Source organism: Neomonachus schauinslandi, chromosome 8 (genome assembly GCF_002201575.2).
Source record: "Neomonachus schauinslandi chromosome 8, ASM220157v2, whole genome shotgun sequence".
NCBI lineage: Eukaryota > Metazoa > Chordata > Mammalia > Carnivora > Phocidae > Neomonachus > Neomonachus schauinslandi.
Genome location: NC_058410.1, coordinates 107,151,489 through 107,217,071, shown reverse-complemented (window position 1 = coordinate 107,217,071; position 65,583 = coordinate 107,151,489). Strand labels below are relative to the sequence as shown.

Sequence of the window (65,583 nt, the reverse complement as noted above, 5' to 3'; positions counted from 1 at the left end):
TTACAGCTCCCGTGGGGTGGGTGCCGTTAGCCTCATTTTGTAGAAGACAAAACTGAGGCTCAAATGAGGTGACACAGCCAAAGTCCTGCTGTTAGTAAGTGTCCAGGGGCACTCAGACTCTGGATTCAGACTCTGGGCCCGTTGTGTTTCCACCACCCCATGGCTGCCACCTCCTTTCCCCAGCACCTGGCACTGGCAGCGTGATCCACATTGAACTGGTTTGGTTTCTTAGCCATAACTCCACCCCTACCAGCAAACCTCTTTTCCAAGTAAAGGGGGAAGCAGCTATGGCTTCTCAGAAGGAGACAATGGCAGGAGGTCCTGCCAGGCCAGGCCCCCGCCCCAGCCCCACAGACCCCGTCGTGCTCCTGGCCTGGGCCTGGTGGGCAGGGGCGGGGGTGCACTGCCGGAGCACCCCAGACTCCAGCTCCAGTGAAATGCTCCAGGGTCCGAACTAACTGAGGGCGAGGGGCCCCCTTGCAGCCTGGGCTCAGGCCTTCTCCCTTGAGGTGGGACAGCCAAGGCCAGAGAGGGTGGAGCAAACCGAAAGCTTTTTTCCTCCAGTTGGTGAGGCTTCCAGAAGGTCCTTGGAGGATACTTTTTTGGTTATTCCCCCTGCCCCCACCCATCTCTAGGACTGGTGCTGCCCCCTGTTGAAGGCGCTGTGGGCAGTGAGATTCCAATAGAGACTCAGGTCCCACCCTGGGCTCTGGGCGTGGAGCTCAGGGCTGGGAAACCATTTGCCACTGCCTGGACTGTCTAGGATTTCATGGCTAGTCTCTGATAACCCCATTCTGTCACTGACCCAGAGCACTTCAGTGCCTGGCTTATGTCTGTCCCCAGAGCTTCATTGGTCCTTCAGGTAGGATTGGACAAAGACCTATCCCTTTGCTGGGGTGTGGGCCCAGTGGCCCAATCCAGGCCCTGTCCCAGACCAGAGGACAGACGGCACTGTGACTGCTTTGCTCTTTGACCTGTGGCTGCTGCGTGAATAGCCCCTTCCTCCCCCTACCCCCCACGAGGGCCGAGGGCCCGGTGTGTTGCACATGCACTAGCTCTCCACCCGCCTACCCCACCCCTGCCCCGGCCCAGCCTAGAAGAGCCAGAGGCGAGATCCAGCTTCCCAGGGTTTTCTTTTCTTCTCCCCACCACACGTACAGGCCTTTCTGAACCTGAATATCACCTCCCACTTTCCCACACCCCTTCTCTCCATAAGGTAAGGGGACTGGCTGAGCTCGAGTTATCCAGATTTTAGTCCCTTTAGTAGAAATCCTGTTAGAACAGGGTTTCTTAAACTCACTTGAACATGAGTGTCGTATGGAATGCCTGTTAGATGTCTGGGCCCACCTCGATCTGTGGCTTAGGGACCTAGGAGTCTGCTTGTTTAACAAAGCTCTCATGGTCCTTAAGATGAGGCCAGCTGGAGCCCACCACAGCAGGGGAAACACAGGGTGTTGTGCTAAGAGGGGGCAGGACCTCCATGAAGTCAAGGTCAGGGTCTTGTCCTTAGAGACACAACTAGTCAGAACTCCAGAGAGGATCTGTCTCTGCCAGAAACTTGCATCGTCCAGAACCGCAAAGGCTCATGGACCAACCAGAAAGCTCGTTTCTTACACAGGCCCTGATAGTGAAATCTCAGGGGTTGGGGCTGTGGTCTCGGGTGGCTGCACAGGGACTCTGTATTCATTTTATTTATTTTTTATTTTATTTTTAGAGAGGGTGGGGAGGGGCAGAGGGGGAGAGAGAGAATCTTAAGCAGGCTCCACACCCAGCGTGGAGCCCAACGTGGGGCTCGATCCCACAACCCCGAGATCATGACCCGAGTGGAAAGCTTAACTGACTGAGCCACCCAGGCACTCCTCTGTATTCATTTTAGAGGGCAATTTCTAGAAAGCGGTTTCCTCTATTTCCCAGTTCCTGGATGCTATCCCCACGCAGCATCTTTTTTGCAAGTTAGAAGATGGTACTCTTCACACCTTTGACTTCCATCTGTCAGAAGGTCATTTATTTAACAAAAGTTTTGTGAGAATAAGACCCTTGGCCACCAGAGCATAACGAATGGACGAGCCCGTGTGGTTTGCGATAGGAATGGCAGTCCCTTAGATCCGGAACCTTGGCTCAGCACACAGCTGGCCACATGTCCCCAGCGGCTGTGCGGCCCTTCAGTTCACGAGTGAGAGCAAAATGCCTTTTCTTGTTTTTTTGTCTTAAAGCCTGTTTTTTGCGACAGATGCACGGTCTGCACCTGACTGGTTTAGAGGAGGGCTCCGTGGGCTGGGCCTCAAAGCAGAGGCGGCGGAATCCCTCTTGAGCTTCCCCTGATGGCTCTAGTAAGTTTTGCGGCAATAACAGCAGCTGCTAGTTTTTGTTTTTTATTTTATTTTATTTCTTTATTTTTTTAAAACATTTTATTTATTTATTTGACAGAGAAAGACACAGTGAGAGAGGGAACACAAGCAGGGGGAGTGGGAGAGGGACAAGCAGGCTTCCTGCCGAGCAGGGAGCCCGATGTGGGGCTCGATCCCAGGACCCTGAGGTCATGACCTGAGCCGAAGGCAGACACTTAACAACTGAGCCACCCAGGCATCCCGCAGCCACTAGTTTGAGTCCCGTGTGACAAGCCCAGCTCACCGTGCTTTACGTACTGATTGACCACGGCTGTGGCCTCAAGCCTGGGGATTCCTAAAAACTACTGAAGTAAAACACACATACAGGAAAACATACCTAAGTGGACAGCTCACTGGTTTTTTACAAACTGAACACCTAAGTCACCAGCACCCAGCTCCTGAAAGACATGATTACCAGCGCACCCCTCCCCCACAGACATATCTCCCACCACAAAAAGAACAGGGACTTCTGTCTGTTTGGTTCACTGTTCTATCCCCAGCACTTAGCCTAGTACCTGGCACAGAGTAGCTGCTTAATAAGTAGCTGCTGAATGAATGAAGCACAGGAAGGTTAAGTAACTTTTCGAAGGTCACACATTCTGTAAGTGGCCCATGCAGGTTATGAGCCCCGGTGGACCGGCTTCAGTGTCTCGGGGCAGAGGCATGATGCCAGAGCACCCTGCAGCTATGGCCCGGCTTGGGCACCATCCCCCCCTTCCATGGCTCTCTTCTAGAAGGCAGACAGCTACAGTCTTCAGAGTTCAACGTGGGGAATACAATTAGGAGGGAGATAATTTTCAAACCTTTCTCCCTTTTCAGAGTTTATAGCTGTGTATAACTGAAAGCCAGCTTGACCCTTATGCCACTCTCAAGGGCTGGCGTTTTTGTTGTTGTTGTTTTTAAGTAACCTCTACACCCAACGTGGGGCTCAAACTTACAACCCCAAGATCAAGAGTCACATGCTCTGCCGACTGAGCCAGCTAAGGGCACCTCAAGGGCTGGCTCCTGTTTACAGTTTTTTGAAGAGGAAACCAAATTTATTCATTCTTTAAAATTATATTCTCCATCTACTAAGGTGGTACCGGCCAATAGAACTTAAACTTCCATGAAAATGATTATGATTCTTTATAAGGAGGTGTTGTTGCACATTGAGAGGGGAGAGAAGCAGGTTGAGCCAGTCACCAGTTCCAGGGGTGGTAACATCTATCACCACCAACCCCCCTAAAATATATAAATATATAAAAGGTTCTCTGTTCAAAAAGGAGAACAAAACGAAAAAAGATCCTCAAGGGGCACCTGGGTGGCTCAATTTGTTAAGCATCTGACTCTTGATCTCAGCTCAGGTCTTGATCTCAGGATCATGAGTACAAGCCCCGCGTTGGGCTCCACGCTGGGCATGCAGCCTACTTAAAAAACGAAAAAAAAGAGGTGCCTGGGTTTCTCAGTCGTTAAGCGTCTGCCTTCAGCTCAGGTCATGATCCCGGGGTCCTGGGATCGAGCCCCGCATCGGGCTCCCTGCTCCGTGGGAAGCCTGCTTCTCCCTCTCCCACTCCCCCTGCTGTGTTCTCTCTCTCTCACTGTGTCTCTCTCTGTCAAATAAATAAATGAAATCTAAAAAAAAAAAAAAAAAAAGACAGGATGCCATGTGCAAAGTCAGCTGGTTCAACAAGCAATGCTTACTTAGCCTGTTACCAGGGCTCAACTAGTGTATCATTTTTATGTGGAAGAACAGCTCAGTGAGCAGATTGGTATACACTGAAGAGATCTTACTGGACATTAGCACACCTTAAAACTACTTGTAACAAAGTGAAATGGTCAAAGAAAACCACTCTTCTTACACAGTGGTGGAATTCTTGTAGGTGCACTAAGCTTAAAGGAGCCACCTTTAATTAGTGTTGCGATCCACTAATGTAGGGACCAATTTTACACTCACTTAACAGGACTTTATTAAAGCAAATTAAGTCTTATATGGTATATTAAAAAGTCCAAAAAAGGAATCCATTGTGATAATATCTGCTAGCAGAGTCCATGTGGGTGGGTGGCTTCCCTCCCCTCCCCCAGTATCCCAGTGTCCCAGTGTTCAATCTGGGGAGACAGCAGACAAGAGATTTCTTCCAGCAGCTTTGGACTAGAGTTTGGAAATTGGCGTCCGTCCTCTGAAAAATTAATTTCTACCTCTTCTGAATCTAAACAAAAACAGGATGTCCTTCACTTGTGGTTACTGTACATACATACTTCACAATTCTAGGATTTTAATGTGTCTTCAAATTGGAATAGCCTGGGAGTTTGTCCAGCTGCAGCCATATTCCTAAGCTAAGGTCTTTTGGCAAACATCACATATTTCGGGATGAAGAATTTACTCTTTTCAACTAATCCCAAGTAAGTACTGCATTTTATTTATTTTATTTTATTTTATTTTTTAAGATTTTATTTATTAGAGAGAGAGACAGCGAGAGAGGGAACACAAGCAGGGGGAGTGGGAGAGGGAGAAGCAGGTTTCCCGCGGAGCAAGGAGCCCGATGCGGGGCTCGATCCCAGGACTCTGGGATCACCACCTGAGCCGAAAGCAGACGCTTAACAACTGAGCCACCCAGGCGCCCCAATTTATTTATTTTTTTAAAAAATATTTATTTATTTATTTGACAGAGAGAGACACAGCGAGAGAGGGAACACAAGCAGGGGGAGTGGGAGAGGGAGAAGCAGGCTTCCCGCCGAGCAGGGAGCCCGATGCGGGGCTCGATGCGGGGCTCGATGCGGGGCTCGATGCGGGGCTCGATCCCAGGATCCTGGGACCATGACCTGAGCTGAAGGCAGATGCTTAACAACTGAGCCACCCAGGCGCCCCAAGTACTGCATTTTTAAAATGTCTCCTATTCTTATTTTCGGTTAAGTCAAACTGTAAATTGATTTAGATTCTGTGATCTTCTCTTCCACAGCCCAGGGCCTCACATTTAGTTTCTCTAAAATTCACCGAACTAACAAGTAAAACAAAAGGCAATTTCCGTATGTATCAGTGGGCGGAGGGCGTGGACAATTTAGGGATGAAGAACTGCAATTATTTGGTCCATTTTGGTGGCAATTGAAGATTACAGCACTTAGATAATAATAGTTCTACCTTGTAAGATATCAAGGAATAACATCTTCATGTAGAGAAGAATTGAAACATTTGATTTGGGTGACAGTATTGATTAATAGAAAAATTCCATTTGAAAAATGATTTGATTATAATTATCCAAGTGTTCACTCTCTTGAAAAATTGTGGGAGCGTTTTATTTATTTATTTATTTAAAGATTTCATTTATTTATTCATGAGAGACAGAGAGAGAGAGGCAGAGGGAGAAGGAGGCTCCCAAGGAGCAGAGAGCCCGACACGGGACTCGATCCCAGGACCCTGGGATCATGACCTGAGCCGAAGGCAGACGCTTAGCCATCTGAGCCACCCAGGCGCCCATGTGGGAGTGTTTTAAATGTTCAGAACTTAGGGAATGATTAAACAAGTCACAACACATCTACTCAATGTAGCCATTGAAAGCATGATTAAGGCCAAATAATTTAAGGTCAAGAGAAGAAAACATGCTTTTGATGGTTAAAAGTTAAAAAAGAAAAGAAAGAAAGAAAGAAAAAAGGCCCATGAAATGTCATGTGTGTTATGTTGACATTTTTTTAAATGCCTCTGGATGAGAAAGGAATCAAATAATTATTAACTTCAGAACAAAAATCTTGTCTTTCAAATAGAAAGTACACTTACAAGCTACTCAAAACCTTTTTTTTAATCCAAATTTACCACCAGTATTCATTTTATTTTAAAAAATCATATTATGGCTCTGTGGGTAAAATTATGTTTCTCAAAAATTGTAAGCATCAATATTTAAATAAAAGCCAAATATTTAAATAAAATTCCTTATCAGTATGGAGAGTATGGCCTTTAGCACCTAAAGGCTGCAAACCAATCACAAAAATGTTATACAAACATTCAGAGGTGTGCATTATGCCAAAAATTCAAACAACTTTGTTTTAAAACGGGTAAGAGAAAAATAAGAGCTGAAATCACTTCTGGACAAGAAAAAGTTCCTGGGGATTGTCTTGTCTTTAAATATTGAGGACGGGGGCGCTTGGGTGGCTCAGTCAGTTAAGCCTCCGACTCTTAATTTCTGCTCAGGTCATGATCTCACGGTTGTGAGATAGAGCCCCGCATGGGACTCCACACTGGGTGTGAAGCCTGCTTGGGATTCTCCCTCCCCCCTCCCTCTCTCTCTAAAAAAATAAGAAAAAAAAATATATAAATAAAATCTTTTTAAAAAGTAAGTGGAAAAGAAAGCAATAGTAAGGGAAAAAATAATAAATTGCCCTAGGCCACTTATCTATATATTTGTAATTCCCGGTACTGTGCCCTTCTCAGCCTGTTGCCAAAGACCTGTCTATAGGGTCAGCATGAGCACAAGACTCCATTACTTGGGCAAGGCAAGCCCATTTGAGGCAGTCTGTGTGCTAAAAATAGAAAGTTAAGAATGATTATATAATCTTTGGGGTTCCTCCCGCTCCTAGATTCTACAGATAATGAAAGGGTGAGCGGAGGGGAGCCTCCTTCATTCTACATTCCATACTTAGCTCCTTCTGAAGCCAGAAGAACAAAGATAGGTGGGGAAGGCTGTTCTTGCTGTCTTGGGGTTCACTGAGGGGCATCATATTGCTGAATCCATCTCAGTCCAGGATCTTGTCCTAGGAAGAGAACTTCTGCTTTGGGGAAGAAGGGTAGAGGTACACTAACCAAACCAAGGAGCCAATTTATGAAGCGACAGTGAGCAATATAACAGCAAGGGCACCAAGCATTTCCACCCCTAAGCCTGGACTTCCTACCCTGTGGGTACCTCTGTCGAAAGCAGATAGTGTTTACAAAATTAAAACTTTTAGGGTGCGTGGCTGGCTCAGACAGGTAAGCGGCCAACTCTTTTTTTTTTTTTTTTAAAGATTTTATTTATTTGACAGAGAGAGACACAGCGAGAGAGGGAACACAAGCAAGGGGAGTGGGAGAGGGAGAAGCAGGCTTCCCGCGGAGCAGGGAGTCCGATGCGGGGCTCGATCCCAGGACCCTGGGATCATGACCTGAGCCGAAGGCAGCCGCTTAACTGACTGAGCCACCCAGGCACCCCGTGGCCAACTCTTGATTTTGGCTCAGGTCATGATCTCAGGGTGGTGAGCTCAAGCCAAGCCCCAGGTGGGGTTCTGTGCTCAGTGAGGAATCAGCTTGTCCCTCTCCCTCCTCTCTTGTTCTCCACCCACCGCCCCCTCCTGCACTCTGTCACGTTGCCTCTCTCTAAAATAAGTGAATAGATAAAATCTTAAAAAAACAAACAAACAAAAAACCTAAAACTCTTAGGGGTGCCTGGGTGGCTCAGTCGGTTAAGTGCCCAACTCATGATTTTGGCTGGGGACATGATCTCAGGAGCTGTGAGATGGAGCCGGTGTCCGGCTCTGCACTGGGCATGGAGCCTCCTTGAGACTCTCTCTCCCTCTCCCCCTGTCCCCCCCCCCCCCCCGCAAATTTTAAAAATAACAAACTTTTAGAGACAGCTGGCTGGCTCAGTCACAGTAAAGCATGTGATTCTTCTTCTTTTTTTTTTTTAAGATTTTATTTATTTATTTGACAGAGAAGGAGAGAGAGAGCGCACAAGCAGAGGGAGAGGGAGAAGCAGACTCCCCACTGAGCAGGGAGCCTGATGCGGGTCTCATCCCAGGGCCCTGGGATTATGACCTGAGCTGAAGGCAGACACTTAACGACTGAGCCACCCAGGTGCCCCAAAGCATGCAATTCTTGATCTCAGGATTGTGAGTTCCAGCCCCATGTTTGGTGCAGAGATCACTCAAAAATAAAATCTTTTTTTTTAATTGAGATTTTTATTTTTATGTTTATTTATTCATTATTTAAAAAAAATTTTTGTGGTGGTGCTGGGTTTCAAACAGGGGCCTCAAACAGTAAATAGTGCTTAGCAGCCTGCCTGTCGGTGAAGAGTTGGGAGGAAAGGGTCGACCTCGCCTTAGCCGACTCAGGGAAAAGCTTCATGCGTTACCTCCACGACAGGGGAGCACCTGCCTCCAGGTGGGCAGATGATTCGCTGGGCCAGAACTGCTCCTGGACTTGGGTGGCCAGACTAGCATTATCCCCAGATACTCCCTCTTCCTCCCTTTCCTGGCTAACGAGGGCCTCCTGCAGCGGACAATCCTTCTTTAGATATGCTGATACCTTCCTTCGCTGGCGACGGTCCAGTCCGAGGCGCTGAGCTCGGTGTGGACTGGGAAGTTTTCTTTCCTTCCTATCCAGCTTAGGTGGCGGAGGAGTGGGCGATCTTACTGCCCCCCGATCTGCTGGCCCCTCCCCGGTCCTCCTGAGGCCGGGCTGAAGGCGGTGGGGGGCTGGGAGGGCCCTTTCCCGCCAGGGGGTCGCCCAGAGGGCTGGCTCTTCCCGCCGGCGAGAAGGGCTGGTTCCGATTGCCCCGCAGCGCCCTCCCCGAGGCCGCGAGCCCAGCAGGGGCGTGTCCCCGTGCTCACCTGCCATTGGGCAGGTGGGGCGGCCGGCCTCGGCCAGGGCAGTACTCTATAAATGCGGAGCGGGCCGGCCGCCGAGCCAGGCGCGCCGCAGGATGGTGGACAGCGTGTACCGCACCCGCTCCCTGGGGGTGGCGGCCGAGGGGCTCCCGGACCAGTACGCGGACGGAGAGGCGGCGCGCGTGTGGCAGCTCTACATCGGGGACACCCGCAGCCGCACGGCCGAGTACAAGGCCTGGCTGCTCGGGCTGCTGCGCCAGCACGGCTGCCAGCGGGTGCTCGACGTGGCCTGCGGCACCGGGTGAGCCGGGGCGGGGGGCGGCGGGCCGCGGGGGCCGGCGGGGGGGCAGCCTCCACCCGCGACCCGCAGCCGGCGGGGGGGCGGGGCGGGCCGCGGGGTCGAGCGGGCGGGAGGCGGGGCCGAGAACACCCAGGGTGCGAGGGGCCTGTGGGCACCGCAGGGTGGGGACGGCCGGCTCCTCGGGGCGACGCGGCGGCCGGGCTTTGGGGCCAGACCGACGGAAGCTCTCACGGGCCCCGGCTCTGGCACTGCTCCCCAGTGATGGCCTTGGGCAGTGTTAACAGTTAACATTCGTTCAGTATTTGCCCGCGCCACGCGCTGTGCCAGGAGCTGTCTCTACGTCCATTTTTAAGGTCCTTACGAAACCTCATGAGGTAAGGAGTGATGTCCCACTTACGGCTGTGAGAAAACCTGCTTCAGAGGAGCGAAGGCCCTCTACCAGCGGAGAGGAGATTCAGACCCGCGCCGGTTAGGGTCGGGCTATACCGCCTCCGCGAGCACGGCTTCCTCAATCCCGGGAGCCGCAGGCTGCCCCATCTCCCCAAGCGGGGCTAACACCGCCTACGTCACAGCGTTGCCGCGAGGATTAGTGCGCACTGGTAGAGGGCCTGGCTCTGAACGGGTGCTAAAGAAACAAAACCAAACAGTTGCTACCTGGTGGTAAGGCACCGAGAGGAACCTCATTTGAGGTCAGTGCAGAGGTCCTGGGGCGAGGAAGGAGAGGAATGGACTCAAGACGGAAGTGTCCAGCACAGGGCCTCTTCCTGGCCTTCCCAGGCCCCCTGACTGCCCCTCTCTGCCTCTCCCCTCCGGCCCTGCCCAGGGTGGATTCCATCATGCTGGTGGAAGAGGGCTTCAGCGTGACCAGTGTGGACGCCAGTGACAAGATGCTCAAGTACGCGCTTAAAGAGCGCTGGAACCGGCGGCACGAGCCAGCCTTCGACAAGTGGGGTACGCAGGTCCAGTCAGGCCCTCCCTGCCCAGCACCCCCGGCCGCGGTGCTCTCTGCCCTGGGCTCCTTTAGCTCCTGTGCGGGGGTGCTTGTTTTCCTTAAGGGAACAGCAAAATTACTTTCCCTGGAAAGGGAGGCTTAGGCACCAGAATGAGGTATCTGGTAATGCGGGGCTAGTTTTAATGATGTTTGTAATGTCTTCTCCCTTCTCCCAAATAAAAACCGGTAAGCACAGAGCCTTTCTTCTCAATCACAGCTTCCTCCCCCCTTGACCCCTCCTTCCCTTCACCCTCCATATCCGTAATAATCCCCTCCCCCTAACTGGATGGGGAGTCCCCATGTGTCTTTAAGGGGAAACTGAGGCAGGGCTGCACTTGGTGGAGGTGGGTACCGCTGGGGCCGTGGTGCCACCCTGACCCCTCTTCCCCCTCCTGGTCCCAGTCATCGAAGAAGCCAACTGGATGACTCTGGACAAAGATGTGCCCCAGCCACCGGGGGGTGGCTTCGATGCTGTCATCTGCCTTGGAAACAGTTTTGCCCACTTGCCAGACTGCAAAGGTGAGACAGGGTGTGGCCTGGAGCCTGGCCCTTGCTTTGAGCTGTACTTCTTTCCACAGACCCCTAGGTGCCTGCTCTCCTGCCAGAGCAGACTCCCGTTTTCTGCTCCTCTCTGCCTTGGCATCGGTATCCCCGGGGAGGAGAAAGATGGGAGGGAGGCTGGAGCTCGGGGCCCTCAGCAGACGCAGCCTCTCTGCCCCTGCCCGGAGCTCAGGAGACCAGAGCGAGCACCGGCTGGCACTGAAGAACATCGCAAGCATGGTGCGGTCGGGGGGCCTGCTGGTCATCGATCATCGCAACTACGACCACATCCTCAGCACAGGCTGTGCACCCCCAGGAAAGAACATCTACTATAAGGTGGGGCCCCTGGGGGTGGGAGGCCCAGAATGGGGGATGTGATCCCAGGGTCCAGGCTGCACGGTGGTTGCAGAGGCTAATGCAGCCTGCACCACCGCCTACAGAGTGACTTGACCAAGGACATCACGACATCCGTGCTGACGGTGAACAACAAAGCCCACATGGTGACCCTGGACTATACAGTGCAGGTGCCGGGGGCTGGCCAGGATGGTTCTCCCGGCTTGAGGTACCCACTGGGCTCAGCAGGGGGTGAAGGGGGGTGGTGTTGAGGCCACCAGTCCTCATGGCTGCCTGGGGGCTCTGTTGCAGTAAATTCCGGCTCTCCTACTACCCACACTGTTTGGCTTCCTTCACGGAGTTGCTCCGAGCAGCCTTCGGGGGCAAGTGCCAGCACAGCGTCCTGGGTGACTTCAAGCCTTACAAGCCGGGCCAGGCCTACATTCCTTGCTATTTCATCCATGTGCTCAAGAGGACGGACTGAGCGCTGAGCGTGGCCTCAGCTCCTACAACCCTCTGCCCAGGCACTGCCAGATCTGGCTGGGGAGGTGGGGACTAGTGGCCCCATACCAAGGCCAGCCCCCAGCGCAGATCCTGGGGTGTGGGGAGGGGCAGACCGCTGCTGCGGGTGCAGGGATTTGGGTTCAGGCAAATGGAAGTGTGAGCAATACAGTCTGTGCCTTTTTCAGTCCCTGCATGCCTTGTGTTTCTGTCAAAAGGCTCGAGCTCCCCGAGGTGCCCTCCCCTGGGGCTTACTCCTTCCACAGGCTTGCTCTTCCACGCGCCAGTCTTTCAGACCACAACCAGCAGGGGGCAGCATACACTTTATTTTCAGCCAAGACTGGGGCGTGGCGGGGAAGCAATCCCCAGAGCTGCGTCCAGGCCCAAGCTCCTCCTCCTGAGCAGAGGGTCTTTAGTCTTGGAGCTGGAGCTGGCCTGGAAGGACAAACAGGTAGGCAGGGGATGACGCCCTCTGAGCTCTTGCGGGGCCACTCGGCACCGAGGGGGTCTCCTGGAGGTAGGTGGCCTTTGGGTGCAACCGCAGTATGCAGAGAGGGAGCCCTTTGCTGGGCGTCTGTGGGGATAACCTAAGCACCTCCAGCCCTGGCGGGCAGGTCCCGGATGGCGGGAGGCCCCTAGCGGGCGGCAAGCTTGCGCTGGATGCGCCTGTACCGCAGAAGCTCCTGCTCGCTGACCGAGGGCTGCAGCCGGGCAGCGGCCTGCAGCAGGTCCTCCATGGTGAGCAGCAGTGCTGAGCTCCCAGGCTCCAGCCCTGCGGGGTGACAAGGGGCCAACAGAGGCTGTGGTCTACGTCCCAGGAGGGGAGAGCCCTGGGGTGGGCGTCTGCTTGCCCAGAGGCCCCCAAATGTCAACAGTCCCTCCTCTGATATCCAGGAGCCGGCCTGGCTCCCGTTAGCTTTCTGGGTGACCTCGGGGCTGGCAGACGGCTCACCTTCCTCCAGGTCCCGGAGCCTGCGTTTGAGGGCAGCTGTCATGGCGTCGGAGCAGAGGGAATAGAGGTCTGCACCCGTCAGCTGGGGAGGGCAGCGATCCAGCACGTTCACCAAGCTCACAGAAGGCTCTAGTTTGAATCTGTTGCGCAGATAGAGGAAAGAAACGGTTTAGTCTGTCAAAAGGCATCCCCGACCAGCTTATTCTGCACGTTGCATTTATCCCCCTAACCATCCCAAGGCCCAAGCCCCTTGGGAGTCTCCCCCTAACAGGGCATACTTGCGTGTGATGGCACTTAGAACACGTAGCTGGGAGGCGCGGTCCTCGCTCACCCCCACAAACACCAGCTTGTCAAATCTTGAGGGAAACAGGCAGGCGTAAGTGTCAGGAAGCCCAGCACAAGGGTGGAGGAGGCACAGGACGGGGGTCAAGGGCCAGGCCCAGAAGGGCGCAGCAGAGGTGAGAGGTATGGGGTGCGCACCTGCCAGGCCGCAGAAGGGCGGAGTCCAGGAGGTCTGGTCTGTTGGTGGCTCCAATCACAAACACATCCTGAGTGCTGTGAAGCCCATCCAGCTCAGCCAGGAGCTGAGACACCACCCTGCAAGTGAGGACATGGAGGCCAGAGAGTCCTTGGCCCTTCCCCAGCCTCTGCCCTACCTGTGGGGCCCCTCCTTGCAGGCCTTCTCCACGGGGCCACTTGTGCGGTTGTGCCCTGTAGACCCCTCCACGCAGGCCCCCCTGTTCTCCTCAGTGTCCCCCACCTGACTCCACGGCCCCCCTTTTGCTGTTATAGTGTTTCGGAACTGGAATGGCAGGAACTCTTTGGGCTCTGAAAACTGCTGCAACCTGTCTCCCATCCCTCCATCTCGGACCCCAGACTCCAATCTGGCTCAGACCCCCACCTGTCCATCACACCTCCAGAATCTCCGCTTCGCCCCCGGCTTGGGGCCAGCGAGTCCAGCTCATCAAAGAAGATAATGCACGGAGCCGCGGCCCTGGCCCTGGCAAACACTGAGGAGAGAAAGGGACCCACAGGATGGGGGAGCTCAGGGGGGATCTGAAGTCAGGCGATGGAGGAGGGGAAGCCAGGAGTGAAAATTCACCACTCCAGGCACTAGGCCGCCCTGGGCAGGTCCTCTGTAGAAAGGACCACGAGATGGTGGAAAGACCAGGAGCCGCCGGATGGGGTGGGGGTGGGGGGCAGCACAAGGACCCAAGGGTTCGGCAAGGGCTAGAAGCCTGGCCCCTCCTCACTCACCTTCTCGCACGTTCTCCTCACTCTGACCCACGTACATGTTGATGAGCTCAGGCCCCTTCACGCTGAGGGAGAGGATGAGACTCGTCAGATGCGTGAACACACAACCGACCTGTCAGCCAGCCCCTCCTGCTCCCCAGCCTGCGCAGCTCCCAGTCTGCCCACCACCCCTTCCACACCCCCTCGCCACCTGAGGAAGGTGAGGCAGCATTCAGTGGCTACTGCCTTGGCCAGGAGGGTCTTGCCCGTGCCGGGGGGACCATGAAGCAGAAGACCCGAGCGCCTGAGGCCCAGGCTCAGCAGCTCGGGGTGCTCTAGAGGGAGCTGAATGGTCTCCAGAATCTCCTTCTTCACCTCCTGCAGCCCGCCCACATCATGCCAGGACACTGAGGGGATCTAGGAGATGGACAGGGTGCGGTTGGGGACAGGGTGGTGGAGAGAGCTCCTGTCCTACCTCGGAGGACCTGGAGTCTCTACCTTGGGGGCTCCAACGGCCTGGGAGTGGGCTGTCTGCATCTGCTCAAGTGCCTGCCCGAAATCCTCAGCCAGGAGAGGAAAGCCAGCAGCACAGAGCTCCCCCTCCTCCTCCTCACTCAAGCCACCTGCCAGCCTGCAAAGACAAACCCAGGAGGACCTCTGGAGGACCTCACCAAAAGCCTCCTCCCCATCAGGCTCCTGGTTCCTCCCCCCCCCCCAGCCCCCACCCTCCCCTGGCCGTATTTCCTCTTGCCTCCTTTTCCCTCCTGTGCCCAGTTTCCTCACCCCGAGTTCTTGACCCTGGTGCAGGCTGCCCGGCTGCTGTGGGTCAAAAGGGCATAGAGATCCCCTACGACGAAGCCCTGGGGAACCACAGCAGAGGGAGCGTGAGCAGGGCACAGTAGGTAGGGACCCTCAGGGGGCTGGTCCCCCAGCGGGAGCCGCAGCCCAGGGTTGAAGCCCCCACGGGCAGGGCAGCGGGACTGGGGGGGCGGGGGGGCCTGCCTAGGCACTCACTGCACACCGCCGTGCCAGCTGCGTCAGGTTCACCTCTTGGCCCAGGGGGAGGTGGGCAGTGAGGGCCCGCAGGACACTGAGCCGCTGCCCCTCTGACAACACGGGCACCTCCAGCTCATGAGGGAACGCTGTCTGCACGTCGGCGGGCACGTCCCGGGCCTGGCTTGTGGTGGCCACGACCATCAGGGGCGGGCAGCTGCAGACACAGAGGGGCGCTGAGGGCCAGAGTGCAGCTGGTGGCCCCTGAGCACTGTCTTGTCACGAGGCAGGGAGGCGGGTGGGTGCGGGCGTGGGAGAGGGAGGTGAGCGCCCCAAGGCTTCCTGCCTGGGGCTCCATGGGCACACCTCGAGAGGGGGACCTGTGTCCCCCCCCATACACAGGGAGCTCACCGAGGGTAGAGGCTGTGCTTTTTCTCTGACATAGTGCTCCCCACGAAATACTAGGGACCGTACCCCCGCCCCTCTGGATACCCCAAGCTCCTCAGCTCAGGACTGTCTGGAGGACAGCCAAACGGGCAAGATGTCTGAGAAGCCATTGAGGAAGAGAGGACAAGAGGCTGCTGAGAGGTGGGGGGGGTCCCTGCCCTTTTACAGACTCAGCTCTGTACAATACCTGGTGAGGGGGTCCTCATCGAGGAGGAGGTGACGCAGCGTGGACACCACACGAGCGTCCTCACCTAGCCCGTCACGGTCCCGGCTCAGAAGGTCCACGGCTGTCAGCAACAGAACCACAGGCCGGCAGCGCCGGGCCCGGGAGAAGATGGCCTGCAGCTTTGTCTCCACAGCCCCGCTGCTGTCTGCACAGAGGCTAGAGCAGGGCACCTGGGGACGGGGCCCCAGTGGTCTGTGAGCCAAGGGCAGGCATGACGGAGGCAGGAAGGGCGGGGACAGGAGCCAGAAGAAGATGCAGGCCACCTTGTTTCAGAGGGCGGAGATGCGGAGCAGTAGCACCAGCCAAGTCCTACCTCCTCTTTACCCCAACCTCACTCCCTGGACTGCCCATCACAGTCTTCAAACCCCTTCCTTTTTGAAAGCATCTTTTTGGGGTGCCTGGGTGGCTCAGTCGTTAAGAGTCTGCCTTCGGGGGCACCTGGGTGGCTCAGTTGGTTAAGCAACTGCCTTCGGCTCAGGTCATGATCCCAGGGTCCTGGGATCGAGCCCCGCGTCGGGCTCCCTGCTCTGCGGGAAGCCTGCTTCTCCCTCTCCCGCTCCCCCTGCTTGTGTTCCTGCTCTCACTATCTCTCTCTCTGTCAAGTAAATAACAAAAATCTTTAAAAAAAAGCAAGCGGGCGTCTGGGTGGCTCAGTTGGTTAAGCGACTGCCTTCGGCTCAGGTCATGATCCTGGAGTCCCTGGATCGAGTCCCGCATCAGGCTCCCTGCTCGGCGGGGAGTCTGCTTCTCCCTCTGACCCTCCTCCCTCTCATGCGCTCTGTCTCTCATTCTCTCTCTCTCTCAAATAAATAAATAAATCTTAAAAAAAAAAAAAAGCAAGCAAGCATCTTTTTGTAGCTGAGAATCATGGGAATATGTCTGACCTACTCAGGTGCCGGGGCCAGGCTGGTGGCCAGAAGGGGGAGGGGAGAGGGAGAATCTGGGCTTCACCTCACCGGGTACCCTCACCTTCAGCAGGTGGAGCCCAAGGCGGCTGCAGGCTGCGGTGACAGCTGTGGTTTTGCCACTGCCTGGGGGACCCCGGAGAAGGACACTGCTGGTTCCTGTCAACAGGGAACCTCTGCAACCAGAGAGCAGACACTTGTCCCCTCCATTCTGCTCAAAATGAAGAGCCCCCAGGAACAGAGGGACCCTTGGATCGAGAAAGCAGGCACTCTCTCTCTCCTGGAGGCCCCCCTCCTCCTCCAGGGCTGGTGCCGTAGCTCGCCTACCACCTGGGGTGCCCTGGCAGGGGCGCGGAGCGTATCCAGCAGCCGGGACAGTTCCCTTTGTCATCACTGCCTTCAGTAAAGCCTTGACTGCTATGTCTGGTCTGGATCATATGGAGAGGAATTAGGGGAGGGTCTGTGTCTACACGTAGGCCAGTGGTATGAGGAGCTGTATCTTTTGGGGCCAGGATGGTGGAGATTCTTCTTCCACAGCCAACCTTGGAGGCTGGAGGTTATCCCCAGAAAGGAGCCTAGGAATTTGCTTACAGGAAGGACATGGGCTAGCGGCCTGGGCATAATGGTTTGAGGGAGGTCCACCAACCCGACACTGGCCAGTGCATTAGGAACTGCTTGTCCGGCCCACTGCCCATCTGGAGATGTTCCAAGCAGGCCTCTCCCCCCTCCGCTGAGGCCGCGGCCTCACTCACCCCAGCTGGAGGCGAGGCTTCAGGGCAGCACAGAGCTCAGTCACCAAGGTCTCCAGGCCCGGAGGAGACAAGCTGTTCCAGGGAGTGGATTCTCCTGAAGTGAGCCTTGGGACAGGGCTCAGGGTAGAGCCCACCTGTGAAAGGTGGGAGGAAGCTTTAGTGTCTGGAAGCTGTTTCTGTTCCTTTTCCCAGGTCTAGTCCCATCCCCAGGGCCTCACCAAGTACAAAGAGGTATGAGCAGTGTCCGCCAAGTAGGCGCTGGTTGGCCCATCCGGAGCTTCCCCAACAGTTTTCTTCACTTTAAAAAACATCTCCCGCCACCTGCAGGAAAGAAGCCCAATGAGCCGCAGACCCAGAGCCCACATACACCCCTCCCCAAGGACGAGGTGGCTGTCTCAATCATAGAGGTCGACCGCAGGGACATACTCAAGAGTAGCATGAATAACTGCCCCTAGACATGGCAGGGGGTGAGGAAGGGGAGAGGAGGAGGGGTAAAAGAGAGCAAATGGTCTTTCTTATCTCCCTGGCTGGCTCCTGCACATTTTGAAGGCAGGAGCTATAACTGTCCTTACATCCCTCATGACAACCATCAGAGTGTTGGGATGTGTTTCTCCAGGTAAATGGCCTCCCCGCCCATTCCAGTGGGAGAAGCCACAGCTGCGCTAAGCAATGATCATCGGACCATTTTCACTGGCTTCAGAATACAGTCTTCCCTTCCAATTCATACCCCCCAAGGCCTTCCAAAACCTCAGCAGGAAGAGCCTTGGCTCTTATCCAATAATCCACAAAATCGAATTGCAGATTCCTTATTAAAGACACCTAATGATTAATTCTCTGTTTGGCTGCATATTAGAATTATCTGTGAGACTTTTGAAAATCAACATCTCCCACATATTGTATGATTCCATTCAGCAGATTGGTAATTGCTGGGGGCTGAGGGAAGGAGGGAGTAGGGAGGGACTGCTAATGGGAAAGGGTTTTGGGGGGATGAAAATGTTCTGGAATTCGATAGTGGTGTTGGTTGCATAACCTTATGAATATAGTAAAAGCCCCTGAATTGTGCACATTGTGAATTAGATCTCAATTTTTATTTATTTTTTTTAAAGATTTTATTTATTTATTTATTTGAGAGAGAGAGTGAGAGAGAGGGAGAGAGAGCACAAGAGGGGGGAGCGGGAGAGGGAGAAGCAGGCTCCCTGCCGAGCAGGGAGCCCGATGCGGGACTCGATCCAGGGACTCCAGGATCATGACCTGAGCCGAAGGCAGTCGCTTAACCAACTGAGCCACCCAGGCGCCCTAGATCTCAATTTTTAAAAAAGCAACCTCTACGCCCAATGTGGGGCTCGAACTCGTGACCCAAGAGTTGCATGCTCTACTGAGCCAGGCAGGCACCTCAATTTTTTAAATTAGCATTTTTCTCTCCTTTCTAAAAAATGAAAAGACTGCACAGGCCCCACTTGACTCTGCTCCAATAGGTCTGGGGTGGGGCTCAGGCATCTGTATTTTTTTAAAGCTCCCCCAGCCGTAACAGGGCTGTGCATTCACTGGCTAGTCTCAGAGTGAGCTGGGGCTACTCAACCTACGAAGGGAGCAGAGAGTGGGGAGCAGGTAGTAGTGACTAGCCCAATCTTCCAGAAAAGAAATGATGAACTACTCCCCTCTTTAACCCTCAGGTGGAAAGGCAATGACTTGGCCCAGACTATAACTTGGGCCTTTTTAAGTTCCAGCCGGTGCAAATTCCTTTGTTCACATTGCCTCATTCATAAAGCTGCTTACTCTGGCAGCAAAGTGGGGTGTGTGGGAATAACTAGGTGGAGGGGAGAAGCATACCAGATTGGTATTATGAATTCCCGCAATTATTAGGGTAGGCAGTTATCATGATAAAAAGTGGAACATAAGGAAGCCTGTGTCTTACTGTTATTCAGTATAAATGAACAGTGGGTACTTCTACCCACGTGGTAGAAATCTACCGGGCCTCACTATTTTACATGGAACCTGGCATCTAGATCTTGAGTCACAGTGTACATGGTGAGCAGTGGAATCCAAGGAAGAACAGCACCGTGGGAGGTTAGGGGGAAGTCCCCCCTCCACGGACAGCAGTAGGACCATCTTGGTAAGTACAAGGATCAGACCTCTTGAACACATCTGGATATTGCTGGGGAAAGCTGGGTTGTGTTCTCAAGAGCCAGATGGGAGACAGTGGAGCAGGATCCTGCTGGCTTGCTCAGGAGAGGGGAACCGTGGAAGAACCTGCAGAGGCTACACCACCATTGGAATTCCGTTCCAGGGATCATAGGAGCCTCCTAGCAAGGCGTCCCTGAACAGGTCTGGGGGAGGAGGGCTAAAGCACTCATCTCGGTCTGTCCTTGGGCCCACCTGCCCACCCGAACCTCAATTTCCAGGACCTGCTCAGGGGGAGGAACTGTGAGCTCAGCACCCAGAGGAGGGAGGCAGGTCTCTACAGGACTGGAACAGCAGAGATCCAGGAACAGAACAGGCTTGCTCGTCTGTCTCAGAAGGGCCCAGTGCCTGGGCATTCTGTAGTTTTCCTACACAAAACTAGCTCGTAGATATTGGCTATATTTAAGATGGGAGACACAAGTGGGAGGTGACTAATACATGCCAGCCTGGCATTTTCTACCAGGCCCCAGTTGTAGATTAGATTTGGGAAAGCTCAAAGAGGTGCCATGAGCATTAAATGGGGTTACAAAGGGTTCTACCAGGCCCTTCATGTGGGTACCACAGCTCTGAATGAACCAAGCTCTGAATGTTGACCAAGGATGAACCAGGCACTCCAAACTGCATCTGTCTTGGCAGAGGACCCAGGCTAGCTAGGCCAGAGACCTTGGGCATGCCAACTCTTACACCTCAGTTCCTTCTGGCTGGCCCCACCACCTCACTGAAATCCCCTGTGGATGTTGGATTAGTGTGTCTATCAGTTGTGCTCTCCTTCTAGTACATTGCTACAGGAAATCAGTCCTGGGGTATCAGGCTACATATTCTCCCGCTTCCCAGAAAGCCCAAGCAGTCTCTGAATTCTGTGCCTCACCATTTTACATGGAACCTCTATGATCAGTGTCTAGAGGGAGGAGAAAGGCTGGACTCCTTGTTTTGGGTGCTTGGGTCACTTATGCTTAATTTCTCACTCTTTATTGAGAATAAGGAAAAAGAGAAGGCCTCTCAATGACAGCAGCAATCTGTCTCTCCCCCATTTTGGGAGATGGGAGTGAAAAGCTACATGTGCACACACCATTAATTAGCGCAGAAATCAAAGCCTGGGTCTCCTTATGTTGAGTATATGGGAGGTATGGCCTGAAAACTGGCCCAAATGACCCTGTGGTTGAGAATGAAAAGCAAGGAATCTCATGTTGGGCTAGGCCCTTAAACTTCTTAATGCTTTCCTTTACCTATGACCACCCAGTAATTTGAGGATAAACACCTCCCAAGGCAGCAGGCGGTGGTTCTTAATCTTTTTTTCAGTTCCCGTGCCTATTTGAGAACTTGAAGAAAGCATGTACCTTTTCTCTAGAAAAACGTACATGACGGGGGCACCTGGGTGTCTCAGTAGGTTAAGCATCTGCCTTTGGCTCAGGTCATGATCCCAGGGTCCTGGGATCGAGCCCCCAGTCACATCTGGCTCCCTGCTCAGCAGGGAGTCTGCTTCTCCCTCTCCCTCTTCCCCTCCCCCGTGCTCGTGCTCTCCTGCTCTATCAAATAAATAAAATCTTTTTAAAAATGTACACAACAACCAAGTTTTCTTATATGCAAAATTATTCCACACAACCTGTGGGGAGGGGATCACAGAACTCTTGCACCCAGGTTAGGAACCCCAGCTGTAGGGTAAGAGGCAGCTGCATACCTGGGCAGTTTCTCTGGGCTTCCTTCCAGGATCTCTACTTGCCCAACTGTTGGCACACACAGAACATCCCCTTCTTGGACTGCCCTGCAACACAGCAGTGGCCCTGGTCAGCTCACAGTGAGAGTCAAGAGCATGGGCCTGACACATCCCCGTATGTCTACTCCCAACCTGCAGACCATAAGGGCCTACCGCCCACCCAGAGATCCCAAGCAGTTGTCCAGAGAACACATCTGACCTAGAATGAGCTGGGGGGAACGGCAGAGAGGCTAGAAAGGGGGAATCAAGGAGCTGTGAGGGGCAAAGCAGGATCCTGGCTCTTTGTGGGCCTGCTCAAATCAAAGAGGTTTCTCAGTTTAGATTGTCCAGATTCACCTCATGGTACCAATTTCTCTTCTATTGACCACCTACCACACCAAGAGGCATCTAGGCACAACACTGCCTAAAATGCGGCTTTGTAAAGTAAGTCAGAGGCTCTGTGGGACCTGAATCTAAGGCATGGGATAGGAGGAGAGCAAGGGTGAGATGCTATCCTCCTGAAAGGGGTAAGCAGCTAACCTGGGTGTCTGAAAGTGCAGGTAAAGAACGTGGTCATAATTTCCGTTGGTGCTGTAGTGGGGAGAGGACACAATTTCGATGTGTAACTCTTTGGCAAACAGAGGCCCAGGCAGCACTGAGCAGCTTCCTTTGTCTTCAGGGGTGCTGGAGCCTCCCAAGTACCTCTATTAGAGAAATAACGACCACCTTACAACCTTCTCCTAAGGAGTCAGGCTCTGCCCTACCTTAACCTTAGCAGCCAATATTTCTATTTGCATCCTCTAACCACAAGGCCTGTGGGAGGGGAGGCCTAAGGTAGCCAAACTGAATACCTGTATCTTCCCTAGATACAGAAACCTCTCCTTCTCATGGGCACCAGGAAGAGATTTCTGATTCTAGCTCCAAAAGGTTCCCCAGTACAAATAACCTTTCTGCGATACCTTTAAGTTGACCCTGAGCCAGGAAAGTGGTAAAGACATTTAATTCCCACAAGTCCTTTTGAGTGACACCAGGCATCAAGTGGAATTGATATTAATTGGACATTAGTGGGGACACTGAATTCAGGTTGTGGGGAAAGGATATGATCTCACTGAAGCTGAAAGGGTTGGTTCAGCTGAATGAGCTCCAGTCTGAGGACTCCAGTTTTTCCTCCATTCGAAAGGAAACCCACACCTGACTCCCATTCATGCATATCTTATATCCTTCTTGACATCTTATAGCACTAATTGGCTATGCCAGCATTAGCTAACAGAACTTTCTACAGTGATGGAAATGTTACCTACACGTGCTATTGAGCATTTGACACGTAACTGAAGCAACCGAAGAACCGAGTTTTAAATTTTATTAGTTTTAATTAATTTAAAAAGCCACACTGTGGCTAGTGGCTTCCATATTGGACAGTATAGGTTTAAACCATGCATCTAGGTGCATGCATCTAGGTGCCTAATTAAACAGTAGACTATATTTGTGCCCCCAAATACAACGATCTTCTTGAAGTAATCTCTTAAAGGCAGAAACCAAAAATTTCTCTTGGGTATATTTGCTAAAATATTAAAATCAAATACCAGGCACTAAAGATAATAACGAGCCCTTCCCTTTAAGGAATTTACAATATATAACTGAAGATTAGACAGAGTACATAATCATAACGGGACAGAAAATAAATGCCCTAAGAAAGGTACAAAACGCTATAGGAGAAAGAAGTCATGTTAAATATGTGGTAAGATCATGTACGGCTTTGGGAAGAAGGTGGCAACTTTAGATGGGCTTTGAAGGAAAGGATGGTAGGACTTTAACAGATGAGGCTAGAAGAACAGGAATGAAGTCAAGGATAAGCATGAACAAAAGAAATGACGTTGCATCCTCCATATTACTCAGTACAATTCTGGATACACTGTAGCAATTCAAACAATTGATTAAGTAGATTAATATACTGTATATACCTGGTAATTTGAGGATGACTCTCTCCTTTCACCTGAATAGATGAGCCCTTCCCATGCACCACTACACCATGGAGGATTATATTTTGATTACAGAGAATAGATAAATAAGACTAAGAGACATTAAGATCTAAGGAGTAAGGGATCTAAATTCTACAGCTCTCTTCTTCCAATTCAGTTGAGATAAGGAAGAGGGAATAAGGAGTGGGAGCATTCCTGACCTCAGTCTTGTATCCTACCTGAATTCTGAGCTCTCCCACTTCCAGGGGATCACAGCCGAGATTAAAAGCCAGAGTGGCAGGCACGAGGGCTAGTCCGTCAGCGAGGGGCTCTCCCGGCTGCCCAGAGCCGGGTCCCAGCCTTTCAGACAGGTCCCAGCGAGGCTCTAGGACCTGCACCCTGGCCAGATGTGGCTGGGAAGTGTTCGACGACTCTCCGGCTCGGGTCACCCACACCCATTCGCCCTGGAAGAGGCCCAGGCTACGGAGACAGCTCCGGCTTACCCCCAGTGAATCGCCAGTCCCTCCCAGAACTCCCCGGAGTCGCCGGACTGAGTGGTTAACCGCGAAGGAGGACACCACGGGTGGGGGTGGGGGCCGGCTGCTGTGCTCAGCCTCCTGACCCAGTTTGGCCCGCCCACGGAGCTCAGTCACAGCTAGCCGCGTCCCTGGGCCCAGCAGCCCTTGCAACGCCGGCCGCGTCTCCAGCACCCGCGGTCCGGGCACTGGCAGGGCCTCTCCGCGCCGCACCAGCAGCGGCCCGACTCGCGGTCCCAGCCCGGGCCCCGGCGGGGTCCCAAGCAGCGCCCAGCCCAGCGCCGGAGGGCGCCGCACGGGCCGCGCCCGCACCCACGCCCCGGAGCCCAGAGCCAAGAGCCGCAGCAGCGCGCGGCTAACCAGCAGCTGCGGGGGCCCTGGACCCTGCTCTTCGGTCTCCGCGCCCGGCCCCTCCAGGGCCGCCACTAGCAGCGCCGGCCCTGCGGGGCTCTCCTCTGCGGGCCGCAGGGCCAACACCAGGCCCAGCCCCGCCGCAGGCCACGGGCTCCCGGGGGGCAGCAGCACGGCCAACGGGGGTGCCTCGGTCGGGAAGGGCTCCAGGACCCGCAAGACGGCCAGCGCCATGGTGACAGGAAACCAACGAGGTAGACGCAGGAGAGCGGCTTCCGGAGCCAGACCGCAGCAGGCCGTTTCCGCTTCCGTCGGGGGAGGTGCGAGGAGAGCGGGCGGGGCGGCGGGTCCCTGGCGCGTGCTCCTGGAGGGCGAGCGGCGGCTCAGATTGATGGGTTGGTTCGTCGCTGGCGGTAACGCGTTTACTGCCGCTGCGCAGTCTTTTGAGACTGTGTTTGCGCGGATCTGCCTTCCGCGCCTGCTAGGGGAGTAACGTCCTCTCAACTGCCCTGCCATGCACGTAACAGTTAATTGAATGATCAACGAGCCCTCAGCGTGCCCGGGACCAGCTTGGCCCAGGGCTGGGAGCTATGGGTGGAGTGTTTAGGAAGGAGTCCAATCCTCTGTGGAACTCCTAGTTTCCACGGTGGAACTGTAGGCACTGAGGTTTGGGGGTTGTGGGGAAGGTTGCAGGAGAAAGTGGTAGGATAAAACTGTCTCAGACATGCTTATGGATATGGTGGCTGCCGGCTGGATTACTACATGTGATTCATGTAGCCCTGGAGTACTTGGTGCTACCACACCTGTTCCAACACATCCTGCACAAAACCCACGTCCCAGTGTTCCTTGTCCTGTTTATTGTCCTGTTCGTTCTACTCCCACCAAACTTGAAGCGAAGACAACGCAGCTTCGCTTTTTCATTCCTCCAAAACCAGTTGCTCTCCCCGCCCCACCAATCCTTGCAAACTGGAGACCCATGTCCTGTTTCTACCCTGCGGGGTGGGGGGGGATGTGTGTTTCCGGGAGGGGCAGTAGAGCAGGCAGAAGAGAGGGGTTCAAGGCTTCAGTCATGAGCACGAACCAACAGCTTGCTTCCCAACTTTGCTGTTACTTAGATACCATCCTTGTGTCCACCTCCACTGCTCTGGACAAGACATTGGACACTGGCAGGCCACACCTCCAGTTACTAATAACAAAAAAAATATTTGCACTTAGAATCAATGGATTGGTTGGTGGTAATCTATTCTTTCTGGACCTTGCATTCTCCAAACACTGCCTAACTCTCCTTTCCTTTACAGCTGAACAACTTGAGTTGTTCAGTCTTCTACTTTGTACGTTTTGAATTCCTGAGAATTTCCTGACAATCTGAGAGTTGAATACTAGATTTACATGTTAGAAGGTATTTCTATTCCTAGCAAGACAAGAAGGTATTTTTTATGTATTTTTAATTTTTTTAAGATTTTTAAAATTTATTTGACAGAGCAAGTGAGCAGAAGCAGGGATGTGGCAGAGGCAGAGGGAGAAGCTGGCTCCCCGCTGAGCAGATGTGGGGCTCCATCCCAGGACCCTGGGATCACGACCTGAGCCGAAGGCAGATGCTTAACGACTGAGCCATCTAGGGGCCCCTATTTTTTTTTTTTTAAGTAGGCTCCATACTGGGGCTTGAACTCATGACCTTGAGATCAAAACCTGAGTTGAGATCAGGAGTCAGATGCCCACCCAGGCCCTCCAAGAAAATATTTTTTAGAGGTGCCTGGGTGACTCAGTCATTAAGCGTCTGCCTTCGGCTCAGGTCATGACCCCAGGGTCCTGGGATCGCGCCCCGCGTCGGGCTCCCTGCTCCGCGGGAAGCCTGCTTCTCCCACTCCCCCTGCTTGTGTTCCCTCTCTAGCTGTGTCTCTCTCTGTCAAATAAATAAATAAAATCTTTTAAAAATGTATTTTTTAAATGTCTGATTATAGTTCCTGGAGTATATCTAGTCTTAAACTTGAAATTGCCCAATTCCACTTTTTGTTTGTTTTTTTGTTTTGAGAGAGAGAGAGCACAGGCACGCTTGAGGTGGGGACAGAGGGAAAGGGAGAGAATCTTAAGCAAACTCCACACTGAGTGTGGATCTCGACGTGGGGCTCCATCTTACAATGCTGAAATCATGACCTGACCTGAGCCGAAATCAAGAGTTGGACACTTAACCAACTGAGCAACCCAGGCAGCCCTCTACTTTTTTTTTTTTTTTTTTTAATTAACCTCTCTGCCCAGCACGGGGCTGGAACTCACAACCCAAGATCAAGAGTCACGTGCTCCACTGACTTAGCCAGGCTCCTCCTCTAGTTCCACATCTTTAAAAGAGCATGCAAGAATGTACTAGGGACCTGAATTCATATGGATGAAAGTTCCCATTTGGTAGTTCTGAACTGTATTATGTGGCTCTGTCCCTTGCTTCCCAGAGGGACCAAGGTTTGGGGGATGGTGGTGTGAGTCCAAAAAGGATAGGCCTGCTTTACATAGGCAAGCTCTAGGCCTCAGGACTACAGTGCTCCTTGAGGGCTTGGGAATGGGTAAATAAATCTGGTCTCCTGTCTAGTTCAGCACCCATATAGACACAAATATCCATCCACAAATATCCTTCCTTCCCAGGCTTTTCCCCCAGCAAATAATGGTTGGGATACAGTCTGCTTTGTGTTACTTTGAAATTGTCATTAATCATTGGGAGCCAAATACTATTTCCATAAGATAAGAGCCTATATTTGTTGCCTTTACTTCCATACCTCTTGCTCACTCTTCAACCCATTATAACCTTCCTTCCACTTCTCTAAAACTTTCCTGCAAAGATCATTTACAACTATAGAATCAAGGTGGTGTTGTTTGATCTTTATCTTGTTCAATCATTCCCTGGAATCTGTCCACTATTGACTAATCCTCTTTTACTTCCTTTGCCATTGCGACACCAGTTTTCTACCTACACCTCTGATGGCTCCAGAAGTCATTTTCAACTCCTCCCTTTCCCTTACCATCTTCCCCACAATTCAGTGAATCACCAAATCCTGTTGATTCTACACATTTCTCAATTCTATCTTTTCTTCTCCCTCCCATGGCCTTTGTCTTATAACATTGCTGTCCCGGTCAAGGGCCACAGGCTTTTTCTTGAGCCTTCTCCAGTTTCTTCATATAGTCAATAGTCTAATGGAATCAACTTTCTTTCTTTTTTTTTTTTTAAAGATTTTATTTATTTATTTATTTGAGAGAGAGAGAGAGAGAGAAACAGCATGAGAGGGGATAGGGTCAGAGGGAGAAGCAGGCTCCCCGCTGAGCCGGGAGCCTGATGCGGGACTCGATCCCAGGACTCCAGGATCATGACCTGAGCCGAGGGCAGTCGCTTAACCAACTGAGCCACCCAGGCGCCCCTGGAATCAACTTTCTTAAGATTTATTTATTTTAGAGAGAATGAGAGAGAGAGTGTGAACAGGGGGAGGGGCAGAGGGAGAGGGGGAGAGAGAGTCTTAAGCAGATGCCAGGCTGAGGATGGACGCCGCCGCGGGACTCAATCTCCTGACCCTGAGATCATGATCTGAGCTGAAACCAAGAGTCAGACGCTCAACCAACTGAGCTACCCAAGTGTTCCCCCAAGTTGGATTTTTTTTTTTTTTAAGATTTTATTTATTTATTTGTCAGAGAGAGAGCACAAGCAGGGGGGATGGCAGGTAGAGGGAAAGGCAGGCTCCCTGCTGAGCAAGGAGCTGGACCCAGGTCCCTGGGGTCATGACCTAAGGCGAAGGCAGATGCTTAACCGACTGAGCCACCCAGAGGTCCCTTGACTTTTTTTTTTTTTTTTAAGATTTTTATTTATTTGAGAGAGAGCAGCTCTTGAGCATGAATGGGGGGAGGGGCAGAGGCAGAGGGGAGCCAGCGGGTGGCTGGGCTCCATCCCAGGACCCTGGGATCATGACCTGAGCCAAAGGCAGAAGCTTAACTGACTGAGCCACCCAGGCGCCCCTGGAGTTGACTTTTCTGAAACATATTCCTTCAGCCACCTCTAGATTTGTGTAATTCATTACATTGTATCTTAAGCATCTGTTTATACAAGTCTATGAACTTCACCAGCCAGTGAACTCCCTGAGAGCAGGAAATAATCTTATTCATTCATTAGGACATTGGCTTGGGCAGGGTGGAAGTAAGGAATGCATATCCTAAAACACTCAACAACGAGGTAGCTTTTCACTGTATTCCCAAGTGTTTCAATCTACTGGTTCCCCAATCCCAGGGCACTTGCAATAGGAACTGGGACCCTCTTTCCAAAATTGTAACAAACCCAGAATTTTCATCTCATCTCACCAAGGTCCCCGCCAGCCAGCCTTCCCCTTTCATTCTCTGCAAGCCCCGTCTAGGAAACGGATGCCGTGGAGGACTATTGGGAGATCTCTCCACCAATTTTGCATATGCAGTTAGTGCTAAGTTACCCTGATGAAGAAAGGTACCCTTCATTTTAGGGCTTCTTTCCTTCCATTCGGACTGGGCCAAAGAGCAGAGCAGGGAAAAGAGTGAGAGCCACTTTAGAAGGGCGCAGGCTGCGAAGAATGGCCGAGGCCAACGCACACCAGACGCCGGAGTGCGGCACTGGGTGCTAAGCTGGGGCTTCCCCTTATCCCCGCCTCCTTTGTTAAGCTCAACCCACTTTAGGGCGGGACCTCCCACTTAAACCAATGCTGGGAGACGAACCCTGGCGGTTTGTACTCTTCCTTTCCAATGAGAAAAAAAGGAAGCGGCTTGGCCCCAATAACCAATCCGAGGAGGCGGCGCCTGGTTGTCAGGCAGGTTTGTAAGAGTTCGGGCCAATTGGAGGCGCAATCACCGCTCGACCCGGGCGCAGCGCGCAGGCGGTGGCGAGGAGACGCCGAGCGGGCCGAGTGCGGCCGAGCAAAGCCGGAGCCGGAGCGGGGCCGCAGGAGCCGGGCTGGGTCCGGACGGGCCGAGATGCCCTATAAACTGAAGAAGGAGAAGGTGAGTGTGGCCCTTTCCTCGCGCCTCCGTCTTGGGGCCTGCGCGGAGCTCTGGGAGAGGCCGAGCCAGGCCCGGGACAGCCCCAGACTGACCCTCCCGTCCGGCCCCCGCAGGACTCCCAGGGCCAGCCCTCCGCCCCCGCTGCTGGCCGCACCCCCAGCCTGTGCCGCAGCTGGAAAGGCTTCCTCACCTTGCCCGGGATGGAGTCCCCCGCGTACACCTCCATCCTTTCCTCCCTTCATCTACCCCCGGCCCTGGATAACCACCTCCGTCCAGATCTGCCCCACTCCCAGGTCACTCCCCTGCTTTTTCTCCACACCCCCCCCCCCACTCCCCACCCGTTTACCCGTTTGGGACAGCGCCTCGTCTGAGACTGCACCTCCCTCCAGCCCACCTCCCCCTCGCCCCCCATTGCGCTCAGCCCCTTCTCTTCTTACACGCCTGGGCCTGGGCCTGGGCCGGCCTTCTCCACCGTCCCCTATAGCCCCTTCTCCCTCCCCGCCAAGCTCCTTGACCTAGAACTGCTCTGCTTTCTCTCTCCTCCACCGAATCTGGCCTAGGCCCCTCCCTCTAGTTCTTCCTTCACACACAAACTTGTAAGCCAGGACTGAGCCCTTCCTTCTGTTGATGGAACCTCAGAACGTCAGTGCTGGTAGGGACCTTTGAGCGCATTCAGTGCAATCCTTAAGTGATACAGATGAGGAGACTGAGGCCCCGATAGGGGAAGAGACTTGGCCAAGGTCACACAGCCTGTTTGGAGGCCCAGCTGCAATATCAGGTCTCTTGATTTAAAGGCCTCCTTTGTACCAAAGCCTCCCTAACAGGCATCAACCGACTTGCAGGTTCATCCTAAATCAGGTTACCTTTCCTAATCTGAGCAAGCTCCTCCCCTTATTCCAAATCTTAGGATAACCTTTGCATTTTTCCAATTTTGCACCAGTGCTGGATTCCTGCCTTTCTGGGCCACACTACCCTCAAATCGGGAATCTGCACTTACTATCAGATTAGTTTTCCTTCTTACCCCAAAGGCCAGCCAGCCACCCCTGGACACCCTTGACTTTGTCATGGTGTCCTGATACAGACTGTTTCTTGATGTTGCCTTCTTTACCTTCCTCTTCTACCTCCATACTGCCTTCCCCTGTTCTTCATCCCTGCCTTTCTCTACCTTCTATTTCCTGCTGTTGCTGAGGTCTGACTCAGAGGTGTGGTTCCTTTGAGGTACAGACTCACACAGAGGATGCTAGGATACCAGTTCCAGCCTCCCCCAGCTTCTCCCCTCCTGGGGTTGGCCCCTCGTGGTGGGTGCTGGCTCTGGCCTGGCGCTCTGCTCAGCCACTTTATGACCCCAGAGGAGTCTTGCTTTCATTTGCCCTCTGATGGGCTGGGTTGCTGGGTTGCTCGGTTGCTGGGTTGCCGTCTCTGACCTTAGCGGTTCAACTCTTTATCTTGGGGCTTTCAGAGATCTGGCAGGCAGCTCTGATTCTGGGTTGTCCCCATAAGCTCCCAGGGACAGAGGTTCTGAATGGAGGGTTGGTAATGGTGTACTAGGCACTGAAGCTCCTGGGGTCCTGGGCTGGGCAGGTTGGTGTGCTCCATCCAGACCCTGTGTCCTTGGGGAGTGGGCCCGCTGAGGTGGTTTGGGCGGCGTAGCTGTGAATGATGCATACACAAGTCAGCCACACCCGAGGCTAAGGGGTTCCTCCAAGGAGTGTGGAGGGGTGTGGAATTCAGGGGAGCCTCGTGAGGTCCCCACCCATCTGTAGTTTTTAGTCTTGATGGAACAGATACTGTCCCATCTACAAAACACCTTCTACTAGATGATTGAGAAGAAAAATTCTTAGACTTGCTAGGACCATAGGTATTTGACCATAGTATTTGGCTGGGAAAGAGTATTGGAGGAATTGGGGTGCACGGAGCCAGGCATCTTTGATTCCCTTTAAGGTTTAACTTTCTGCTTTTGATTTCCAGTTGCATTTGGCCTCCTTCAATGGTTAACAAGTCCTGAGGGGGAGGTGGGTGACAATGTGACTGAGGTTTGCCTGGATAGGGTGGGAGCAGAGAGGAGGGGTGGGCGGAGGATCTTTATTTTGCATCCATCACCTCTCCCTGTTCTTCATCTCTGCTGGTCCCAGTCTTGGCCATCCTTCACAGCCTTCTCCCTGAAGACTCTCCTGAACCCTCAGTTAGGAGGGAGCTCTCCTCCCCTGGATTTGCAGAACACTTGATAGGTCACTTAAGGTCTTTTTGTGTTCCCTTGAACTGGAATTTATTGTGAACAAATCTTTTCTTCCCTCTTGAGATAATAACCAAGCTCCATTTTGGTTTGGCATCTTCCTTGCACACAGTAGGCACTCAGTAGGTGGGTGCTGAGTCAATCCCTTGGGGGCAATTTGCTTCCCTCCTCCTCCCTCATGTTCTGATCTGGGACATATCTCTTAGGTTCCCAGGTGGTGTGCCCCTGCTCCTTTCCACCTTCTTGTTTTTAATAATAGTAATAATATTGGCTAACATTGGGATATTCCCGTGCCAGACACTGAGCTAAAGGGAATTAGGTAATATGACTGTTGTCACTTAAAAGAAGACTGAGGCTCAAAGAGCCTAGTTCACCTGCTTATGATTATAGAGCTAGTAAGAGTTGGGCCCGAAACAGCGTGGGCTCCAAACCACCGTGCGGGCGGCACTTGACCGTGGGGCTGTGCTGGGGTGCACTGGGGTGCGCTGCGGTGTGTGCACCTCACCTGTTCTGCAGGAGCCAGGGAGCAAGGGTGGTGGGCGTGGTTTCCCCAAGCCCCCACACACGCCCACGGACGAAGGCAGCTGGTATCTCTCTTAGGAGCACTCCCTGATAGAGAGGTTTGAGCAGTCGGGCTGGTGGGGGGGTGCTAAAAGGAGAAGGAGCTTGCGGTCGAGCAGAGGGATGAAACACATACAAAGATGGGTCAGCTTTGGGCGCCTGGGTGGCTCAGATGGTTAAGCGTCTGCCTTCGGCTCAGGTCATGATCCCAGGGTCCTGGGATCGAGTCCCACTGAGCCGGGAGCCCGCTTCTCCCTCTGACCCTCTCCCCTCTCATGCTGTTTCTCTCTCGCTCGCTCTCTAAAAAATAAATAAATAAAATCTCAAAGATGGGTCAGCTTTGTCCAAGAGGCCCACGTATGGGGAATGTGCAGTTGCCTCAGTGACTCCCCCCCTGCACCCCTCGTCCTGTTCCTCTACACCCCACACTCTGAGCCATGCTCCTTGGCCCCTTGGCGAGGGGTCGGTGTGCCCAGCCTGGTCAGTGGGCAGTGGAGAGGGTGCTCAGCCCAAAGGAGGAGCACCTTGGGGCATCTAGAGCTGCTCCATACCTGGGAAGGGCTCTCTTCCTCCCTGCCCCCTCCTCCAGCCCACACAGAGCTCTGTTCTCGCAGAAATCCCTGTGCCCCCATAGTCACTATGACTTAACATTTGTCACTGAAGGGGCTCAGGTGCCTTCGAGCGGCAGAATCTCAGAGCTAGAAGTGACTTCAGAGGTCCTCCGATCAAGGCTTCATTTAGGGCTGGAATCCCTTCTGCCCGTGCTTTAGAGGAGTCAGGAATGCTCCTTTGCTTGAAGGCTCTTGGGATTGGGGAGCTTGCAGCCCCATGAGGCAGCCAGTTTCTGGGCCGCTGCTCTAGGAGAAAATTCTTCCTCCTTTGGAGCCTCAGCCTGTCTTCCTGCTACTTTAGCCCATGGTTCTTGGGCCTCTGGATCCACACAGAACAAGTTGCATCTTTAGTCCGCATGCAGCTCTTCATTTATTCGGACAACCCCTCTTGCTCACCCACCCCTGGGACTCCTCCCTTCCACCGTTAGCCATCCCAGCCTCGCAGCTGCCACTCTCAGGACAGGCTTTTGAATCCACTCCCAGGATGGGTTGTATTTCGCCAGAAGAAAACCTGAGATTTGTCTTTGTCCCTCCCAAAGCCTGATGCTCACGACTGAACCAGATCTTCCCAAATAGCCCCGTGAAGTGCCAAAGTCAGGGGCACTTCCCCGCCTCCCCGTGCCAAGCACTCCGGCTGTTAATTGGATGGAAGGTCACGGGGTGCTCTGGCAGCCCCGGCACTTGGATGATTTGTGTTGAGCTTGCAGTCAGATCTAAATTCCCAAGGCTTTTTCACATTTTCCCTGTCCCGTCCCTGTGCAGTTGCTTTTTTTGGCCCAAAGCATAGGAAGAGATGCCGGGCTGGCCAGAGCTCTGAGCCAGTGGCCCGCTTCCCGATGGAGACTTCAAACTAGCGCTCATCTAGCAGTTCAGGGTTTTACCCCCATCCCTGTCTCTGTGCTTGTCCCCCAGGGCGTTCTTGGGATGGTTCCTATACCTGATTAGGCCAGGAGCATCTTCTAGTCTGGGGGTGATTTGTAATTTCCCAGAAAGGCTTCCAGGTCTTGGCAGATGGCCTTGGGGGAGAGTGGCAACTCCCTCCCCTCCAGCGTGACAGCCTGGGCACCTCCTTGCCCACTCTAGCCAGAAGCCAGTCTGAGTAGCTTGTTCCGTGGCGCTTCCCCTTAAAGCCCCTCACTCTGGTTCTTCCTGGACGGAGGCCCTCCCAGGCCCCACCTCATACACCGGCCATGTAAAGTGACAGAGCACTATCTTACCTGGTTACCCTATCTTCATGATGTCTTCCTGACCAGATTCCAGACCGTGTGGAGGGACTGACTCTCCCTCTGTGTGCCCCAAGCCCTCCTCCCCTGGGCTGGGTACAAGGTAGATGCTCAGTGATTCTGATTGATTGATTGATTCGATTAGACAGAGGATAAGTACAACACAGACTTAAGGGGTCCAGATGAGGCCTCTCCCTCCCCCTGGCATCTGCTAACTACCTCCATCTTCCCCCTTCAGGAGCCCCCCAAGCTTGCCAAAGGCACGGCCAAGCCCAGCAGCTCGGGCAAGGATGGTGGAGGCGAGAACGCCGACGAGGTAATGACCATGGGCACAGCCCTCGTTATGGTGCAGGCACCAGCTCCAAGTACTTGACGGCTGGTGGGTGAGGGATCCCAGGGGGCCAGAAGTTACTCCGGCAAAAGGGACGGGGATTTCCACAGCTGGGAGAGGGGCTTGGTCAGCCCAGCCAGGTAGCTGCCCTTGGGCAGCCTTCCCCTTTGGCTGGTGTAGAGCAAAGAGACTCTGCAGGTCTTCAGACTCCCCAGCAATTCCCGTGAAAGTCATTTCTCTGTCTACCAACTTTGAGGGATGAGAATTCCTTTCTCCTTAGGGCAAAAACCTAGGGCGTCAGGTGCTGGGGAGAAGGGAAAAAGTACACGGGTGCTCAGTGGGCCATGAGTAGCTTTAGCATGGCTTGGGGTAGGGCAGGGGGTGGGGAGCGGCTGGTGTCCCTGAGTCCGGGAGGCAGGGCTGTGCCCACTGCCCTTGGTTCTGATCGTAGGGGAGCTGCTAAAGGACAGTCATGAGCAGAGGTCAGCACAGCTTGGCAAGCTAGGGCTGTAAAGCAATAAACGGCAAGCCGAGAGAACACTGGAGGGTGGAGAGACTTAAGTCCAGAGTATGGCCAGGAAAGTTTGGGAGTGTGCTCAGTGGGATGCTCAAGATGGTGGCTAGTCCCGTGGACACGTTGACCAAGCACCTGTGTTACTCAGAAATTGATGATCCTTGGTTTCTCTGCTTCTTCTCTCCTGTTCTAAACTGTTCAGAGGGATGGAGGACAATAAGAAATAGCTCTCCAATTATGGGCAGAGCTTGTGGGTTTTTTGGGAAGAAGAGATTGATTAACAAGTGTTTGGGGTTAACCCTGGATTTAGATTTTTTCTAGGTGCTTCTGGTCCCTGTCACCTCTAAAGAGATCCAAGCACTTTTCACACCTCTGACCATCGTTTTAGGCCTCACTTAAGTAATCAGAAGAAGCAGGGTAGGTTTTCCCCATTTTACAAACACGGGAGGTGAGGACCACAAAAGATGAATTCCTCCTTCCTCTGCACTTATAGAGTAATCTGAGCATGTCTCTAGGATAGACCTTATCACTTGGTGTTGTAACTATTTGTCCAACATGTGTTTCTCTCTCCCAGACTATGGACTCTGAGGGGAGGAGCTGGGTGTGCTGGGGCTGGTGCATTGCTTTTCCCGCACACCTGTATGCTCATGCACTTGGTTCTTTTTTGGAGGTGGGGGGTATTTTTATTTATATATATATATTTTAAAGATTATTTATTTGACAGAGAGAGAGCACAAGTAGGCAGAGTGGTAGACAGAGGGAGAAGGAGAAGCAGGCTCCTTGCTGAGCAGGGAGCCCGATGTGGGGCTCGATCCCAGGATCCTGGGATCATGACCTGAGCCAAAGGCAGACGCTTAACGACTGAGCCACCCGGGCGCCCCTGTTTTTATTTATATTTATTAATTTTTTTTTAAAGTAATGTCTAGGGATGCCCACGTGGCTCAGTCGGTTAAGTGTTTGCCTTCGGCTCAGGTCATGGTCCCAGGGTCTTGGGATTCAGTCCCACTTTGGGCTCCTTGCTCAGTGGGAAGCCTGCTTCTCCCTCTGCCTGCCGCTCCCCCTGCTTGTACTCTCTCTCTCTTTCTCTCTGACAAGTGAATAAATAAAATCTTAAAAAAAAAAGTGATCTCTACACCCAACATGGGGCTCGAACTCATGACCCCGAGATCAGGAGTCACATGCTTCTTTTTTTTTTTTAAAGATTTTATTTATTTATTTATTTATTTATTTATTTATTCATTCATTCATTCATTCTTTTAAAGATTTTATTTATTTATCTGACAGAGAGACAGCGAGAGAGGGAACACAAGCAAGGGGAGTGGGAGAGGGAGAAACAGGCTTCCCGCTGAGCAGGGAGCCCGATGCGGGGCTCGATCCCAGGACCCCGGGATCATGACCAGAGCTGAAGGCAGACGCTTAACAACTGAACCACCCAGGCGCCCCAAGATTTTGTTTATTTATTTGACAGAGAGACACAGCAAGAAAGGGAACACAAGCAGGGGGAGTGGGAGAGGGAGAAGCAGGCTTCCTGCCGAGCAGGGAGCCTGACATGGGGCTTGATCCCAGGACCCTGGGATCATGACCTGAGCCGAAGGCAGACGCTTAACGACTGAGCCACCCAGGCACCCTGGGAGTCGCATGCTTCTACTGACTGACCTAGCCAGGTGCCCCTCATGCACTTGGTTCTTAATAAATCATCAGTCAGTGCTCCTGGGAAACACTCCCTCTGGGCTCAGTCTCCCCTTTAGGAATGGTGACATCTGTGGGACCCACAAGGACGGTGGCTGGGAGGTGGCAACTCAGCATTCAAAGCAGCAAGAGGGACTTAGAAATAGGATTTAAAGGGACAGAAAGGAATAGTTAGGGGGCTGTTCTCATCTCTTGCCTAACTAACTCCTACTAGTTCAGTTACTAGATAGATTGGATGTCCTGTCCTAAAAGCAGCCTTCCTTGACCACCTCCCCTTCCCTCCCCGCCAGGATGTGGTCGGGGCTCCTGCTGTTTGCGCTCCTGACACCCAGTACCACCCCATGGCAGCATTGAACCACAGCTGTAGTTAAACAGTCTGATGTGAATTTGTTGTTCGTCAGTTTTAACTCTTGTGTTAGCACGTGAGCCCTGTGAGGCTCTCCTTCCACACTGAAGGGCTTGGCACACCAGAGGTACCAGTGTTTGAATGCATTAGTGACCAATAAGCAAACCCATCAACTTCAAAAAGAGTGCTGGAAATAACCTTAGAGTCTAACCCTCTCCTTTCATAGGTAGGAAAATGAAAGCTCAAATAGGCTAAGAAAGATGCTGAGACCAACTGCAGGGATTTCTCCATTGCCTTTCTGGACACATGGGTCAAAGGCAGTGGGTTGATATAAGGCCTTTGAAAAAGGAGAGTGCTGAGTTCACCTTGGGCTCTGTTCTGTGAATTGTTGCCCAGGGCTCACCTATACGAGGCAGTGGCAGGAATTGTGCATGATTTTCCAGGCATGTCCCCATGGGTCCCCAGGCAGAGGGATGGTGGAAAAGTTGGGGGCCGGGCTCCCAGGCTCAGGTCATCCAAAGCCGTTTGGCACAGTCCTTCCCTTGCTTTTTCTAGTCCAGAATTTGGGGCTTTTCGAGCCAGATTTACCCTCTGTCGTGCATCTGCCAGAGCCTTTTCAACTGATCCTAATAATGATAGCGGCCACCATTTATTTTATTGAGCAGTTACTTTTGTGTTAGGTTCCTAGGGCAGCCGTAACAAATGACCACAAACTAGGTGGCTTAAAATAACAGAAATTTATTCTCTCACAGTTCTGGAGGCCCGAAATCTGAAATCAACATGTCAGCAGGCCATGTCCCTCTGAGGTTCTAGGGAAGAATCTCTCCCATGCCTCTCTCTCTCCCTAGCTTCTGATGGTTTTCAGCAATCCTTGGTGTTCCTTGGCTTAAGGATACATCATTCCAGTCTCCTCCTCCGTTCTTCATATGGGGTTCTCCCCTGTGTGGGTCTATGTCTCTGTGTTCACATTTCTTTCTTCTTTTTTTTTTTTTAAAGACTTATTTATTCAGGCATGCCTGGGTGGCTCAGATGGTTAAGCATCTGCCTTCGGCTCTGGTCATGATCTCCAGGTCCTGCTATCGAGCCCCTTGTCGGCCTCCCAGCTCAGCTGGGAGTCTGCTTCTCCCTTTCCCTCTGCTTGTGCTCTCTCTTCCTCTCTCTCAAAATGAATAAATAAAATCTTAAAAAAAAAAAGGTTTATTTATTCATTTGAGAGAGAGAGAGAGAGTGCGAGCAGGGGGAGGGGCAGAGGGAGGGAGAGATAAGCAGACTCCCTGTAGTCCAACTCGGGGCTCGATCCCAGGACCTTGAGATCATGACCTGAGCCGAAATTAAGAGTTGGACGCTCAACCGATTGAGCCACCCAGGCGCCCCTGCATTTCCCTCTTCTTTTTTTTTTTTTTTTTAAAGATTTTATTTATTTATTTGAGACAGCACATGAGAGGGGGGAGGGTCAGAGGGAGAAGCAGGCTCCCCGCTGAGCAGGGAGCCTGATGCGGGACTCGATCCCGGGACTCCAGGATCATGACCTGAGCCGAAGGCAGTCGCTTAACCAACTGAGCCACCCAGGCGCCCCTCCCTCTTCTTTTGAGGACACTAGCTATATGGGAAGCGGACTCCTGACTTGATTATGTCTGCAAAGACCCTGTTTCCAAATAAGGTCATGTTCACAGGTGTTGGGTTGACTTGAATTTGAGGACAGACACTGTTCAATTTACCAGGCTCTGTCCTAAGACCTTTGCTTGCATTTAATCTTTTAATCTCATTTAATCTAGACAGCACTACCCTGAGGTCATTCCATTATCGTCATCATCCCATTTCACAGATGAAACTGAGGCTTAGTGACGTTAAATAGCTTTTACTCAGCCAGTAAACAGTTGAGCTGGAATGCAACCCAGTGCGGTGTGGCTCAGGAGCCAATTCTCCCATGTTCTTAATGACATGATACACTGGCTCTAAGATTCTTTTTTTTTTTTTTTAAGATTTTATTTATTTATTCATGAGAGGCAGAGAGGCAGAGGGAGAAGCAGGCTCCCAAGGAGCAGGGAGCCCGATGTGGGACTTGATCCCAGGACCCTGGGATCATGACCTGAGCCGAAGGCAGACGCTTAACCATCTGAGCCACCCAGGCGCCCTGGCTCTAAGATTCTTAAAGAGTCTTGGAACGGAAAGGAGCCTTGAGAGATTAGGTCAGACTCACTGTTCACCCATTGCTGCAGGCAGCGGTCCTTCCTGGTCTGGCTCTGGAGAAAGCAGCTCACTGCCCTGGACTCTTCTAGGTCCTGTGCCCTGTCCTGAGTTCTGGGAGTGGGGACAGAGGGAAGAAAACATTATCCCAGTCTCACCCACTTCAGCCTGTCCTCCCAGTAGCCAGAGTTGTTACCCCCAAAACATTTTTTTTTTGTCTTATCAGTCCTCTACTTCAGAAGCTCTCTTGGGGCGCCTGGGTGGCTCAGTCACTTAAGCGTCTGCCTTCGGCTCAGGTCATGATCCCAGGGTCCTGGGATCGAGTCCCTCATCGGGCTCCCTGCTCAGTGGGGGGCCTGCTTCTCCCTCTGCCTGCCGCTCCCCCTGCTTGTGTGCACTCTCTCTCTCTGTCAAATAAATAAATAATTAAAAAAAAAAAAAAAAAGCTCTGTTGGCATCTCATTGCTTACAGGTTACAATTCAGACTCACACTCTGGACCCCTGTGAGCTGGCCCCACCCCATTCTTCCAGCACCCCTCCTGGTTTCTCGCCCCGCCAGACTTCCCATCCTCCTCCGATACAAGCCCTTTATGACTCTGGGTCCTTACCGATGAGATTCTGTTGGCGTGGACTACTCTATTTTTCTGCTCTGTTTCTTTGCCTGCTAAACTCATGTTTGTCCTTTGAGGGCCATGTCAGAAGTCACCCCTTCAGGAGCGCCTTCACTAATAGTTCAGCCAGAGTTTGTGTTCCCAGATCCGCGGTGGCACACTCTGCTTTGTCATTTCCCCGCTACCAAGAGCTGCCTGCGCCTTGGTCTCGCCCACTGGGCTGTGAGCTCTCTGAGGACACAGGCCACTGTTTGATCTCTAAGGCTTAGCATGACGTTTAATTAATAAATGAAGGCAGAAGATAATGAAGCTCAGGGTGCCCGGGTGGCTCAGATGGTTAAGCGTCTGCCTTCGGCTCAGGTCATGATCCCAGGGTCCTGGGATCGAGCCCCACATCGGGCTCCTTGCTTGGCAGGGAGTCTGCTTCTCCCTCTGCCTCTCTCTCTCTCTCTCTCTGTCTCTTATGAATAAATAAATAAAATCTTAAAAAAAAAAAGAAAATAATGAAGCTCAGCTAGATAGAGCTCTGGATGTCAGGATAGGACAGAATGCCTCTGTGATCTTGGGGGTTTTAAACTAAAATGATCTTAATTTGACTAGTTAATTCATTAAGCAAAAGTGATGTTGTTAATCTTTGTGTTTTTCTTTTTTTTCTTAAAGTTTTTTTTTAAGTAGTCTCTACACCCAGCGTGGGGCTCGAACTCATGACCCCGAGATCAAGAGCCACATGCTCTTCAGATTGAGCCAGCCAGGTGCCCCAGTCTTTGTGTTGTTCACTGTTAGTTTTACCTTTCATCTTTTTCTTACAATACTTTTTTTTATATAGATTTTATTTATTTGACAGAGAGAGACAGCGAGAGAGGGAACACAAGCAGGGGGAGTGGGAGAGGGAGAAGCAGGCTTCCCTCTGAGCAGGGAGCCCGATGCGGGGCTGAGCTACCCAGGCGCCCCCCCCCCCCGTTTTTTTTTAAGTACGCTCCGTGCCTACCGTGGGACTTGAACTCAGGACCCCAAGATCAAGAGTCACATGCTCTACCAACTGAGCCAGCCAAGCATCCCCTTACAATACTTTCTTTTCTTTTTTTTTAAAGATTTTATTTTTTGAGAGAGAGAGAACGAGCAGGGGGATGGGCAAGGGAGAAGGAGAAGCAGACTCCCCACTGAGCAGGGAGCCCGACGTGGGGTTCGATCTCAGGACCCTGAGACCATGACCTGGGCCAGAGGCAGGCGCTTAACCGACTGAACCACCCAGGTGCTTCTTTAAAGATTTTGTTTTAAAGTAATCTTTACGCCCAGTGTGGGGCTCGAACTCACAACCCTGAGATCAAGAGTCACATGCTGTACCTACTGAGCCAACCAGGCACCCCGTAATCCTTTCTATAGTACTTAATTTCTATTTCTGTGTCCTGCTTTAGGTTTAAATATTTGGGTTTGATTATTAATGGTGGCTATGTTAGGATTGGTTTGGACTAGGATTGGTTCAGAGTGGGCAAGTTTAGTTGCAGTCTCTTGAATGTGAGCTTGGTGCATAAATTTGAAGTCCCACTTGATTGTTGGCGGCCTGAATCTGGGAAGGCTTCTTAGAGGTGGGAAGAGAAGGACCTCAGGCAGAGGAGATGGCCACTACAGAGCCTCAGAGGTGAGACCAGGCAGAACATAGTAGGGGAGAGCAGTTTGGCTGGCTGGCCTTTGGTCAGTGCCCACCCATGCTGGGAGGGTTGCAGAACATTCCCCAGGGGACTCACCTGCTTCCCACCTCCAGCCCAGGTCAGTAGAGAAGTTAAAAGCTGAAGCTTTGGGGCACCCAGGTGGCTTAGTCAGTTAGTCAGACTCTTGATTTCGGCTCGGGTCGTGATCTCGGGGTCGTGGGATCAGACCCCACCTCAGGCTCCGCGCTTAGCACAGAGTCTGCTTGTCCCTTTCCCTCTGCGCCTCCCCCTCTAGTGTGCTCTCTCTCTCTCTCAAATAAACAAAATCTTAAGAAAAATCAAACTGAAGCTTTTACAGGGCGCCTGGCTGGCTCAGTCAGCGGAGCATGCAACTCTTGATCTTGGGGTTGTAAGTTCAAGCTCCATGTTGGGTATAGAGATTACTAAAAACTAAAATCTTTAAAAAAAATGTTAAAAAAAAAAAAAGCTGAAGCTTTTAGGAGAAACAGTTGAACATGAAGTGAGTCGCTGGCATAGCCCCATACCTCCCTTCTGACAAGCATGTTTCCCGGTGAAGAGTGAATAGACCAGGGAATGCCTCCCTGAGGCTTGGCAGGCAGGCGCTCTGCTGGCTGGACCAGCTGTCCCTCAGATGCTTCTGGTGTCTGGGGCCTGGGAGCCAATGGTCCTTTTAATACCAGGGTGGCCCGGTGGGGTGGGGTGGGGCAGGCTGAACTCAGCTGCTTTCAGGCCACCCCCGCCTTCAGTGACGAAATCCTAGTGGGGAAGACACCTTAGGCATCAGCCTATTGTTTTTTTGTTTTTTTTTTTTTTTTTAAAGATTGTATTTATTTGACACAGAGAGACACAGCGAGAGATGGAACACAAGCAGGGGGAGTGGGAGAGGGAGAAGCAGGCTTCCTGCAGAGCAGGGAGCCCGACACGGGCCTTGATCCCAGGACCCTGGGACCATGACCTGAGCCTAAGGCAGACGCTTAACAACTGAGCCACCCAGGTGCCCCAACCTATTGGTTTTTAAACTTTGATCTTTAGCCATGCAACCCTCTATTCTTTTAACCTTACTTGGAGATTTGTCCATTTCTCTGTTAGCAGAGAAAATTGAGGCCTTGCTTCTCCCTTTCTGGGGCGAATGCCTTTTCCCTGGACCTCTCCTCAGTGTGAGGTTTGTGGGGGTGCTGGGCATCTGTCTTATCTGGGAGGACAGAGAGAGATACGCTCTTCTCAGAGTTTTGTTCCTCAGCCGCCCCTGAGCCCCTTGCCCTGGTATCACTAATGCTCCTCTCTCCGACTCTGCTCCTGACACTGCACAGTGCTCTGTTCTGATGGGTCCCGACTTGGGACAGGAAAGGCCTGGACTTGGCCCCCTGTCAGTCAACCATCCAGACCTTCATTGAACGACTGTTAGGTGCCATTGCTGTGTGGGGATCCAGAGGGGTGCAAACCAGGGTCCTGGCTTTCATGGGACTTATCTAGTTGGACATGTGACTACTCCAAGCAAGAGACAGCACTGGGGATGATCACAGAACCAGTGAAACAAACAAGTAGTGTCGAGAGGTCAGGGGCAGGAACTGGACACTGCAGGGTTGGAGTTGAGAAGGACTTTTGGAAGAGGGTGGGGCTTAAATGGATCTTGAAAGATGAAATGCTTTCTTGGGTGCCCCCATTATATTTATTTATCTTTTTTTTAGAGAGGGAGAGAGAAGGCAGGGAGGGGCAGAGAGAGAGAGAGAAACTTCTGCAGGCTCCAAGCCCAGCATGGAGCCCAACGTGGGGCTCCATTTCACAACCCTGAGATCATGACCTGAGCCAAAATCAAGAGTCAGACGCATAACTGACTGAACCACCCAGGCGCCCCTTGGGTTCCCCCATTTTAGACCAAGGAAGATAATGGACCCATAGGAACATTGAGGTGTGCTAGTTTCAGGAATTTCCAGGTTGCATTCCTAAAATCCAGGGATGGGAAATAATCATGATAATAGTAGAAGACACTTCTTTTTTTTTTTTTAAAGATTTTATTTATTTATTTGAGACAGAGAGCACATGAGAGGGAGGAGGGTCAGAGGGAGAAGCAGACTCCCTGCCGAGCAGGGAGCCCGATGCGGGACTCGATCCCGGGACTCCAGGATCATGACCTGAGCCGAAGGCAGTCGCTTAACCAACTGAGCCACCCAGGCGCCCCAGTAGAAGACACTTCTTATAAAGCACTCCTGTGAGCCATATAATGTTCTCCTAAATCCTTATTACAACGTTTTGAGGTAGATACTATTGTCACCCCACTTTACAGATGAGGAAACTGAGGCAGACAGACTATACGACTTTCTGGAGGTTACTTGGCTAATAAATGACAGAGCAGGAGTCAAACCCAGGCAGTCTAGCATGAGTCTGTGCTCTTGACCCCTAAGCTCCACCGTGGATTTGGTCGTTCCTATAACAGGAAATGAAGGCCCAAAGCAGGGGTGGGTCTGATGCACACCAAGCTCTGGTGTCCTGCCCTTCTGCCTCTCTCCCCTATCCCTCACCGAGGTATGACCCAGCTGCCATATGCAGGAAGAGAGACCTGGGACTCCAGGGTGCCTTGCAGGTCTACCCAAAACCACGCTGGCTGAGTGCTGGTCATGGCAGGAGAGGAGTGTGGTGGCCGCTCTTGCCCCATTTCCTTGCACTCCCCGAGACAGGTTAGTGTCTGAGCAGTCATTTTAGGTGGAGGAGAGGACCAGATGGCCAAAAAGGTAATGAGCTACCCAGGACCCACAGGCCTGCCCCGGGCTGGACCCAGTGCGTCTCTCCTCTCCTTTGATCCCCAGATAGGTCACAAGCTTGACATAATTGTTTCTGTAAAAAATTCAGAGCCTACAAAGCATAGCATTTCTGTCCTCCCTTCCCCCTATCCCAGAGGATCTCACATTCTCCCATTGTTGTGGCAGGAAGTCGGAGTTTGGGGAGGAGGCCGGAGGGGCGGTGGGGATGGCAGGTGTGAGGACAGAAGGTCAGCCTCTCCTGTGGCGTGGGCAGCCAGCTGGACTTGGCCTCGGTCCTCTGGTCCCGCTGCAGTCTCTGGGGGCAAGGGTTGTCCTGTGGCTCCGCCTCCGCCCTCTCCCTGCAGGTGGTTACCTGACGGGACCTGGGGGTGGACAGCCCTGCGCACACCTGAGTGTAGCCTTCTGAAAATGGGCTTTGTGGGGCTCCGACACCCATGTCTGGGAGGAAGTAAAGAGATAGCTTTAAAAAATCAGTGGTTTTTCTCCAATTATATAAAAGGGTCAGCTAGTAGAACATTTAGAGACATAGAAAAAAGCCATACATCATTGTGCTACAATGGGAGATAGCCATGAACACAGTGGTGGACTTGCTCTTGTTTTTTCCTTCTTCACTGGGTTTTGGTTTCCGTGCATGTGTTATAATGTGGGTGAGCTCATTCTGCACGTACAGTTTTGCATTATCCTTATTTAACTTAGCATAGGAAGCAATTTTCTGTCATTACGTAGTTTTAGGCTTCATTTTGTTTTATTTTAAATTTTTATCAACATGACAACATGTACTTTGTCGGGTCAGGTAGTACCCTTGGTCTTGTAATGAAAAGAGCAGCGCCTGCCTAGCCCCCTGCTCTCCTGTTGCTCTGTGGCGACCACTCTCAACTCCCCTTTCCTTGGAAATTGACTTCTATTTTTTTTTTTTTAAGATTTTATTTATTTATTTGACAGAGAGAGACAGTGAGAGAGAGAACACAAGCAGGAGGTAGCTGGAGAGGGAGAAGCAGGCTTCCCGCTGAGCAGGGAGGCCGATGCGGGACTCGATCCCAGGACCCTGGGATCATGACCCGAGCCGAAGGCAGACGCTTAACCAACTGAGCCAGCCAGGCGGCCTGGAAATTGACTTCTGTACTTCCAAAGAAGATTCTTTTACTGCTTTTTGTTCTTTAATTTTCAAGTGTTAGGTATTATCTATTGACTTTCTACTATGGAAAATCAAGGCCGCAGCGTCTTTTATCTCCAACACAGACATTTCCCATGCTCCCAAGATACTTATCACCAATTTTGGGCAAATTACTATGGCTATGTAATGTTTTCCACAGTTGAACCATGTATGATTACATTTAGTACCTAGTTTTTATAAACATAATTTTAACTCCATGATTTTCCATCCATCCATTTATTTATTTATTTGCTATTACAAATAGGGCTGTAAAAAAAAAGTGCACACAAAGTCTTCTTTTATATGTAGGATTTTTCTTTCTTTCTTTTTTTTTTTTTTTTTAAGATTTTATGTATTTATTTGTCAGAGAGAGAGAGAGAGAGCGCCTAAGCAGGGGGAGTGGCAGGCAGAGAGAGAAGCAGACTTCCCATTGAGCAGGGAGCCTTATGGGGGCTCGGTCCCAGGACCCTGTGATCATGACCTGAGCCGAAGGCAGATGCTTAACTGACTGAGCCACCCAGGCATCCCTCTTTTTTTTTTTTTTTAAGATTTATTTATTTATTAGAGAGCACACATGTGCTTGTGGGATGGGGAGGGGCAGAGAGAGAGAATCTCAAGCAGACTCCCCGCTGAGCGCTCGATCCCAGGACCCTGAGATCACGACCTGAGCCGAAACCAAGAGTCGGACACTCAACCAACTGACCACCCAGGCGCCCCTGTAGAATTTGTCTTAAGCTATATTTTTCATAGTTAAAACTACTGAGACGCAAGAATGAATTTCTTTCTTTGAACTTTTTTATGGGCAGGGGGGGTGTTTCTTTTAACTTTTAACCAAAGAATGTGACGCATTCAGTGAAGCAGGAAAGTACAGTAATCTCAAGTATGCTGCTTAATGAATTGAATTTTCACATGTTTCCGCTAGGAACCACCTCCCAGATCCAGTCAAGATATAGAATATTTCCATTACTCAGAAGGTTCCTCAGGTCCCTTCTCAGTTAAGCCCATACCCCTACCAGCCCTGCCCTGGCAAGACAGCCACTTTTCTGACTTCTGTTACCATTAATCCATCAATTAGATTTGCAGTTCGTGAACTAGAACAAACATGTTGAAGGCTCTTGATGCACAGGCAGTGGGCACCATTTTGGAAGACACGGCTTCTTGACCACTTTCTTCTAGGGATAGTAGACCTTAGTTATCGCTGACGCTGACCCTAGCTGCTCCGGGGTGGGAGACAGCGGCTTGACGGCCCGGGCCTGGCCAGGCATAAATGGACTGGGGGATGGGTGGCGGCCCAGGGTGGGAGGTGTACCTTGGGGAGCCGACTCCAACCAACCGTTTGTTTGACTAGGCCCAACCCCAGCCTCAACCGCAGCCGCAGCCGCAGCCCCAGCCCCCGTCATCCAACAAGCGTCCCAGCAACAGCACGCCGCCCCCGACGCAGCTCAGCAAGATCAAGTACTCCGGAGGGCCCCAGATTGTCAAGAAGGAGCGACGGCAAAGCTCATCCCGCTTCAACCTCAGCAAGAATCGGGAGTTGCAGAAGCTTCCTGCCCTGAAAGGTACTTGGAAAAGGTCAAGGGGGCCGGTGCACCAGGCCTAGGGGTCACGGGGCATTGGCGGAATGGAGGTCTGGGGTATTTTGGAGGGATGGACGTTCTAGAGAATGTGAGAGGGAGTTCCACTGGGGCTGGGGAAGCCAGGGGAGCAGGCTGGCAGCAGGTTGGGGTAGGGGAAAGCCCTGGAAGGCAAGTAGCGCATGGCAGTGAAGGGCTGGGGAGGAGAGTGTGACTGTTACCTCGTTCCCCCGCCCCAGATTCGCCCACCCAGGAGCGGGAGGAGCTGTTTATCCAGAAGCTACGCCAGTGCTGCGTCCTCTTTGACTTTGTCTCAGATCCGCTCAGTGACCTCAAATTCAAGGAGGTGAAGCGGGCAGGACTCAACGAAATGGTGGAGTACATCACTCATAGCCGCGATGTCGTCACTGAGGCCATTTACCCTGAGGCGGTCACCATGGTGGGCACTGGGCAAAGGGGAGAGTGGGCAGGGACAGCGGCTGTGGAGAAGCCTGGATGGGAGCTCTCACCTGGGACCTACCCCTCAGTTTTCAGTGAACCTCTTCCGGACGCTGCCACCTTCATCGAACCCCACCGGGGCCGAGTTTGACCCGGAAGAGGATGAGCCCACCCTGGAAGCTGCCTGGCCGCATCTGCAGGTATCAGGGTGAGGGGGCAGGCTGGCCCTGGCTGCAGGGAATGGGGCGCTCGGAGGCCTGCAGCCAGGGTGGGGGGATCTCCCAGTCCCTGGGGAACGCCCCCTAAGCGGATGCTCATTGCCCCCGACAGCTCGTGTATGAGTTCTTCTTACGTTTCCTTGAGTCTCCTGATTTCCAGCCAAACATAGCCAAGAAGTATATCGACCAGAAGTTTGTCCTTGCTGTGAGTCCTTGAAGTTCCCATCCTGCCCTCCTTCCAGTCCATGAACTCTAGCCCCATGGCCCCTCGCTGCAGGCCCCGCTCTTTCTGCATCTGCTGAATATATGGGCTTTCAACTGGGTCTGGTACAAAGGGACTGGTGGTGGTGGGAGGGATAAACAAACCTCTCTGCTCTCAAGAAGCTTCTGGTGTAATTGAAGGAAATAAGCAACAGTTACCTGTTCCCCGGCAGTGGGGCACGTAAACATGCGTACCCAGACATCACCCTGGGGAGAACTGTGTGAGAACAGCACTCTGCTTTCCAGAGATTTGTCCCCACACGCCCCATCCAGAGAATCTCTGGGTGTCCCCTGGCTAGGACCCTGTGTCACCCCAGCCCTGGCCCTCCCTGGCTCCTGCCTCACTCACCAGCTTTCCCCTCGCCGGCTCCCAGCTCTTGGACCTGTTTGACAGTGAGGATCCTCGAGAGCGGGACTTCCTCAAGACCATCTTGCATCGCATCTATGGCAAGTTTTTGGGGCTCCGGGCTTATATCCGTAGGCAGATCAACCACATCTTCTACAGGTGAGGCCAGGAGCCAGGCTTAGGAGCAAAGCAAGCCCTGCTAAGTTGGGGTGGGCGCAGGGGGATAGGGGTACTCTGCAGAGTGCTGCAGGGACATCAGGGATTGTCAGGAGAGCCTTTCTTTCTTCCCGCAGATTCATCTATGAGACAGAACATCACAACGGGATTGCCGAGCTCCTAGAGATCCTTGGCAGGTGAGAGATGGGGTGGGGGCACGCGTGCCTGTAGAAGGCTGGAGGCATTGGAGCACTGAACTTGGACGTGGCCCTTCGGTTCTAACAAACCTCCTGTAACTCCTAGCATCATCAACGGCTTTGCCTTGCCCCTTAAGGAAGAGCACAAGATGTTCCTCATCCGTGTCCTGCTTCCCCTTCACAAGGTCAAGTCCCTGAGTGTCTACCACCCTCAGGTGAGCTGTCTTCCTCCTGACGATCCCTGACTCTGGCAGCAGAGAAAAGAGAGGGAGGGGAAGGTATTCCAGCAGGGATGGGGGTGGCAGAAGGAGTGGGTGGGATAATTCCTCTTTACACCTCTTCTTCCATTCTGGGCTTTTGCTTCTGTCCCTGACCCGAGACCTGGGCCCTGCACCTCACCTCCTTTCTCCCTCAACCTTTTGCAGCTGGCTTACTGTGTGGTACAGTTCTTGGAGAAGGAGAGCAGCCTCACAGAGCCGGTAATTCCCCTCTCCAGCCCCAGGACACCTCTTCTTGTCAGTTAGACTCGCCAGTCTGCCTATTGAGGAATGCCATAAGCAGGGGCTCAGGAGGGATGTGGCCCAACAGGTGACATGCTTTCCTCTCTGAAGGAGGAGTACAACCTATATATACCTAGGAAACAGATCCAGGTCAGAGAAATGTGAGCAGTTGGGGGGGGGGGGGGCGGCGCCCAAGCTGTGCCCACCAGGGTGGGGAGAGAGTGCAGGAAGACTTCCGGCAGAAGTAGGCAGGTGTTAAGGGAGAATTTTATCCCCATGTCCTCCTCTTCTCACAGGTGATTGTAGGACTTCTCAAGTTCTGGCCCAAGACCCACAGCCCCAAGGAAGTCATGTTCCTGAATGAGCTAGAGGAGATTCTGGATGTCATTGAACCTTCAGAGTTCAGCAAAGTGATGGAACCACTCTTCCGCCAGCTTGCCAAGTGTGTCTCCAGCCCCCATTTCCAGGTGAGACTCAGACCAGCACATCCCCATCCCCTGCCTTCCAGAAGCCAAGGGAGGGTTTTTAGCAGAGCAAACCGGATCCCTGCTGAGTCCCACCTGTCCCCACCAGGTGGCAGAGCGTGCCCTCTATTACTGGAACAATGAGTACATCATGAGCCTGATAAGTGACAATGCTGCCCGAGTCCTCCCCATCATGTTCCCCGCCCTCTACAGGAACTCCAAGAGCCACTGGAACAAGTACGGGGCTGGGGCAGGGCTGGGCAGTGGGGCTCTGGTTTTGGAGCCTGTGTGGGTGGGGAAAAACTGAAGAGCCAGTGGCCTCATCTGGTCACCGAGCACGGGGTCTTGTGCCCACTGCATGCTGATAGGCCCTTGAGGACCTGCCCAGGGAGAAGACAGCTATGTGAGAGAGGGCTGCCATACAGCAGAGCAGGGCTTGTGTCCTCTCTTCTTACGGTCAGATAGTCTGCGGCTTTGGAGACCTAATTCCGTGCTCTGGAGAGGCTGATGTGATCTTTTTAGCATGTGCTGAACCCCAGTGTTGTAGAGGCTTTCCTGCTGAAGGCAAGTGCACTGTGCTGCAGATGCTGTCCATCCTGCTGCTGGCAGGCCGGTAGCATAGGCCAGAGAGCAGAAGTGGTGGGAAGAAGGTAGGTCTGGAGCATGGGGTGAGGCGAAGGATGGACAGGCAGACTAACAGCTATGAAGACCCTGAAAGGCCAGTCTGCAGTCACATGATCTGGCTAGAGAGAGATGCTTACACTGCAGAGGTCTGTGAAAACTCTTAGCAGACACCCCTCCTAGGAAAGAGCAAACTGGGGTCCTAGCACTGCCCTTGGTGTCGGTAAGGCCTCCTACAGCCGATCCTTCTTCCCGGCGGCAGGACAATCCATGGACTGATCTACAATGCCCTGAAGCTGTTTATGGAGATGAATCAGAAGCTATTTGATGACTGCACACAACAGTACAAGGCAGAGAAACAGAAGTGAGTGTCTCTCTACCTGGGGGCTTCCATCTTCATCCCCGGGCCCTTTTGCTTCTCTCTCAAGCCCACCCCCCCCATCCCGTCCTTGCTCTCTCAGGGGCCGGTTCCGAATGAAGGAAAGAGAAGAGATGTGGCAAAAGATCGAGGAGCTGGCCCGACTTAATCCCCAGGTGAGGTTTTGCTGCCACCGCCCTCAACCAGGGGCCCAATTTGGCTAAGGGAGGGTTTGTTTGAGCAGGAACATGAAGCAGCCAGGCCCACCAACTTCTGAAGTGGCTCTCACCACCTGCCCATGCCTCTCCTTTCCTTATCAGTACCCCATGTTTCGAGCTCCTCCACCACTGCCTCCTGTATACTCGATGGAGACGGAGACCCCCACGGCAGAGGACATCCAGCTTCTGAAGAGGACGGTGGAGACAGAGGCTGTGCAGGTGGGAAGGCACCGAGGGATGGGGAAATAAAAGCTCTGGAAGGGAGAGGAGACAGGAGCCCAGGAACAAGGGGAGGAAACCATAGAATCTGTTGGGAATTGGTCAGCATCCCTCACCTTCTCTTTACCCACACACAGATGCTAAAGGACATCAAGAAGGAGAAGGTGCTGCTTCGGCGGAAGTCAGAGCTGCCCCAGGACGTGTACACCATCAAGGCGCTGGAGGCACACAAGCGGGCGGAGGAATTCCTAACTGCCAGCCAGGAGGCTCTCTGACCCCCTCACCGTCCTACTACAGGGCCACGGCCCACTCAGCCCTGGGACGCTGCCCTAGCCCTCCACCCTCTGCTCCCCACTGGCTGACTTGGGGCAAGGCAGTGCCTCTCTAGCTACTCTAGGGAGGGGATGTGGCACTTGAAGCGGGGACCCTCACACAGTGGTCCCTCTTCTCCCCCAAATGTGTTCATGCCTCCCTGTGGCTAGTACAGACAGGCTGAGCACTGAGATCCTCAGTACTCAGACAACTTGGGGATGCCTGTCTCCCTCCTGCTCCCAACCCCACAGCTACCTGAGGCTGCTCTGAGAAATACACACAGGAATACATATGCTCCTCTCCCCTTCCCTTCACCCTCATTTGAACTCCAGGTGTCTCTCCTTCTCTCCCTCCCCTGCAGAAGCATATAGGGAGCAGTAGGAGGTTACTCTCACCAAAGTTATGTCAAGCCCCATTGGCCCCTGGAGTAGCTGGTGGGGAGCCAACCCCCAACAGGCACAAATAGGCCCCCGGCCCCAGTAGTGTGCAGGCTGATGGGGTTGAATTACTTTCTTTTACCCCCTGCCTGACCAAGACAACATGGGAGGTCAAAAGGAGAAAAGCATAGGCTATGGACCATAGGTGATGAATATAGGGCCCAGATGGACCAAGAGAAGGGGGTGAACAAACACCCTACCCTGTGCCCCCTCTATGGTGAGCAGCAGCCCTGGGATTACAGACATGGAAGGGACCACCCTGGGGTTGACTGCTTTCCTGTGCTGTTGGTTCCCAAAGCTAGGAGGAGGCAGGGAGCAGTGCCCCAAGCATGGCTTCCCGAACACCTATTTATTTCCTTGTTTATGCTGATGATGGGCAGGCCCCCACTTGTCCCTTTCGGACACCTTGGAGGGGCAAGGGGCTGAGGAGGGCCAGACCCAGGTCCCAGGGGCCCAGGCAGTGCAGCTTTTGGCTGTGTACATAGGGTGCTTTATTCTCCACAGAGTGATACATGCTAAGATGGGTTGGGCTTGGGCCGATGTCCCCATATGTACAGAACTGAATAAAGTGGGTCTCTGAGAAGAAGTCTGATTTGCCTTGATGTAGAAAGGGAGATGAGAAAGATGGAGATGGACGTTACAACCACCGCTATGTTCAGTCCTGTGCTGGTTCTGGCCTGGAATGCAGGGAGATAAGGCAGCTCTCAGGCTAGTTACTTCCAGGCTGGGGTACCCTGCCGGGCTTGAAGGGCCTTCTGTACCACATCTTCCCACTGGGCATCTGATATCTCCCGAGCCCAGGCAGGAACCCCTGGTGCAGGCAGGCTTACTCCAGCCATCGTCCTTTTCACCAGCTCCACATGTTCTGAAATCACAGAGAACAGGGGATAGAAACTGCGGGACCAGCTTTGCTCCCCACTCCTTGAATTAACCCATAACCCTTGGGCTAGGAGGGTGACCAAACCCATCTTGTTATTTCCAGGCAAGACTGCCCATCACCCAAGTCTAGCACAATAGCATTTCACCTGGATTCTTAAGTGTGTAAAATCTTAGAATACAAACTGTTGTTTTAGGAACAGGGTGTTCCTCCGTGACTCCCCTTTACTGGGTCTGACCAGTCCCTTTCCTCCATCATTATTCCAGAATGAAAAAATGCTCTTTTTACCCGGGTCCATGGGAATAGAGCTGTGATTGCTCAATCCTGTAGCTCCCTCCTCCTCTTCATCCTCGCTCTCTAATGGTGGGTCTGGCAAATGAAGCCCCAGGGCCTGCAGAGCCAGAGAAGACAGTTCAGGGCCAGCCCTTCAGGGATCCCAGCTTCACCTGGCCAGAACAGTGCCTCCTCCACCATACCTGGATCCGATCCTGAATATCAGCAACTACATCTTCTCCGTCCCCCACCGGTGCTAGCTCCACCTCCTCTTGTTCAGGATCTTGGTTCAGGGGCTGATAGGAGTAGCCAGCTGGGCCTGCCCCCGTTTCCTCCTGCTCTTCCTCAGGCTCCTCGCTGCTCCAATCCCCAGTGCCTTCCGAAGGGCCCTGGTGCGGCCCTAGTTCCTCAGTCTGATTGGGGAAGATACGCTCGGGGCCCATGGTGTCTCCCCCTAGAACTACTGCTGCCATCCAGGCAGGGGCTGCAAGGACAGGGAGGCAGGAGGACAGGGATCGGATGAAATTAGGTCCACCTTCAGCCCCTCATCCAGTTCCTTGTGGTCTCCTGGGTCCGCAAAACATTCAAACGCTCCCCAGCTTCCTGCACCCCACCCTCTCCTGGGCCCTCCACCTTTTAAATCGACTCATATCTTGAACCGAGGCCCACCCGACTTGCTCTGCCAATTCTTAAATAACAGCCCGAATGGAGTCCACGCCACCTCCCAAAAGACTCTACGTCCAGAACCCCGCCCTCTCCTACCCCGCGACTTGGGAACGCCGGGTCGCCAAACAAGCTCCCCTAGACAGGGAGCACCCACCCCCTTCTCCCCTCTCCAACGGGTTCCCTTCTGTACCGCCTGACAAACGCCCTTTAGGCCCCAGGGGCTCCCCTCAAATGGCCCCAGCTGCGGCGTCCGCCACCCGCCCCCACCGATTCTCGGCGCCGGTGTTTCCGCGCGCCTCACCCGCTCGGAGCCCGCGGCTGAACCCACACCTTCACTTCCGGCGGGGCAGGACGTACTCGGGCGCCTGGTCCTCCCGCCCCGCCCCGTGCTCATGATTGACGCGAACGAGGACGAGCAGTACGCCCCTTGTCTCGCCTCCGCTATCCCCTGCCCAGACAACAAAGGACTACATTACCCAGTGACCCCCACGGGTTTTGACACACACACGCGCGCACACACACGCACGCACGCGCGCGCGCGCGCACAATCTCCTTTGGCTCCTGCCCACTCCTCGGCCCCTCACGACTCTCCAGAAACCCGTGGACTACAAGTCCCGATAGGCTTCGGGCACTTAGCTCTGACTGCACGTGCGCACACGGCTGCCCGCCGGAAGGACCGAGCCTGGCTGTGTTTATCTCGTTGGGGACCGAGGTGTCGGTTGGCGCGCAACGGGTTCTAGACTGCAGGCAGCGCGAGGACCCGCGGCCCCGCCCCGGCCCGGCCTGGCAGGTAGCCCGGGATGGGTTAAGGGACAAGGAAAATTGGAGAGGCTGGGGTCGCCCATACCTGGATCTGGAGTCGTGGGGGAGGGGCCTGAGAACGATGAGGTGGGGGTGGGGAGGGAACTAGGGGGATGATGGGAAAGGAAAGTGTTAATGGGGAAAGAAGGGCTGGGTTAGGATGGTGAGGAAACGGGTGGAGGAGACCTGGTGGTTGGCGGAGGCACTGAAGGGAATTGGAAGGAAGACTGGGCTATGAGGAGAAGGGGAAGCTGAGGAGAATGGAAGAAAAGGGGGGGGAGGGTCTAGTATTGTGGGGGAGGGGAGGTTGGGATGACTGGAAGAAGACAGGGATAGCGTCATGTAGAGTGAGGACTATCCCTGGCCGAAAGGGGTCAGTGAATATTAGCTTTTTCTCCCTTAGTGGAAGAGGGAAAATGGAGGGCTGTTGGGGTGGAGCTTGGTGCGGTGGGAGAAGGAAAAAGGAGAAAACTGCAAAGCTCTCAGGAGATCAAGAAGGGCCAGAAATGGGGAGTGAACATTGCAAGAGACCAGGGAGGGGGTATGTACATGAAGGGAATGGAAGAATCTTGAGAATGCAGCAATGATGAAGGATCTAGGAGACCCAGAGATAAGCGGGGACCCTGAGATGGTGGGGGCTTTTCTCCATGAGTTTGAGTTGTCCTTGTGAAGAAGCTACGATTCTGTCCACCTTTGGATGGAATTGCTTCTCTCTTCCCCTGTGAATTCTTTACTTTACCTTGACATAGTTGAAGGGGGGAGTAGAAGCTATGAGGGAAAATGAAAGACTCGAATTCCTAAACCCTTCAACCTCCTATCTCCCCGCAAGCCCAGATCCAAGATCTGTTGGATTGAGGACAGGAATAATGAAGTGAGAGTGGTTTCCTGCTGGGGCTATTTCAGGTTTGGCAGGCTGGCTATTTAAAGCATGGGATGGGGGGTTGAGGGAGGTTGAAGGGGGAGGGGGGTGGCAAGCCAGCTGAAAGCCATGTCTCTTTCTTTTGAGGGGCCTCCCTTGCTTTTTCTGTGTCTGAGGTTCTGTCAGACTCTTCCCTCTGCCAGGGCTTCTTGAACAGGGAGCAGATGATCCACTCAAACCCAGCAGGTGCCTGCCAGCGAAGGCAATACCAGTTGGAGGAGCATTTGTCTGACAGAGCCTTCAAGTGTACCCATTATCTCTAGGTTGGCAGGTCATGCCTGGGTCTATTTATTGTCCTGCCCTAGGGCGTTTTTTGTTTGTTTCCTTCCTCTCTCTCTCTCTTTTTTTTTAAGATTTATGAGAGAGAGAGTGTGAGCATGAGTGGAGGGGCAGAGGGAGAGGGAGAAACAGACTCCCTGCTGAGTGGAGAGCCCACTCTCTATCCCAGGACCCCGAGATCATGACCTGAGCCAAAGGCAGATGCTTAACTGACTGAGCCACCCAGGCGCCCCTCCTTTCTCTTTTCTAATGCACCCCTACCCCATCCCCATTTCAGGGATCCAAGTGGGAAAAGAGCTGCTAAAATAGCTTGTTTATCCTTATAATAGCAGGGTTGGGGAAGTAGTAGGAGGGGAAAACCCCTCCTCTTCACTCCTACCCCCTCAGTCCCCAGCAGACACATACCTTTCTGGCTTGAGTTCCTAGTCTTGGCAGGATACCAGGCACAGCTGTCAAAGGAACTCTGAGTGCCTGTGAGGGGCCCTGGATGACCCTGATGACAACAGCTCAGCTTGACAGGAGCTCCCTATGAGGGGCTAACCATCCATGGATGTCCCTGCCCTGAATCAATCCCACCCTGTCCTGGATAGGGGGACTGTTTCACTCTAAAGGCCTAAAAGCTTTTCTGCTTTGAAGCACCAATGCCAGCTTTCAATGGACCGATTGGGTTTGGCTGGGCTATTAATAGTCCTGAGTATTTTGAGATCCCTTTCCCCACCTTAAAGAGCAGAGATTCTTAGAGAGGTGGCAGTAAGCGGAGCAGAGCCGGAGAGACAAGAGAATGCACTGCCTTGGGAAGGAGGATGGGGGAGGGGGGGAGCGGGGGAGCACTTGGAGCTTGTGCCAGGCCAGGGACGCGATGGGGCCTCCATGAGTAAATGAGGATGACCATGCCGAGCCCTTGATCAGCAGATTCAGAGCTGTCAGTCAGGTCGGAGCGGCCCCACCCTTTGCTGTTGGAGAACACGGGGCCGGGGCAAACTCCCTGACCTCTGCCTCTCCCCTGGGCCACGGCCAGCCACCTGAACTTTGGAGGGGTGGTGTGGGAGGGCCACCAGGGTGACACTTGGAGTCAAGGGCTGGTCCTGGGCAGAGTCACGGTGAGCCAGACAAAGGCCTTGCCTGAGGAGCCCGTGGCCCTAACTTGTGTGCAGGTAGCAGAGGCAGCAGGCCGTGCCGGGGGGGCATGTGGCTGTGACCAGTGACCCAGGGGATGTTACGGTGGACAGTGCACCTGGAGGGCGGGCCCCGCAGGGTGAACCATGCTGCAGTGGCTGTTGGGCACCGGGTGTACTCCTTCGGGGGTTACTGCTCTGGTGAAGACTATGAAACACTGCGTCAGATTGATGTGCACATCTTCAATGCAGGTGAGCCAATGCTGGGGCCGTCCCTGGGTACCCACGTCAGGGAGGGCAACGGGTAGCTGAATGAGGTTTGGCGGTGGTCCCCGTGGCCAGAGGGGATGGGGGAATGAGTATCTGATTTGGGAAACGGTGAGCAGCCTGGAGGGAGCTTTCCAGGGCTGAGCAGATCTGTGCCCACAGTGTCCCTGCGTTGGACAAAGCTGCCCCCAGTGAGACCCTCCATCCGTGGGCAGGCTCCTGTGGTACCCTACATGCGGTATGGACACTCGACCGTCCTCATCGACGACACGGTCTTCCTTTGGGGCGGGCGGAATGACACCGAAGGGGCCTGCAATGTGCTTTATGCCTTTGATGTCAGTGAGTATGGGTCACAGAGAAGCTGTATTCTGCCAAATGATGCCTCAGGGACGGGGGCGGGGAAAGGTGTGGGCTGAGGCGGCTGGGAATGGGGCACCCCAGAGTCTAGGAAGGGGCGTCAGAGGTTGCTTACCTGGCCCATCTGTTTCTGTCTTTCAGATGCTCATAAGTGGTCCACACCCCGAGTGTCAGGAACAGTTCCTGGAGCCCGGGACGGACATTCAGCTTGTGTCCTGGGCAAGACCATGTACATTTTCGGGGGCTATGAGCAGCTGGTATGTCTGGGAGGAAAGTAGTGGTTTAGGGTGGGAATGAGAAAGAGAAAGGGAAATTGAGGGTGGTGCAATAGGAGGCTTTGACTTGTTCGCAGGTTTTGAGGGGACAAGTGGAGGGTCAGAGAGTGACCACTGATCCCATGTTTTATTCCTTTCTTCACTTCCTTTCTCTTCCCACTCAGGCGGACTGCTTTTCCAATGACATTCACAAGCTGGATACCAGCACCATGACATGGACCCTTATCTGTACAAAGGTCTGCCCTTTCTTCTTTCTCCCAGATTCTTACCCTCAGTTGAAGAAATCATAGGAAGCTGAGTGAGAGCAGATCCCCTCCTAGCCGCCATGTTGACCCCCTCCCTCTCATCTCTCTGCTCCTGCCCAGGGCAACCCTGCACGCTGGAGGGACTTCCACTCGGCTACAATGCTGGGCAGTCACATGTATGTCTTTGGGGGCCGTGCCGACCGCTTTGGGCCATTCCATTCCAACAACGAGATTTACTGCAACCGCATCCGTGTCTTTGACACCAGGACTGAGGCCTGGCTGGACTGTCCACCCACTCCGGTGCTACCCGAGGGCCGCCGGAGCCACTCAGCCTGTGAGTGTCTGTTTGTCCCTGTGGGGCCCCCCCTTTCTGCCCGTTGTCCTCACACTCCACATTCCTCTCTCCTTCCAGTTGGCTACAATGGGGAGCTGTACATCTTCGGTGGCTATAATGCAAGGCTGAACCGGCACTTCCATGACCTCTGGAAGTTTAACCCTGGTACAGAGCACTGCCTTTAGGGGGAAAACAAGGAGCAATTGATGGAGGAGGGGGAAAAAATCCTAAGAGGGTGGGGGTGGAGAGGGTATCTGGACTGGGCAGGTATTAAACCTCCATATACACTTCTCTTCAGTGTCCTTTACCTGGAAGAAGATTGAACCGAAGGGGAAGGGGCCATGTCCCCGCCGGCGCCAGTGCTGCTGTATTGTTGGTGACAAGATTGTTCTCTTTGGGGGTACCAGGTTAGGAGGAAAGCGGGGAGGCCTCAAGGAAGGGCCCAGGTCTGTAACTGCATGGGAGGCATTTGAGCAGGAGGGTCTCATGGGTAGTCTTTCCTCTTTCCTTCAGCTCTTTTTTGATCCCTACAGTCCATCTCCTGAGGAAGGTCTGGGAGATGAATTTGACCTCATAGATCATTCTGACTTACACATTTTGGACTTTAGTAAGTACATGTATTCCCAGAGTGCTACTGCCACAGGGTCCCTGGCTTTGGGTGATGACATTCAGGACTGGACCCTTTGCTTGCCTCTGACCATCTCCCTCTCCGTGACTTCTCCTTTAAAGGCCCTAGTCTGAAGACTCTTTGTAAACTGGCCGTGATTCAGTATAACCTGGACCAGTCCTGTTTGCCCCATGACATCAGGTACAGTGAGTGGTTGGAGAGCAGGGCTTGGCTGAGGGTGAGTGGGCAGCACAGGCATGATCTGATGAGCTTGGTCTCAGTATAGAGGGGACAGGGGTTTTTGTTACGCTGGAAATGTAGTGTACTTGTGGAGAGTGAAAGGGAAGGAGATTCAGTTCTGCCCCAATTATCAGTGGTAAATTATATGGGGGAAAAAAATATCTGGTGTTTCAAACCAAGCTCAGAAGCATACTTCTTGAGTCCCGAGCCTATTCGGTTGTTTTTAGCATGCTGAGAAAGTTTGATTAAATTTTCAAAGTTAGCTGTGAAGTACCAACAAGTTTAGGAATCTTTGGATCACATTAGTTCCAGAATTAAGGGAGGTCCTTCCTAGCTACTTCCTTTGAATTCCATTCTTAGGTCCAAATCAAGCACCAAAAGTTATTTGGTGTACAGTTGTGTTTTCCTGGGTCATTCTGGACACTTCCCTCTCCTTGTATCAGTTCAGTTTAACTCTTACTTGCTGAGAGGGTGTGTGTTCAGCATCTGGTGACACAGTGTACAAGGCATAAGGAGGTACTTGGTAAATCTTTGTAGAATGATAGAATTGTCAAAAAAAGGGGGAAAAAGGGATTTAATTTTTATGTGGTGGGAGGGGCAGGGAAGGCTTCTGGAAGCCTAGGAGAGCTGAGTCAGGCCCTTTAAAGGGATAGGAGTGGAGAGCAAAAACAGACATTCCTGGTTGGATCTGAGCAGAGGATGAAAGGTAGGTTGGGAAGTTTACTGAGCTGTGTACACAGATGATTTTTTCTAGGTGTTGGGCACAAGCATACATAAACAGACAGGAAGTCCACATGAGGTTGCAGGTGGAGGAGTGGGTGATGCTGGATTTGGTGGTGGGTGGGGTCTGATTGTTAAACTCATTAGTAAGGCCCTAAGGAAGGAGGTGGCTGTGGGTGGTTGAGCTTTCAGATGTTGAAGGGACTGGTGTGTTCATAGCTTTGAGCAATTCTGGCCTTGGGGGTGGAGGCTCCCCCCCGATCTGTCCTTTTTGCCTGTCATTGTTGGCCTTCCAGGTGGGAGCTGAATGCCATGACCACCAACAGCAATATCAGTCGCCCCATCGTCTCCTCCCATGGGTAGGAGAACGTTGCTGCCGCCTCCCTTTCCTGAGCCTGCTATTCTCTTCACTGCCCCTTCCCATCCCTCACCTGCCTGCCCCTTTGGACCCTGGACTCGGTATACCTCTGCGTGGAGTTGTTGGACTAGAGGTGTTTCCTGTGCTGTGAACTCAGTGGGGAGCTGTAGGGGGGAGGGCGAGATCCCTCCCTCCCTTGGGCCGAGGGCCCCTTCCCCTTGGTGCTCTGTCCCATACACCTCCTTCCAACTGCTCCTGGGCTTCTGCTCTGCCCCAGGCCAGCCAGGCTCTGCTGGGAAGCGAAGGAAATGGGGAGAAGGGAGAAGCAAGCAGTGTCTGAGCCTCAGGAGCTTCCCCCCCGACCCTTGTTTCCACCCCCTCCCCTGCTTGAGCCATGAGCATCTATTGAGAGCTGAGAGGAGTTGCAGCTGTTGCCATGAAACCTCCTTCTCCCTGACCTGGGGAGGCGAGGACCAGCAGATAATCCCACCCTTCCCTGAGCTGTTGCTGTTCCCTGGCGCTCCCAGCCAGCTCAGATTTTATAAAAATGAATTAAAAATCTCCAACAAACGTGTGACCTGTTTTTGTGGAATACGATGGGGGTGGATGGCAGAAGCTTGCAGAGGGGCAAGGTGCTGAGGTTCTGGCCTCTCTACCAGGAGCAAAAGGAAACCAAAACCCACCAAGGCCCGGCCCTAGTTTCTCTTGAGCGCGGAGTCCAGCGCCATGCGACAAAAAGGTGGCGACCTTACCTCCAGTGGGCGCCCGCGGGCCCGGCCCTTTCAACGACCGAGTTGAGCAGACGCGGCCTCCGGGTGAGGCCGGAAGAGGCGGGGCGAGAACCGCCAGGGCGGAAGTAGTGCCTTTCGGTGCCGCGGCGTTCCACAAGCCGATGCCGAGAGAGAGTTCCCGCGCCGCGGCGGCCGCCGGGTCTGCCCGCGGGGCCCGGGGCGGCGGGGAGGACGCCGGGGGCCTGCGGCAGGGTGAGGGCCTGGTGCCGGGCAGAGGGGCACGGGTAGAAGGGCAGGTGGCGGCGCAGTCATCGTGAGAGGTCTGAAGAGGCCACCGTGGGGAGCGCCGCCGACGCATTGGACAGTGAGGGGGCGCTTCCTGGGTTAGGAGATGTTGGGCGGTTTCTGAAAAGGAGGATGAGCGTTTTCCGCAGGGAGAAAACGCATGTGTAAAAGCACAGTCAATCAGGAGAGGCATGGGTTGCTGGGGAAGGGTTAGTAGGTCAGCGTTCGCCAATTTCAGAAACATTTGTTGAACATTTACTGTGTGCAGGCTGTTTTAAATGCCGTTTTAGCTGCTGTAGTTACAGCGGTGAATAAAACAATCAAAAACTCCTGTTCCTGGGGCGCCTGGCTGGCTCAGTGGCCAGAGCATGATCTCGGAGTTGTCAGTTCAAGCTCCGCATTGGGTGTAGCGATTACTTAAAATCTTAAAAGAAATCCTGTTCACATACCTTTCAGAAAGGGTGAGCAAAAAAAAAAAAGTAAATAGCATAAAAGGCAACAGAGCATGATATTGTGTGTTTTTAAGGGTGAATTCTATGACATGTGAATTATATCTCAGTTTTTCAAAAAAGTTTATAAGGGCTATGGAGAGAAAGCAAGGGAGGGGTTGCAATTTTAAGTAGTCAGAGAAGGCCTCACAGAGAAGATGACATTTGAGCAACGGTTTGAAGGAGCTGAGGGAGCAAGCACTAGATATATCTGGAGAAAGCTTCCAAGCAGAGGCTATATCAAATACAAAGGAACTGAAGCAGGAACATAGACCTTTTTGCTCAGGAACTGCTAGGAGACCAGTTGACTGGAGAGGAGTGGGAAGGACATGAAATTAGAGATCACATGGGGTCTTTCAAAGCATTATAAGGCCTGTAGCTTTTACTCTGATCAAGAGGAAGCTATTGAGGAGTTTTGAGTTCTGGAGCAATGTGATCTGAAGCATATATGTGTGGGAAAGAGATGGGAGTGATGAGATCAGCTTTGCATTTTATTTTTTTAATGATTTTATTTATTTACTTGACAGAGAGAGACACAGCGAGAGAGGGAACACAAGCAGGGGGAGTGGGAGAGGGAGAAGCAGGCTTCCCACCGAACGGGGAGCCCGATGTGGGGCTCGATGCCAGGACCCTGGGATCATGACCTGAGCCGAAGGGAGACACTCAACGACTGAGCCACCCGGGCGCCCCTCAGCTTTGCATTTTATTTTATTTATTTATTTATTTCTTTTTCTTTTTTTTTTTTTTTTTGAAGATTTTATTTATTTATTGGAGAGCGAGCGAGAGAGAAACAGCATGAGAGAGGAGAGGGTCAGAGGGAGAAGCAGGCTCCCCGCTGAGCCGGGAGCCCGATGTGGGACTCGATCCCAGGACCCTGGGATCATGACCTGAGCTGAAGGCAGTCGCTTAACCAACTGAGCCACCCAGGCGCCCTCAGCTTTGCATTTTAGATGCCTCTGTCAAACCTGAATTGGGAAGCCTAGCTTCGGGAGGAGACAGAGGTTGGGAGACCAGTTAGCAGGCTAGAGCACTGGTGAGAGGTGCTGAGAGTATGAAGCAGAGCACCGACAGTGGTCACTGAGCAAGGGAAACATGCCCTGTGGGGAAGCCTGTGGAGGCATGATTCAAAAGAGGAGATGACTGTGGCTTGGCCCACCTCCAGCCTTACAGTCCTTAGCCAGGTGAGGCCTCAGGTGGCTGGAGTGGTTGGGAAGTTAGGTGTCCGTGTAGCACCATTATGACCTGTGCTGCCTGGGGCCTGTAGTGATGGGTCTGACGGGGATATTGGAAAGGGTCAGTTACCTAAGGAATGAGGGTGGGATGAGGTCTCTGCAGCACTGGGAGATGCTTTGCTGAGTTGTGTCCCCACCCTTCCTTCCACAGACACATCTAACATGTCATTTGAAGAGCTGTTGGAATTGCAGAGCCAAGTGGGGACTAAGACATACAAACAGTTGGCAGCTGGAAACAGTTCTAAGAAGCAAGGTTCTAGACCACGTGTCCAAAATGCATGTGCTGCAGATAAGCACAGGTGAGGAGCAGGGCCTGCTCCAGGAACTGGAGAATACCTGGGACCTTGGGTAGGTGTCTGAATTCTTGGGTGGGAGGCCTTTGATCATGTTTGGAGACCCTGGGGCGCCTCTGTGGCTTGGTAGAGCATGTGACTCTTGATCTCAGGGTTGTGAATTCGAGCCCCACATTGGGTATAGAGATTACTTAAAAATAAAATCTAGGGGGGTGTCTAGGTGGCTCAGTTGGTTAAGCGTCTGCCTTCGGCTCAGGTCATGATCCCAGGTCCCTGGGATCGAGTCCCACATTGGGCTCTCTGCTCGGCGGGGAGCCTGCTTCCTCTCCCCCACTTGGGCTCTCTCTCTCACTCTCTCAAATACATAAATAAAAGCTTCACAAAAAAATAAAATCTAGGGCACCTGGGTGGTTCAGTCAGTTAAATGCCCAACTCTTGATTTTGGCCCGGGTCATGATCTCTGGGACGTAAGATCGAGCCCTGCATCGGGCTCTCACACTGGGCGTAGAGCCTGCTTGAGATCTTCTCCCTCTCCCCGTAGCTCTCCCCTGCTCATGCACATTCTCTCTCTGTCTCTCTCTCTCTCTCTCAAAAAGGAAAGAAATTAAATCTTAAAATAAAAAAGACTGGAGACCCTAGACATGTTCTTTAATTTCTCCGTAGGCCTCTGGAAATGTCAGCCAAGGTCCGGGTGCCATTTTTGCGTCAAGTTGTCCCCATCAGTAAGAAGGTGAGGAAGAGGCGGGAAGAAGTGTCTCAGGGGAGACTGAACAGTTCTTTTATACTCTCTCATTCTCTCCAAAGGTAGCCCGGGACCCCCGCTTTGACGATCTGTCAGGGGAATATAATCCTGAGGTGTTTGACAAAACGTATGAATTCCTGAATGACATCCGAGCCAAAGAGAAAGAGGTTTGGAACATGAGACTGGCTCATGGGGATTCCGAGGGGTGGGAAACTAGGGTAACAGGTTAGTCAGGCAGAGGGGAACAGGGAGCATAGTGGTGGGCAGATTTATTTCTCCTTAACTGATTTAACTCTCCCTAATTTGCTTCCTATTTTCAAATCCTGGTTCATTAGTTGACTAGCTGTGTGACCATTGGCAGGTTCCTTAACTTTCCAGTTTTCTAATCATAAAAAGAGGTAATAGTAATGCATATCTCAGAGCGTTATTTGCATTAACATGTGTGAACCTCTTAGAATAATGCTTGGCACAGAATTGCAGTTAACATGTACAGACTCCTAACCATCCTATTCATTTTGCACTGTGGAGCTGGTGAAAAAGCAGTTGAAGAAGCACCGTTTGGGGCAGGAGCATGAGAAACTGCAGCAGCTGCTTCAGAGGATGGTGAGTGGGTCAGAACTGCAGGTGGGTGGTGAGAACAGTTCAAGGCAGTCAGGAGGTGATTCTCAGTCCCTCCTGCCCACCCATCTCACCCACCTCCTCTTGGCTTCTCAGGAGCAGCAAGAAATGGCACAGCAGGAACGCAGGCGGCAACAGGAGCTGCGCCTGGCCCTGAAGCAGGAGCAGAGGGCTCGGGCCCAGCAGGGCCATCGGCCATACTTCCTGAAGAAATGTGAGTGGGACACAGCTGTCTCAGGCTGCTTACAGGGACGGGCTTGGGTGGCCATGGAGGCAGCATGCTGTGTTGGGGGTCCATGAGCTCCCTGAGGGAGGCAAGAAGGCTGGATGCCATGGGAAGTTGGAAGAAAGTAGAAATGGTAGGGAGGAGTTATTTGTAACTATTCTCCTATCCCTAAGTATAGATTACGAGCAAGGAGTGTTGCTTTTATCTCTCTCCTGCCTCCCCTCCATATGCTGCGCCGGGCACATAGAAGGAGCTCACAGTTGGTGTAATAGAGAAAGCAGCGGGTCATAGAAAAAGTCCACGTGCTGCACTTGCCAGTGAACTCCAAGTCCTGTATCCCAGCGTAGTGGTTGAGAGGTACAGACCTGGGGAGAGGGGAGAGTGCCTCCTCCTTTGCTCACCAGCCTTCTTTCTCCCTGTCCTCTAGCTGAGCAGCGCCAGTTGGTCCTAGCTGAGAAGTTCAAGGAGCTAAAACGCAGCAAGAAGCTAGAGAGCTTTTTGGGTCGAAAGAGGCGCCGAAATGCAGGCAAGGACCGGAGACATCTCCCCTTGAGCAAAGAGTAAGGAGCTGTCCTGAGCTCTGCCACTGCCCCAGTGGGAAATGGATCTGTGGGGACAGACTTGGGCTTGGCCTGTTCTGGTTCTTTTCCGTTCAAGGGCAAGGATCGTAGCTGCCCTTGAGCTAGATTGGCTCAAAGACGACTAGAGGGCTCTTGGACTGCCCCAGCATTGGAGAAGAAGAGCAGCTCAACCTTGTGCTATGCCACGCTTCCTCCGCTTGGATCTGGTTCATCATGTCCTCATGTCCTCCCATCCTTGCTTTAAAGCAGTGGTTGTGGTAGAGAAGAGAAAGGGCCAGTGAGTGGTCTTAAGGCTGGTGAAGGCCATGAAGTCTGTGGATGGCTCCTCGGGCTGGGACTTTATGTGAGAGTCCATTCATAAACATTCCTGTCACTCTTCTTTTTTTTCTGCTTTTTTGGTGGGCTTTGTGAGTGGCCTAGAACTACTGTTTCAGCGGGCCACTTGTGGGGGCTGGCAGCAAACATAAGGCTCCCACAAAGAAGGAAGTCAGATCAGAGACTCCTCCTACTTAAACCTCAGAGAAGACACAGTCATTGGAGGAGTGAACCACTCCCACAACTGACCTACTTAGCTTTGGTTTTGGATACAAGGGGTGGTAGGGGGTGAGAACAAAAAGTTTCCCCGGAATGTGTAAACACAGCTGGCTCTTAGTACTGTTTGGGTCTAGAGTTCAGATTACCTGTGTAGACTGGAAAATCCTCAAGCTAATAATTCAGTTTGAAGTGGTCTCAGGTTGGTAGTGCTCCCAGGCACCTGGCAGAAGCAAATGTAATCTTCTCTTGAGGTTTGTACTTTAAACCCCAGCCTCAGGGAATTCCTTCAGATAAAATTTGAAGGAATGTGTGCTCTTGGTGAAAATACAAAGCACACAATGAAAGAAATCACCATGAGTAAGAGTCATTAGGGACAATAGACAACAGAATCAGACCAGCAAAGACATGTTAGAAATATAAAATACAAAACCAGGGGTGCTTGGGTGGCTCAGTAGATTAAACGTCGGACTCTTGATTTTGGCTCAGGTCGTGGGA

The 65,583-nt window shown here is 52.7% G+C and overlaps 5 protein-coding genes across 16 annotated transcripts; 3 read left to right on the top strand and 2 right to left on the bottom strand.

Annotated features, from left to right (window-relative positions):
* The first annotated feature begins 8,928 nt into the window (after positions 1-8,928).
* Positions 8,929-11,783, top strand: GNMT (glycine N-methyltransferase). Of its 2 annotated transcripts, none has more exons than XM_021692136.2 (6): positions 8,929-9,231; positions 10,055-10,182; positions 10,625-10,741; positions 10,956-11,098; positions 11,203-11,324; positions 11,408-11,783. In XM_021692136.2, exons 1-6 carry the CDS (start codon positions 9,026-9,028, stop codon positions 11,577-11,579), a joined length of 888 nt encoding a protein of 295 aa, XP_021547811.1. In that variant the 5' UTR covers positions 8,929-9,025; the 3' UTR covers positions 11,580-11,783. The 2 variants fall into 2 exon arrangements, with proteins under 2 accessions (XP_021547811.1, XP_044773625.1); XM_044917690.1 differs by having other exon boundaries at positions 8,990-9,231; positions 10,625-10,751; positions 10,999-11,098.
* Positions 11,784-11,907: 124 nt separating this feature from the next.
* On the bottom strand, positions 11,908-24,096 carry PEX6 (peroxisomal biogenesis factor 6). 3 transcript variants are annotated; one of them, XM_021691964.1, is made up of 17 exons: positions 23,176-24,096; positions 21,519-21,682; positions 20,964-21,047; positions 17,323-17,425; positions 17,105-17,238; positions 16,417-16,528; positions 15,409-15,617; positions 14,796-14,991; positions 14,565-14,641; positions 14,280-14,412; positions 13,993-14,198; positions 13,806-13,867; positions 13,450-13,558; positions 13,029-13,145; positions 12,827-12,904; positions 12,549-12,688; positions 11,908-12,368 (listed from the first exon to the last, which is right to left on the bottom strand). In XM_021691964.1, exons 1-17 carry the CDS (start codon positions 24,055-24,057, stop codon positions 12,232-12,234), a joined length of 2,943 nt encoding a protein of 980 aa, XP_021547639.1. In that variant the 5' UTR covers positions 24,058-24,096; the 3' UTR covers positions 11,908-12,231. The 3 variants fall into 3 exon arrangements, 2 of the variants coding, with proteins under 2 accessions (XP_021547639.1, XP_044773246.1); XM_044917311.1 differs by having other exon boundaries at positions 23,440-24,096; XR_002480422.1 differs by lacking the exons at positions 11,908-12,368; positions 12,549-12,688 and having other exon boundaries at positions 12,835-12,904; positions 13,463-13,558.
* A 4,412-nt stretch (positions 24,097-28,508) lies between these two features.
* Positions 28,509-50,879, top strand: PPP2R5D (protein phosphatase 2 regulatory subunit B'delta). 5 transcript variants are annotated; one of them, XM_044917519.1, is made up of 17 exons: positions 28,707-28,818; positions 33,685-33,762; positions 36,831-36,836; positions 46,079-46,265; positions 46,520-46,719; positions 46,808-46,918; positions 47,049-47,141; positions 47,572-47,702; positions 47,837-47,896; positions 48,003-48,111; positions 48,322-48,375; positions 48,693-48,863; positions 48,970-49,097; positions 49,744-49,845; positions 49,943-50,015; positions 50,160-50,276; positions 50,414-50,879. In XM_044917519.1, exons 1-17 carry the CDS (start codon positions 28,792-28,794, stop codon positions 50,549-50,551), a joined length of 1,785 nt encoding a protein of 594 aa, XP_044773454.1. In that variant the 5' UTR covers positions 28,707-28,791; the 3' UTR covers positions 50,552-50,879. The 5 variants fall into 5 exon arrangements, with proteins under 5 accessions (XP_021547791.1, XP_044773457.1, XP_044773454.1 ...); XM_044917520.1 differs by having other exon boundaries at positions 28,707-28,824; positions 33,688-33,762; XM_021692116.2 differs by lacking the exon at positions 36,831-36,836 and having other exon boundaries at positions 28,509-28,818; positions 46,055-46,265.
* A 731-nt stretch (positions 50,880-51,610) lies between these two features.
* Positions 51,611-53,287, bottom strand: MEA1 (male-enhanced antigen 1). Of its 4 annotated transcripts, none has more exons than XM_021692118.2 (4): positions 53,172-53,287; positions 52,379-52,659; positions 52,191-52,293; positions 51,611-51,890 (listed from the first exon to the last, which is right to left on the bottom strand). In XM_021692118.2, the coding sequence occupies exons 1-4, from the start codon at positions 53,233-53,235 to the stop codon at positions 51,739-51,741; spliced, it is 600 nt and encodes a 199-aa protein (XP_021547793.1). In that variant the 5' UTR covers positions 53,236-53,287; the 3' UTR covers positions 51,611-51,738. The 4 variants fall into 4 exon arrangements, with proteins under 4 accessions (XP_021547793.1, XP_021547794.1, XP_044773458.1 ...); XM_021692119.2 differs by having other exon boundaries at positions 53,143-53,223; XM_044917523.1 differs by lacking the exon at positions 53,172-53,287 and adding an exon at positions 53,109-53,136.
* A 160-nt stretch (positions 53,288-53,447) lies between these two features.
* Positions 53,448-64,555, top strand: LOC110582189 (kelch domain-containing protein 3). Of its 2 annotated transcripts, XM_021692130.1 has the most exons (15): positions 53,480-53,631; positions 55,995-56,207; positions 56,385-56,561; positions 56,721-56,836; positions 57,019-57,090; positions 57,220-57,433; positions 57,512-57,598; positions 57,732-57,840; positions 57,967-58,040; positions 62,246-62,393; positions 63,051-63,117; positions 63,192-63,296; positions 63,658-63,732; positions 63,844-63,961; positions 64,401-64,555. In XM_021692130.1, exons 2-15 carry the CDS (start codon positions 56,054-56,056, stop codon positions 64,535-64,537), a joined length of 1,653 nt encoding a protein of 550 aa, XP_021547805.1. In that variant the 5' UTR covers positions 53,480-53,631; positions 55,995-56,053; the 3' UTR covers positions 64,538-64,555. The 2 variants fall into 2 exon arrangements, with proteins under 2 accessions (XP_021547804.1, XP_021547805.1); XM_021692129.1 differs by lacking the exons at positions 62,246-62,393; positions 63,051-63,117; positions 63,192-63,296; ... (1 more) ...; positions 63,844-63,961; positions 64,401-64,555 and adding exons at positions 58,163-58,241; positions 59,297-59,921 and having other exon boundaries at positions 53,448-53,631.
* The last annotated feature ends 1,028 nt before the right edge of the window (positions 64,556-65,583 follow it).

Bases quoted from the DNA above. Each gene is read 5' to 3' on its own strand.
- GNMT (XM_021692136.2), top strand. From the start codon at position 9,026: ATGGTGGACAGCGTGTACCGCACCCGCTCCCTGGGGGTGGCGGCCGAG. The intron at 10,183-10,624 runs GTACGCAGGTCC...TCCTGGTCCCAG, and splicing joins GCCAGCCTTCGACAAGTGGG to TCATCGAAGAAGCCAACTGG. The intron at 11,099-11,202 runs GTGGGGCCCCTG...CACCGCCTACAG, and splicing joins GAAAGAACATCTACTATAAG to AGTGACTTGACCAAGGACAT.
- PEX6 (XM_021691964.1), bottom strand. From the start codon at position 24,057: ATGGCGCTGGCCGTCTTGCGGGTCCTGGAGCCCTTCCCGACCGAGGCA. The intron at 14,199-14,279 runs GTAGAGACTCCA...TCCATCTCCTAG, and splicing joins AGGCCGTTGGAGCCCCCAAG to ATCCCCTCAGTGTCCTGGCA. The intron at 13,146-13,449 runs GTGGGGGTCTGA...CCTCACTTGCAG, and splicing joins TCTGGAGGTGTGATGGACAG to GGTGGTGTCTCAGCTCCTGG.
- PPP2R5D (XM_021692116.2), top strand. From the start codon at position 28,564: ATGAGAAAAAAAGGAAGCGGCTTGGCCCCAATAACCAATCCGAGGAGG. The intron at 47,897-48,002 runs GTGAGAGATGGG...TGTAACTCCTAG, and splicing joins CTCCTAGAGATCCTTGGCAG to CATCATCAACGGCTTTGCCT. The intron at 48,376-48,692 runs GTAATTCCCCTC...CTCTTCTCACAG, and splicing joins AGAGCAGCCTCACAGAGCCG to GTGATTGTAGGACTTCTCAA.
- MEA1 (XM_021692118.2), bottom strand. From the start codon at position 53,235: ATGAGCACGGGGCGGGGCGGGAGGACCAGGCGCCCGAGTACGTCCTGC. The intron at 52,660-53,171 runs GTGTGGGTTCAG...CTGTCCTTGCAG, and splicing joins CTGCCCCGCCGGAAGTGAAG to CCCCTGCCTGGATGGCAGCA. The intron at 51,891-52,190 runs GTAAAAAGAGCA...CTGTGATTTCAG, and splicing joins CTCTATTCCCATGGACCCGG to AACATGTGGAGCTGGTGAAA.
- LOC110582189 (XM_021692130.1), top strand. From the start codon at position 56,054: ATGTTACGGTGGACAGTGCACCTGGAGGGCGGGCCCCGCAGGGTGAAC. The intron at 56,837-57,018 runs GTATGTCTGGGA...CTTCCCACTCAG, and splicing joins TCGGGGGCTATGAGCAGCTG to GCGGACTGCTTTTCCAATGA. The intron at 57,599-57,731 runs GTACAGAGCACT...ACTTCTCTTCAG, and splicing joins CCTCTGGAAGTTTAACCCTG to TGTCCTTTACCTGGAAGAAG.